At 31.3% G+C, this 72,089-nt stretch overlaps 2 protein-coding genes across 6 annotated transcripts in view; one reads left to right on the top strand and one right to left on the bottom strand.

Annotated features, from left to right (window-relative positions):
* Window positions 1–6,997, bottom strand: part of LOC127738816 (serum response factor-like) — a 17,865-nt gene extending 10,868 nt beyond the window's left edge. The window contains exons 1-2 of the mRNA XM_052250217.1: window positions 6,587–6,997; window positions 5,954–6,220 (exon numbers count right to left, since the gene is read on the bottom strand). Coding sequence (XP_052106177.1) covers window positions 5,954–6,220; window positions 6,587–6,871 — 552 coding nt within the window. The 5' untranslated portion in view covers window positions 6,872–6,997. The remainder of the gene's footprint in view (window positions 1–5,953; window positions 6,221–6,586) is intronic.
* A 5,850-nt stretch (window positions 6,998–12,847) lies between these two features.
* LOC127738805 (calcium permeable stress-gated cation channel 1-like) lies at window positions 12,848–67,730 on the top strand. Of its 5 annotated transcripts, none has more exons than XR_008000171.1 (25): window positions 12,848–12,915; window positions 23,513–23,688; window positions 24,614–24,696; window positions 26,622–26,657; window positions 32,585–32,675; window positions 33,530–33,567; window positions 35,114–35,253; window positions 36,279–36,330; window positions 37,050–37,158; window positions 37,959–38,032; window positions 40,645–40,725; window positions 40,995–41,115; window positions 42,497–42,630; window positions 43,505–43,630; window positions 44,985–45,141; window positions 45,882–45,988; window positions 47,926–48,012; window positions 48,924–48,980; window positions 50,559–50,721; window positions 51,382–51,487; window positions 52,276–52,443; window positions 55,072–55,187; window positions 56,711–56,743; window positions 60,781–60,831; window positions 63,185–63,266. XR_008000171.1 is itself a non-coding variant. In XM_052250186.1 (25 exons), the coding sequence occupies exons 2-25, from the start codon at window positions 23,548–23,550 to the stop codon at window positions 63,326–63,328; spliced, it is 2,403 nt and encodes an 800-aa protein (XP_052106146.1). In that variant the 5' UTR covers window positions 12,848–12,915; window positions 23,513–23,547; the 3' UTR covers window positions 63,329–67,730. The 5 variants fall into 5 exon arrangements, 4 of the variants coding, with proteins under 4 accessions (XP_052106146.1, XP_052106147.1, XP_052106149.1 ...); XM_052250186.1 differs by lacking the exon at window positions 56,711–56,743 and adding an exon at window positions 58,480–58,500 and having other exon boundaries at window positions 63,185–67,730; XM_052250187.1 differs by lacking the exon at window positions 56,711–56,743 and adding an exon at window positions 56,567–56,584 and having other exon boundaries at window positions 63,185–67,730.
* Window positions 67,731–72,089: the final 4,359 nt, after the last annotated feature.

Here is a 72,089-nt window from a genome sequence, read left to right as displayed (position 1 = left end):
GATTAGAAACAGATGCTGAGAAAGATAAGGTCTGTAAGATTCCTATGAATCATTTTCACCTATATATAAACACAGATAAATATTTTGGCAGCTGAAGCTTATATACCATTTCAGATATATTTACAACACATGGTCAAAATATGCCTAAGGCAATCAGCCAAACTTGTAGGGTGTACAGCACACTTATATCTCTAAACTTCTGTCTGTCAAATCAAGTGGAATATTTCATGCAGTGCTACTACACAAATCACTTAATCATTTAGTTTTCTCAGGCAAAAAAGTTTCTACAAAGGTTAACATCTGAATCATGTATATGTATATTTTTTCAAGAACTTTTTACATCATTGTGAAATGATAACACCATAATGATTTTTTTTAATTCATATTCCATGTAAAACAACATTTGAAAAAAATATATCAAGTAATTACTCAAATAATTTTCACAAAAGGAATCATGATAATTAATTATCATTATTTGGCAATAAACATATACGAAAGTTGGAAATCAGATCAACCAGGTTGTAATTATTCAAAAAAAAAAAAAAAAAAGAAAGAAAAAAAAAAAAAACTTGATACAATTTAGAGAAAGTATATTTAATTTATCACTTTTTTATTTACTGTCATACAATGTAAAAAAAAGTACATGTATGGCATGTTTTGAAGAAATTTAAGACTTTTTAGTTCTTGCTCGAATTCATTGTGCACATTTTACTTGAAATGTGTCCTTTATATATATTTATGGATCATATTTGTAACAAATACAATACAGTAAAACCTGTATATAAAGGTCATCCAGAGAAAACTGGCCTTTATTAGAGAGATGACCTTTGAATGGAGGTCCAAAATGCATAGGTATTACTTCTGCTGGACAAGTAGAGAATGACCTGACAAGAAAGGTGGTGACCTTTTATAGGTTTGACTGTATCTTTATATCGAAAGTTATGATGATAATAAGCAGACTGACATGCTTATAATTTTAGTTATAATGGAAGAATGGTAGATTTAGGGAAATGGCATAATGCTAAAACCTATGTAATTCTGTAAATTGGTACAATTTAATAAAAAAATTCAGATCTATATTTTTTTTGTACAATATTGTGGTTTTGAAATATTTTTTTCATCAGTTAAGGTAACTATGTAAACATACTATTTACTTGTCACCCTTTTCATCAGTTGTTTCCCCTCTTTACTGTTGATTATAAAGTATTCAATTCTAGATTATTTCGGGGAAAAAATCTATAATACTGTTTGAAATGATGAAAATATCATATAATATCAGTGCAAGTTTCTTCAGATTTAATTGTTAATAAAACATAAAGTTAAACTTTAAGCTTGACATTCAATTAATTTTGACCAAATGATGTAGAAGGTTAGCAACTATAGGTCACCATATCACCTTTAACAATGAGCAAAACCCATACCACATAGCAAGAAATGAAAAGACCTAGAAATGACAAATATAAAACAATTCAAAGGAGGAAACTAATGACCTGCTTAATTACATAACAGTAACCAAATAACAAATATGATATAAAGCAAGTTTTCATTTATATAAATGATCTGCATGTTTTTATCAGATTTTTTCCAATTTTGATGATAACAGAATCATCATAGTATAAACCAGTACTTAAATTGTGGTTAGTTTAACTTCAATCTAAGTATATACTATCACATAAAACAATCTAGTATGATCATTGAAAATAAACAAAACATTTCCATATTATTAAAATAAAACATCTAACTTCCTATGTATCATTTTATAAAAACAATCAAAACATTTCTACTTATTCCCCAATGCTGAAGTTAATTAACTCATAAGATTTATATGTGTATAAACCAGGAATTCTATTTGGTAAAGCAAGCACCCCTGCTGTGTAAATGGAATGAGTGAAAGCAAATTTTATCTATAAGTGTCAGAATTGTGTATAATGGCAGTGATAATATCCTGGTAAAAACATCTGGTTCCCTGCCAAATAAACAGTAGCAGATAAGGAGGTCTCCAGTTACAGCCTGCACCTAATAAGTACATCACTGCCATAAGGGAGCTCCTACTGGGTGATTGATCACACATGTGCCTCTGTTTACATCTGTTTTACTATATCAGAATACTTTCTTCTTTGTTCTTTGGCATTTATTTGGAACTGTTATAATCTTTTGAAAACTGGAGGGAAACTTGGGTTAAAAAAAGTTTGAAAAGAAATGCACAAGAATCCATGACTTGACAATTAACTTAATTAAGCCACAACTAAAAAATGTTCTAAGATTTAAAGTCTCATCTTTTTGTTCTATATTTTTTATATATATACATTGTACAATGTACATACCAGATTGTTTGTAAAAGTTTTTATCACACTTCAGTTTGTAAGAGGTACTTTACTTTGACAATTTTGGTATTCTTAATTCCAAAAAAAAAAATTTGAACCATAACTGCTATGAATTTATTAACATACATGTATCAATTTATAAATACTACTTATAATCTATAGCCTGTTGGAGTTAAAATAAATTACCAATATTAATAAATCAGATTTTTTCAATTATATATTTATATAGCATGCGCAGAGCATCTCTATCTATATACATACATGTATGTTGTATTTCATTTAACTGTTTTCCGATGATTTTGTTGTGTATAGAAAACATAAAACAGTAAATCCCCCCCCCCCCCCCCCCCCACCAAATTGCAGGGATTGCAAGCTCCATTTCACTTCTTTTAATTGCTTTTACTATAGTCTTAGTACCAGAGTGTCCTACCACAGAGAAGGTAATTAATTACCTGGGAGTCAAAAGTCAGCAATATGAAAATAGTCTATTGAATGGCTGTTGCAATCATAAGTGTCTATATTCTTTATAGAAATTAAAGAATTGTAAAAATATATTTACATAAGAATTCTTATGGACAACTTTAAAATATTGACCAAAAAAAAAAAACTGCTGTCTAAATTATTCACAGTTCTTCTGAAAAATAAGGAAAGGAGGGAATGTAAATTTAGGTTCCCAATATGAAATACATAATTTATTACTGTTTTTTTTTTATGATTGATAAAAATCATATGGACATGACATCAAATTTGATTTTTTATAAAGATTTATAGAATTTAAAAGGACTTTATATTTGTAAACAACATTTCGAGATAATAAAACTAAATGTATCCCTTTTTAAGACTTTCAACATTACTGATTGAATTTGATGTATAAAAAATTACTTATAAAAATATATAAACAGATAAATATACAATCCCCTCCTTAAAACTTGGTACTACTTTTCGTAACTACACAAAAGTAAAAAAAGAAACAAAAAATATTTAAAAAAATTCAAATTTCTTATAGAAAATAGCAACTATAACAAACAAAAACTTGGTTTTATTTTTTGTATCTTCACAAAAACAAAAACAAAATATACACAATTTAAAAAAAAAAATTGTATTGAATAAAAAAACAAAAAGCAAATATGACAAATAAAACATGATATATGTAATATTGATTTCCTGTTGTCATATTTATATTTTTAATACTTCCTAAATATGGTGTGAACATCCTTATACAGTCTGAGTCAACAATTAACATATGTCTATTAACAACTCAGCTTTGAATCATCCATTGAGGGAAAACATATTTTGCTGTTTGTCAAACTATATATGTTAAATAATAAAATGAAATATGACTAAAAAATTACATTTTCAATTTGGTACATTATTAATCTGTATTTTAATTTATTTATTTAATAATCTTGTACTAAAAAAAATAAAAATAATTAAAAAAAAATCATATATAATTATGTTGATCATATCATTATTTCAAATATGATTCCGAGAAAAAAACTCAAATGGATACATTTTGCTGAAAATTAAACTGTAACATGTTAAGGCATCACTGCCATCAGGGGAAATTTTTTTTATAATGGAACCTCAATCATTGAGAAATTCATTTATGATAACCATCTGCAAAGAATTTTTAAAACAGCAAGGTACCCCAACACTAAATTATGTGCTTAGAAGAACATCCACATACAAATGAATATATGAACAGTTATTTTCTTATGACTCTTCCTGAGAACTCAAAATTTATATTAATTTTCAAATGATGTTTAAAATTTTATGTGATGTACAGGGCAATCAGTCTTTGTTTTTATCATCAACTTTCAAAACATACATGTACATTGAACAATATGAAGTACAATGTATGAGGGTGTTGTGGTTGTACTTGTCTGTAGGGGAAGGGACTTCATAGTATATTTATTCAGATAAAAATAAAGATAAGCAGATAATAAGCCAAATCATTATTGTACCCATACTTGAGGATTCAGTTTTTACTTCGCACATGGATCCAGGATTTCAAGTCACAAGGGGCACTCACACAGATACTTTGTCGTGATTGTAGTTGACCAAGACATAAAAAATTGGACAAATAATGTTTTTTTTCTTTCAATCTTTTTACAGACTAATAAAAAGGCTCTACAATTGCTCATTTAATAAATCTTCATTTAACCATGTTCATGAACAATTTCATAAAGTGCTTGAACAATGAATTCATCTTATAATATGGCAATATTTTACTGATTTCACCATATATTCAAATACTTATTAACTAATTTTTTGTCCTAGCTAGTACAAGGTAGTAAACAAGTGACTTTCTGTTCTGTGACTATATCTGTCCATTTATCCAGTAATTTACCAAGTCAGTGCTTGTTGTTATAGTAATGTCCTTTTAAAATTTCGCCAGCCTTGGTCAACTAAGTATTGACAGGTTTTTTTGCGAAACCATGAAATGGCCTCATATCAATTTATTTTTTAAATCGTTTTTAATATCATTGACTTTCAAAACACAATTTTTTTATTCAACAATACTGAAAATAAAGTGTTAAGTTGTACTGTCTGTAGGGGAAGGGACTTCCTAGTATATCTATTCAGATCATGGAAGTAAAATGGGTCAATATAATACTTCCATGATTCAGATAAAACAAATTCAGATTAGCAGATTATGAGCCAACATAATTTATTATATTTTTTTTTTCTTTTACATACTTAATGCTTCAGCTTTCACTTCACAGATGACTCCAAAATTCAATTTAAGTCACAAGGGGCACACAACACAGATACATTGTACTTAGTTGTGTTTGAGAGATGACCAAGACACACAAATTTGAGTAAATAATGTTTTTTTTTTCTATCAACCCTTTTACACGCAGAAAAACAAAAAGGTTTTACATGTTAACATTACAGCTCAAGAGAAATTTATAAATTCTATCTCCCATCATAAAAGAAAGCCAGCTCAAATTTATCATCCTATTAAGTGACAATAAGTCAATTAAAAAAAAAAACTTTAGTTATCTTTCCAAGGTTTAGGTGTTGTATATGCCTCTCATCATACATTTACATGCAAGTCTTATGATGAGAAAAAAATGAAATGTCCTTTCCATAGATTGTTACATTAAGATTTGATGCTTTGTTAGTATAGTATTTCATGACTTAAATTTATGTTCCAACATGTTTCATGTGAAACCTATTCAAACTCAATTTATTGTAGTGATACTTCAATTTTCCATTATAATCTTCAATAATTGATGAACATGAAAGTAAAAATGTTTTTTAAGATATGAATTTTTTTAAGAGACCCTTTGACACCCCTCTGTGTGTGTTTAATAAGGAAAACCCACAAAATATCCATTTTGTACTTGCATATAATTACAGTGAACATTCTTTTTGGGAAAACAGTACTTTACATTAATCGATTATAATTTGCAGGTCAATTCCCCAACACTAATTTCTTGTGGTTTGAGAGGTTATGTTTTTTATATTGTTTCAATTGTATAATGACATTTATGATATCACCAGACCTATAAACCTCCATATCCCCTCTTTTCTAAGATGAAATGTTTTAAATCGAACCTTCAAATCAATATTTTAAATAGGTACAGAACTTAATTATTACTTTTTGTGAATAATTTTCATACCTTTAGATTTTCCTCCTCACTAACTGCATATGACAATTCAGTTTCTTCAAATCCAGTAGGATTCATTCTCTGTTCAATGGACATTGGTGCACTATTACTTCCAGGTGGAGGGTCAGGGGAATTCAGACATGTTTGGATTAATGCTTTACCGCTATCACTTGTGATCATCGGCTGTAACTTTCTTGTTGCAAATGTGTAAACATGTCCTGTTTCACTAGCTACCAGCAACATCACTTGAGTACCAGTTAGGGTAGATAGCTCATATGCCTAAAAAATGAACATCTGTTCCATACAGAATGTATTTCTAATGCATTCTTTGCTATAAATATTTATGATGGCATTGTGAACATTACATGCTGCCTTGTTTTCATAAAAATATTCTATTTTTTCTTGTATAAATTTCTTTTTTTATATATAGTTATCACTAATGTATTTCTATTTAATATCAGAGACATATACATGTACACATATGTCTCTGTTAATATTCTAATCAGAAGTCATTTTATGAAATCAAACATATATGGGTGTAAACAATATTATTATTTTCAGAGTGAATAATCTTAAGAAACACGTGCGAGTTACCTGTTTACTACATGCGCATAGTAAACAATCATTACATGCATGTAGGCTTACCTTTTTCATTATTCCAGTTTTACGCTTACTGAAAGTCGTGTAACGTCTTAGTTTATTTTCAATAAATTCCATTTTAATTTTAACCCGACCTCTTGTCTTTTTCCCAAGTTGGGCGCCAGTGTATGATCCATCTTCAGAATCAGATCCTTGTTCCAAACTTGACGGATCAATGTTTTCGTAAGTTAAACCACCAGAAGTTGTAATATTTTTCGGCATTACACCCGTTCCACTTGAAATAGTGGGAAACGCTGGTTGATTAATTGAATGGGAGTTGTTATTCATCATGTCAAACCTTAAATAACAAGTTTTCTTTCTTGTTTTGGCAAACCGTGTTTACGTTAACTCGACTTTCGCAAGAATGGGAGAAATCAGCATCAACTTCCCTTATTCTGTGGATTTGCCATAAACGGATATGGGGTTAAGCGTCCTGATATCTATGCACAGAAAATAGTGCGTAATTGATAATGCGCAGTCGGCATTTTGTATGTTTTCCTTCTTAATTTCACATTTAAGTTAGTTGGTACGTGTGTATATGAGTATGCTTCGAAAGTTATGAGCATGCAAAACTTAAAAACAATAAAGCAACAAAAATGTGTCAAGCGGATTAATTTTGCATTATAATGAGGTTGCCTTGTAAGGTAATGGCAGCCGTTCTAAATATGGTTGTCAAGGCCAAATATGGGAGCCATATTTCCATTTATGGAAAGAAATAAGGATATCAACAAAAGTAAATGCAAAACACCACGTGTTGAAGTTTTCATGTAAAAGCAAGAAAAAAGGGTTCGTTAATTTTCTTTTTTTATAGCAAGGTGTTCTAAACGAGTCCGTGTACAGATTTGCGCATATGTGTCATATGATATTGTCACCTGACAAGAAAAACATTAATTGCTCGTTGCAGTGATAGATTTATAAGGCGGGACCACATTTCCTTATAAAAAAGCAACAAAAAAAATGGTCTCTGAATAAAAACTGAAACTGGACCTCATAAATACTTTTATATTTAAAAGTCCAAGTATAGTGTTATAGTAGTTCAAGAAAAAACTTTTTTTGCATAATGCTTTTTATAGTAGCTCATTTTCAAAATCGTTGATCCTCTCTTATCTGTTGCAATTCGAGGTTACAACTTTTATTTAGTGGAATAGATATCAAGCTTGTGGAAAATTACCATCAACTTAGTTTTTTAACTTTACTTCATGATGAGAGGTTCTTTTTTGTCCAATATTTTGCTTGTCGATTTAACGGCTTAGTTCCAAGTTACATTCATTTGTCCAATCATGTTGTTCCCTTTTCTGTGTTCTTTCCTTTTTTGTGAGTGAAGAAGTTCAAAATGCATATAGCGACAAGTCTTGTCGTCAGCTACCGATTTGTTAGTAAATTCGTCTGATCCCGCATACAAGAAAAAGAGGTACTAAATTCGATGAAAACTTCAAGTTGTATATATACATATATAGGAGCTAACGGTAACTAGACCTAGTGACCCGTAATACTGGACTTTTGGTTATACTAATCACATTACTGTTAAGACAAAATTGACACATGAAGCGGATTGATATTATGCTTTCTATCGTGAAGCCTCGGAGAGAATGTAACATCATGGCATGGAAATAATACTTCCATGGTAACCTCTGTACATATATCCTGGATCTTAAGATTTACATTTTTGTAACTCCAAGGCCGACCCACTCAGGTCGAGTGATATAGCGGCAAACAAATCCAAATTTAAGCAACCACTTTCCTTTTTCATGTAAATTAATGTAAATTAAGATTAGAATCCTATAGGTTTACACAAAAGACATCACTAGCGAAGGAGCTATGTTTAGCCCCAACCCAAGTGACAGTTCAAAGAGGAATAACTCTATTTCTGAAATGTGTCTTTTTCATCTGTGAATCAGCAGGAAGCACTGAAATGTGTTAAGGTCTGTATTAATTAACATAGACAGTCTGCGATTTCCAAAACATTATCAACAAAATTAATAATAGAACCATCTTTATTATTTAAAAAATATATTTTGGACACAGATCGATGCCACCCTAGTGCATATGAGTGACGTGTGCAGCCTTATGATATATTTGTAACTACATGTATATAAAAGGTGGAAATTTCCGATAGGAAAAGATATGATAATAGCTTTATGAACTAGAATTTTACACTTTTAGTGACTCATTACAGTTTTGAAAACACAGTTAAAATAATCAACTTAGAAATACTCGAATTTCAAAAGATGATTTCTAACAAACAAACAAAAATCTCATTGCTATGCAAAATTATCAATCTTACAATAAGAACAGATGCACATTTTTACTATTCGTTTTTAGCTGAGTTATTGGTTCTCATCCTACATGAGCAAGACAGTAGGAGATAGTTGGGAACTCGCAGAACAAGCTCAAATCTAAGTCTGTCATATGCTCCCTCTACACGAGCAAGACAGTATATAGGAGATAGTTGGGACTTCGCAGAACAAGCTCAAATCTAAGTCTGTCTGTCTCACTCTACATGAGCAAGACAGTAGGGGATAGTTGGGAACTCGCAGAACAAGCTCAAATCTAAGTCTGTCTGTCTCCCTCTACATGAGCAAGACAGTAGGAGATAGTTGGAAACTCACAGAACAAGATGAAATCTACTTCTGTCTGTCTCCCTTTATATGAGCAAGACAGTAGGAGATAGTTGGGTACTCGCAGAGAAGGCTTAAATCTACGTCCAACTGTCTTAATTCACGGAGATATTTCGCCGGGGTTTGTCGGTGTCTTTTCATGCTTTTATATATTAATTTAAAACAGTTTTGAGACTTTGGTAATTAAGTTCCAATATTTTGTTCGTATCACGGAAGCATGGTGTAAATTTCTTCCATGTTTATATTCACAACTTACCCAGATCCGAGGCGATTCAGAACGACATGATCGCTTGTCATTCAATCCTGGTAATACTTTTGGTGAGATTAAGATGTCTATTTCACTCTCATTGAAGTTGTGTTGATGGGCACGGGTAACCGGTTCAATGACTCCTTAGCTAAACAGTTACTCGTCATGCAATACATGAGGGTCTAGATTGAGTTTACATAATAGATCATAATGGGCCAATGCTACAGAAAAACGGACCAAAAAAAAAACTAAAGAAAAGAGAAAAAAAAAGACATTTTCGTCTGATTATAACATCCCCACATCCTCAATGAGGTCAAGGGAAGAAAAAGAAGGCATTGGGTGTAGAATTCAAAGAGGGATGGTACTAGGGAGTGCCACCTGAAAAAAAGTGGGTCTCAATTTCGTAGATGTCTACGTGATTAAAACAAAAACGGAGAAAGGAGGTGGATCCTTAACGGGTCCTTCGTTCCAAGATGATGAACTTCAAATGATAAGCGAACACGCTATTTAGTGGGTTCCATCTCTGGGTCCGCTAATGATGATTATGTAGTGATGAACGTAGATTTACGTAGGACAGTCACACAGCACACCCGTCAGTCTCATCTTTAGTTCCAGCGGTTATCTATTAAAGTTGTATTGCTAAATAGAAAATGAATTTTGACTATATGCATATATATATGTGCCAAATAAACCTAAGATAATCATAAAACTAAAGGCTCCTAGTACCCCAAAATACTCAACTAGAAAATATACCTCTTTATCGCTGAAGAGAACTTTACTCTTGACATATTTAACTCCAGTTCAAATCCCGAAAGTTTCAAAACCTATGGTTTAAGTTGACAAGATCTTTTTTAACAGCTCATTAGTCAAAAATTTGCACTAGCAGCCGTGTTTTCATTCGATCAGAAACAAATGTGGATGATTTGCAGAGACCTTTCCATACACTATTCCTGACGGGTTTAGTTGGCCTAGCAGTTTCAAAATGTGACTTACCGAATTAGACTATTTACCGGATTTGTAATAACATAAGCAACACGACGGGTGCCACATGTGGAGCAGGATCTGCTTACCCTTCCGGAGCACGTGAGATCATCCCCAGTTTTTGGTGGGCTTCGTGTTGCTTAGTCTTTGGTTTTCTATGTTGTGTCATCTGTACTATTATTTGTCTGTTTGTCTTTTTATTTTTGGCCATGGCGTTGTCAGTTTGTTTTCGACCTATGAGTTTGACTGACCCTCTGGTATCTTTCGTCCCTCTTTCAGACAAGAAGAGAAAATGTGATTTTTATGTAGAGTTTCGATGGGAGCTATGCGTCACCAATGCCACACTGTTTTCAACTCGATCAACTTAATTTCACGATGTCTGTTTATAGAGAATCGCCCGTTTATTAATCCTCAAAGTATTTTAAACAATTACGGAATGTAGTCGCAGAAATTAAGAAGTCTTTAAAATTGACCAACAGATTGGAGCTGGCGATTATGGCTTTCATTCGATCGGATTCGACTACCAGTATGGGGACTTGGTGTAAATGTAATATCCACTTGATTAAATAAAAAGAAATAGAACTAAATGGTATGTCGTAAACAAAGCTAACAAGATGCAAGTCTTTCGAGAATCTTTCTTTGGCTTATAACTCCAATTCTAATCTTATAATAAAAATATTTCTTACCCATAACGTAAAGACAGCTACTATAGTGGTGATGCATCCTTTTTCAAAATCCTTGAAAGTTTAATTTTCGGCTTTAAAATACACTTAACGAGACGGCCATTAATTTTGTTTTCACTGTAAGATTTATCTTATTTTCACAAAAAACATATTGAATCGCGTGACTTCGGGGTTGATGGAATTACTGACATCAGAAAGTCTGTCAATCTTTCAGAAGGAATTCCGGTTGATTTATGTTACATGTCCAGTGGAAAATATTACATGCATATACAGGAAAGAACAAAGTAACAATGAAATATATAAGTAGATACTTCAAAGTGCCTCAGCGACCATGACACTGGACTATAAAGTAAGACAGTAACTGGAAAACTTCAATACAATGTATGTTGGACAGAAATTTAGCTCTGCAATAATTCACCTATTAAAGGACACCTAAAGGAGTTGCTGCAAGGATTCTTTAACGTGCTGTAAGCGGTGCTCACAGACGGCTTTAAACATGCAGTTATGGTGGTACTCTCGCTAGAACAAAGTATTTGATTTCACGTCCCAATTAATTCCAACCAGGCCTTATAGTCATACAAATTTGGAGTACGATTATATTACTCAGACGCAGAAATCAACCAATCATGATACTGGATAGCCGGGTGTTTTGAGCACAAAGTTTGTACTCCGATTACCGAGTAATTTTTTGAATGTAGGACAGAAAGTCCCGGGAAAAAAGTCACGGGACAAAAAGTCACAATTTTAGTTTTGAGATTTTTTTTTCTTTGATTTGAAAACACTTATTTTAAAAAGCATTTTGGTATTTTTCTTGAACTATTATTTATAAAGCAACTCTGCAAATAAAATTTATTCTAAAAAAATCAATAATGATAAAAAAAATTGTTAAGAAAACAATCTGCCATGTTGAATCTTGAATAGCATACCTATCTGTTTGTTTTCCTCCGTTCTTCAGGACTTTCCCATTTTAATGTTTAACCATATTTGTGAAACAGACAGGTGTTCGGTCTGTGTAGTTGTTAATTTATTCACAAATCTTGCTATACTTTTCTGTACCTGTTCCATTGTCTTTATCGTATTTTGTTTTGTTGGATCCCATACTGTGCATGTATATTCCACTGCAGGTCTTACCATGGAAACATTTGTAGCCACCTTTTCAGGTTTCGTGCAGCCTTTTAGATTTCTGCGGATAAACTCTAATGTTCTATTTCCTTTGTCAACTGTATTACCGATGTGTTAATCCCAGGTTACTGATTGTTACTCCTATAGGTATTTGCTGGCTTTATAACTGTCTCTAGTGTATTACCGAAGAGTTTGTAAATAGATATAGGAAGATGTGGTATGAGTCAACGTTTGTTTTTATGATATCGCTAAAGTGGAGACTCGGCCGAGTTACTTTGACTGATTCCAACTATAGCTGTTCGCACTTCAAGCTAAGTTAACTATTTTTCTGGGAGATTCTTGTTGGAATTAAAATGATTTAATACGAAAATGTTTTTTTTTTAATAGTGCACTGTGCATGTAAGCAATTTATATCCTTTTTGTTAGTTTTTTTTAATTGCAAATATGATTCAACATATTGAATATTCTGAAAATCATTTAAATGTAGATGTAAATTTTCTAAATCATATAGTAAGCGAGGTTGGAAACTCGTGGGCTCTCTTGGTAACCTAAACACTAAAATTATTTACAACTTATGGGTCCGCATTCGAGTTCGTAGTTACTTTTATCATTTCCGGTGTAAAATAGTGCAGACAGCAAAACACTTTCAACAACAGTTCCGAACATTATAACTATTTAACAGTCGTAAGTTGTACGTCGTACATTGATTTTTTTCAGAAAAAAGTATAATGATCACATATATTTACAGAAAAAAATTGTTTTGTTGGATCCGTATAATATTCAGCTTTTCAAACGTCTTGTGACAACAGATCATCATAAATGTCTGACAGGTATGGAGATAAAAATCTGTCACAAAACGAATGATTACAAGACAACCTCTCAATTTGAACCGTTTTACCATTGCCATCCTATCGGTGTACACAAAACAGAAGAGGAAGATTATTTATTATTTCAATTAAAGAGTTAATTAAGATCCTTGATCATGTTGATTGGCAGAATGTCATTAACATATTGTCTATTGATGAGGGTATAGTAATGGGGTAACCCACATGACAATGGCAATGATTATAATATATTTGTCAAAATAACATTAACTATAAACATTTTACTTCATTTGACGCTAACAGTAGCTACAAAATGAGATTTGATGAATGGCGATAAAAAAATAAGTCTCATTTTATGCTAACGGTGGCGAAAAAAGACGTTTGACGCTTGACGATAAAGGGCATTCCTAACCTCATTTATGGACATAACACTATGATTTGATAACACAGTTACAAAATGAAATGAATTATTAACTTTTCATACATGCAGTGATTACCTTGACCTATTGTAGTATGGGGTGCGCTGTGCACCATCATGCTTAAATTTCCCTGCACCGCTTTTGAATTTTAACACTTAATGTTTCATTTGTTGTCCGCCACACTTTAAAGAAAAAGGTACTGCAAAAAAACAAAAACCATAAAAAACTTTTCTGCCTGATGTTGAAGCTTTTTTTAACATTATTATATTAGTAATTATAAAAAGAGGAGATGTGGTATGATTGCCAATGAAATGACTATCCACCAGAGGCCAAATAATGTAGTTGTAAGCAACTATAGGTCACTGTAAGACCTTCAAAAATGAGCAAAACCCATACCACACAGCTAGCTATGAAAGTCCCCAACATAACATTTTGAAAAACAATTCAATTTAGAAAACCAAGGCCTGATTTATTTACAAAACAACAAACAAAAAACAAGAGCCCCAGTGTAGACCAAAATAAACCCTTATACCATATATGGTCCCTTTTGGAACATTTAAATCATTTACTTTAATTTCGGTTTAAGTACAGTTTATCATGTTTATGGTTAGGGTTAGGTAAGGCTTTACTTTAGGTTTTGGGTAGGTTTAAGGGCTGTTGTTAGTATTGTATTGCTCTACTTGATAAATTGTGAATTTCGAAAGTAAATGAAGGCCCGTTGGTATTGCCATTAAGGGAACAGGTCATTTCGCCCTGATCACCTGTTTGCTCCAGGTTGATTGGCTTTGAGTCATTTAGCTACCAAAAGTAAGACATTTTGTCTATGATTGGTAAATGAATTAATAATATTAACTCTATTATAAAATGTATTTACCTAAATTTTAGTTAAAACAGTTTAATTTTGTTAAAAATTATGTTTGAATAAAGTTTTACCTTTTTTGAACATTCTGTCTTCCTAAACTTATATAGGTCATTGTTAGCACTTAAATATGATGGTATGTAACCATTGTAAGTTTTAATATGAAAAATTGCCAAAGTTTTTCTATTATCTTGTTAAGAGAACTCATTTATTGTCATGATTGTAATGATCTAATCTTACAAAAATGGAAGGTATGTTGTTTTATTATTACAGTAAAATGAATACAAAAAACTTCAATAAAATTTTGACAAAGATTTTCTAGTTATGAGGTCCAAACTACAGCTGAAAATGTTTATATCTCCCGTTGTGAATAGACAATTCTGTTACAGGTCTTGTATATAAATATATACAGGGATAAACATAATATAAATAAGTTAGAATTAAAGCTCAACCAGAGACCAAATGACATAGAAGTTAATAGCTATAGGTCACCGTACGATCTTCAACAATGAGCAAAACCCATACTGCATAGGCAGCTATATGAGGCCCTAAAATGACAAATTCAAACAAGAAAACTAACAGCCTGATTTACAAAATTTACAGAAAAACAAATATGAGATACAGCAACAAACGACAACCACTGAATTACAGGCTCCTGACTTGGGACAGGCACATACAGAATGTGGTGGGGTTAAACTAGTTTGAAGTGCCAACCCACCCTCTAACCTGGGACAGTGGTATACCAGTACAACATAAGTACAAAGACTATTATCTATATATTACACATACATCTATAATGTAAAATTATGTTACACAGTAATAGATCATGTAGATGGATTTATTTCATCCAAATTTTGCAAACAGCCAAAATATAAATGATGTAAAAGTTAAATTCCAAAACAAGAAAAAAAGGTTTTCCTCTGTAATTCTTCAAATTGGGTCAGCACAATTTCCAGCATTTAGTATAGGAGTAGTGAGTTATTTGAACACTTTATCAATATTAAAATTGTTAATGAATGCAATCACCACACATTTCTTACTAATGCAGGTATTTCAAGAAAATGACTTTAACGATTTTGTTGTAGTTTAAGATGAGAAAATATTTCCCCAGAAAAAAATATAAAATGTCATTCCAGACACTAAAAAAAATCTAACACAATAATGAAAAAAATATCGAAATCATCTTGTTACCGAAAAAGGTGTCAGGCACTCTGCAATTGTTCCTGTTCATTTACACCTCTGGCCATTGATATGTTTCCAATTAAAACCTATTATCAATTGATTGATTGATTGATTGCTGTTTAACGCCACATCCAGCACTATTGGCTATTTCAAGGAGGAAGCTGGTGTGCCCAGAGGGAACCACTGACCTTGAGTAGACAAACTGACAATGCTAGTCAATTAAGATTGGAGTCAAACACATCTACGGTATCATGTGAGGGGTTCAAAACTAACAACCCCACTGGTGACAGGATAGTGATACAGTAATTGAACTACTTATATATAAATGATTAGACCATCTATTATCAAATATTTCTTTTTCAAAAACACTTAAACAGTACAGTGTACTATGTTTGTTCGATGCATTTCCAATTATGTGTCTAGAGGGTCAATTTTAAAAATATGTGGAATGTACCCTGTTCCTGGGTGCATTGATAACCTATGGCAACAACCAGATGCCCAGCACCCACTTCCTGAAGACCACATTCTTAAACATGCTTTTCTTCAAATTTGCATTGAAATCATATGTATTTCAAAAACTGTTTTTATGTTGAATATATGTACTTAAATAAATTATTGCAGTTTTGTTTAGAGCTATTTTCCTAATGCTTGTTGTTAAAAGGTTTTGTTGGCTTGCTTGCTTGCTTTGTTTGTATAAATGTTTGCTCAAGCATTGTAATTAAGATTGACATCTGCAATCAATAGATAGGCGGGGCTTCAGCTTGTATACTTAAATGTTATTGGATGTTAAGTATAATGCAGAGTATAATGTATACAGGCTGAAGCCCCGCCTATCTATTGATTGCAGATGTCAGTCTAAATTACAATGCTTGAGCAAAAATTTATTCAAACAAAGCAAGCAAGCCAACCAAACCTTTAAACTACAAGCATTAGGAAAATAGCTCTAAACATTCAATGATGTTTATGTTAGAACCTTGAGTTCTATCTTTTTTGAGAACACAGAAGTGTATTTTGTATCTATTCACTGATAAATTATTATTTAAGCAATTCTTGTGCTATATGTTAAATTATTAAAAATGGCCAAATTCTACCAAATTGGTCACAATCATCATTATGGTATTTAGTTTGAATAATGTTTGATGACCCTGACTGTCAACCCAGATGGCCAACATGGCTAAAAATAGAACATAGGGGTAAAATGCAAGATTTGCCTATTATTTAAAAAACTACTATAAATAGAGAAAATCTGACAGGGCCAAAAATGTTCTACCTATTGTCTATTTAAGTCAAAACTTTCAGACGACTTCTTATAGGAGTTATATTGCCTTTGAATGACAAATTTTACCATTTTTAAAAATTTTTGCCCATTATCTTGAAAATTGTAATAGATAGATAGAAACTTCAAGAAGCAAAAATGATCAGCAAGACAAGATCTACAAATAAGTCAAACATGGCCAAAATCGCCAAACGACTCCTTATTAGAGTAATTGCCCTTTAATGACAATTTTTACCAATTTTTTTCATAAGTGCCTAATATTTTAAATACTATAATAGATAGATAGAAACTTTAAAAGCAAAAATGATCAGCAAGACAAGATCTACAAATAAGTCAACATAACCGAAATCGTTAGTTGACTCCGTATTAAAGTTATTGCCCTTTAATGACGATTTTCCCAATTTTTATACGACCGCAAAAATTGAAAATTTTTTGGTCGTATATTGGTATGACGTTGTCGTCGTCATCGTCCGGCATTGTCCGAAGACACATTGGTTTTCGCACTCTAACTTTAGTTTAAGTGAATGGATCTCCATGAAATTTTACCATAAGGTTCAATACCACGAAAGGAAGGTTGGGATTGATTTTGGGGGTTATAGTACCAACAGTTAAGGAATTAGGGGCCAAAAAGAGGCCAAAAATAAGCATTTTTGTAACTTCCAGACAATAACTTGTGTGTAAGTGTATGGATCTCTCTGACATTGTACCACAAGGTTCCATATCACAAAAGGAATGCTGGGATTGATTTTGGGGGTAATTGCCTCAAAATTTTAGGAATTAGGGGCCTAAAAAAGGGGAAAAAAACAAGCATTTTTCTAGTTTCATGACAATAACTTGTGTGTAAGTGTTTGGATATTTTCTGAAATTGTACTACAAGGTTCCATATCACAAAGGGAAAGCTGGAATTGAGTTTGGGGGTAATTGCCCGAAACGTTTAGGAATTGGGGGCCAAAAAGGGGCCAAAAATAAGCATTTTTCTAGTTTCCAGACAATAACTTGTGTTCAAGTATATGGATCTCTCTGAAATTGTACTGCAAGGTACCATACCACAAAGGAAAGGCTGGGATTGAGTTTGGGGGGTGATGAATCATAAGGGGGTTCAAAAAATTTGGGGGGGGGGATTTTTTTTTTTTTCTTTTTTTTTTCTTTTTTTCCTTTTTTTTTCTTTTAAAATTTTCCATTTTAAGTTGGTTATTACTGATTATTTATATTTAAAAGCAAATAATAATGATATGGTAGGAGATACACACCAAACAGGATGTGTAAATTATTATATAATAAGTATTGTACAATAGCAAGAAATTTTCAATTGCACAGTATTGCACAATAGCAAGAAATCTTCAATTGCACAGTATTGCGCAATAGCAAGAAATTTTCAATTGCACAGTATTGCCCAATAGCAAGAAATATCCAATAGCACAATATTGCGCAATAGCAAGAAATTGTCAATTGTACAGTATTGCGCAATAGCAAGAAATATTCAATTGCACAGTATTGTGCAAAAGAAGATACTTCCTATAATTGCTTATTTCTTGATCAATTTCAATGGGGTTTTATTCTTGAATTCTTGGGGTTCTTTAATATGCTGAATCTAACCGTGTATTAAGTTTTTGGATTTTGGGCCCCATTTTTAAATTGGTCCACATTGAGGTCCAAAGGACCAAAATTTAACTTTGTTTGATTTCATCAAAAATTGAATTATTGGGGTTCTTTGATATGCCGAATCTAACCGTGTATTTAGATTCTTAATTTTTGGTTCCGTTTTCAAATTGGTCTACATAAACGTCCAAAGGTTCCAAAATTAAACTTAGTTTGATTTTAACAAAAATTGAATTTTTAGGGTTCTTTGATATGCTGAATCTAAACATGTATTTAGATTTTTGATTATGGGCCCAGTTTTCAAGTTGGTCCAAATCGGGGTCCAAAATTAAACTTTGTTTGATTTCAACAAAAATTGAATATATGGGGTTCTTTGATATGCTGAATCTAACCATGTATTTAGATTTTTGATTTTTGGGCCCCCTTATCAACTTTGTCCACATTGAGATCAAAAGGGTCCAAAATTAAACTTTGTTTGATTTCATCAAAAATTGAATTCTTGGGGTTCTTTGATATGCTGAATCTAACCATGTATTTAGATTTTGGATGTGGACCATAATAGGTGAATGTCCAATTTAAAAATTTTAAGTTCTTAGACCACATTCATTCTGTGTCAGAAACCTATGCTGTGTCAAATATTTAATCACAATCCAAATTCAGAGCTGTATCAAGCTTGAATGTTGTGTCCATACTTGCCCCAACTGTTCAGGGTTCGACCTCTGCGGTCATATCAAGCTGCGCCCTGCGGAGCATTTTATTGCCTATTATCTTGAAAACTGTAATAGATAGATAGAAACATTGAATAGCACAAATGATCAGCAAGACAAGATCTACAAATGTGCCGAAATGGCTGAAATCTTCAGTCAACATGTTATTTGAGTTATTGCCCTTAAATAATAATTTTTATGCATTATTGCCTCTTATCTTGAAAACTATAATCTATAAATAGAAACTTTAAAAAGGAAAAATTAACAGCAGGATAAGATCTACAAACATGTCAACATGACTGAAATTGTCAGTTAACTCTTAATAGAGTTATTCCCCTTAGATGATTTTGACAAAAAAGTTGTCATAATGGAAGATGCAGGTGAGCGACACCGGCTCTTTAGAGCCTCTAGTTGCTTCATGTACATGTACTACTTTAGATTATTTCTTATGATGCTACAGCCAAACTGTGTCATTAAGGGTAAGCAAATGATTTCATTTTCTGAAAACCTTTTATTAAAGGTCCCATTGAATAAACTTCACAGAGAACAATAGCTATTGTATTTGTACAACGGGACATGTGAACTTGCAAAAATTTAAATAGCCTGACAAAGAGGAAATCATTCTGGGGAAAGGTTTCATTTCTTTCTCAATAAATTTTAATAATGGGATTAGCAATGGTATCATACATCTTATTTTTATTTTTCAATGAATTTACAGGTCCAAATATGCCCCAAAATGTACATGTACATGGTCTTCTTTAGGATCTATTTACCAAATACTGCAATCAAAGTTATTTCTTTCTTTATGTTCTATTTTTACGTGAAACTGAAAGTGACATTGTTTTTGTAGAATAACACCTTCTAGCAATTAGACATGTTAGTAAACACATGTATTTTACAATATAGTACATTTTGTACATGGTTACAAATTATAACTACATTATGTTGCCCTCTCATTTATTTTTAACTGTGTTGCAATTTTTCTGATGTTTGATGAATGACAACTAAATATAATTTTGCACAGAAACAAAAGGAAATTTTATTATTACTGTGAAGCAGAAACCCAAAAATAAAATGAAGTAAAAAAAGGCATTAAGTTTATTCTTTATCATTCTAGATGTGTTAATCAGTTAATAATGGGAGTCTGTATCCTTAAAAGCAACACCATGTGTGATATTTATTACTGTGACCTATAGTTGCTTTAATCTGCTTCACTTGAATTTTTTATTTACTACTGTTTCATTAAATTTGTAATTGTTTTAATTATACCCAAATCATTGTCAGCAGTTTCTTTCTATTGGAAAACAAACATGTTTAAACATGTAGTTTAGATCTTATATCATATTATAAATATGGTTGATTGACTGATTTGTGTTTAAAGCCATTTTCAGCACTTTTGGCTATGTTATGGTGGTCAATTTTTATTGATGTAGGAAGCCAGAGTGCCTGGAGAGAACCACCAACCTTTGGCAGTAAAATGATAAACCTAGTCAATTAAGATTGGAGTTGAATGCACCTACCACATGCTGGGTTCAAACTCACAGCCTCAGTGTTGACACTCATATTATAAACACATGTATACAATTTCCATTTAAATGAATACAAACCATTTAAAAATAGCATTGAAATGCATTATCTGATTACAAATCAGCAAGTTGTCCTCTATTATTGAAAATAAATATTGTAGATATTACCGGTATAACATTTAGTATAATTTCCATATTAAACATGTTTCCATTTAATAAAATACAAAGCACCACTGGGACTGCTATGTGTTTAACAATGCATTTGAATGTTTAACATCTGATTACTAATTTGCATGTATAGTTATATTCCCCAAATAAGTCTTGAGGCTAGACAAGTTTTCATTATCTGTATATTTTAATTTGATAAATATTCTATTCAGCTAAATCTGTTGATGAAATTGCAGACAGTAAAAATGTATTTTATCTTACATTTAGAATAAGAATACAACATACAATGACATAATTGTGTTGATTTTTAATTGTATTTAAAATTAACTTTCAATGATATTTTTACACCCAGTATAATTGATATGTAGACAACTGTGTACTATAAGATTATAATAATCTTCTGAAGTAGCATCAAAAGTTAAAGGATCTTTAGAGAAGGATGTAATGTTGATACATTAACCATATCTCAAATTGCCTAGTCTTTAAGGGTTAATCCATTATCCATTTAAATCAGTTTTGAGACAGAAAAAAATATTGATAAATAAGTTCATTATGGCTCTATACATTAATATTTGATTGTAAATTATAATATTGATCTGGCCAACATGGTGATGTGATGAATGAATATTGATCAGTGTGGGGAGGGTGTAGTAATAGCAAATCAATACACTGTTTGTACTACACTGTATTCTCTTTATTGTGGTCATTTTAACATCTCATGGTAAGACATTCATTACTCAATTTGACATTAAGTCACATTTTTAACAATTTCATATGTTCTTTTTTTTTTAAGCTCTGAAGCTGATGTTTACTACATGTACCTCAAAGCTGCATGGCTAATTGTTCTTGCTTGTAATTTTTTCCAATTTCAACAAGTATAGCTTACAGTTATGTTTATTGGGTAATTATACCTGTTCTAACAATTGGTGATTAGTTACAGCAGTATTTAGTGGGAGGTTTGACTTCTAGTCTTATTGATTATCCATTTAGAGTTATGTTTGTATTAATCAACTTTCCAATCAGATTTTCTTGTTAAGAGGTCCTCTGATATTGGTCAGACATATTAGCATTTGAATATAATGGCTGTCTGAGTGTCAGTTATGTGAATTCTTTAACATATGGTAAGACTAGAAGCATGTTAAGGCAGTATAGTATGAGCTTTAGTTGTTAGGTGCAATCTATATTTTTGTCAAAGCAAAAAATAAGATGAAAAAAGGTACATTGTGTACATTGTATAAGCAGTAGATACTGGATATATATCGGGTTATTTTCATGTCAGGAGTTTTGTTTGCAGTTAAGGCCGTTGAAGGAACAATTAAATTATTGCTGTATTCATTATACACATTTATAGACCTTGTAAAGTGCTTGTGAATGGATAGTAATTCTAAAAATAGCGATAAAGCATTACATAAATTATTGCTTTAAAGCATCTGCTGAATCAAACTTCAACTCAGTTGACTTTTAAGTCATCAAAGGCCAAAATGTCTGCTGGTGGACTACATTGTTTTTTTCAATGTCACTTCCTCTGTTGGTGGACTACTAGTCCTCTAAGGTTAATACTTCTGCTGATGGACCACTAGTCCACAATGGTCAAAACTTCTGCTGGTGGACTACTAGTCCTCAATGGTTAAAACTTCTGCTGGTGGACTTCTAGTTCTTAAAGTTCAATTACTGTCAATATATTTCCTGATGGACTACTTAGTATTAGAGGTTAAACCTGGTCTTGTAGATCATTACATTATAGTGCTTGCTGAAATATATTGATGCTGTTTAAGGATGTTCGCTCCTCTGTTTCAAAATAACAAGCTTTTAAAAAGCATAAACAAATGAAAGGTCCGGGTCCTTGTTTTTGAGATAAACTCAATTGAAAATTTGGCGGGAAATGATTCTCTCTAGATTTTTATACATTTAACAATTGACACCTTTTTTCTTTCAAAAACTATTAAAAAATAACAAGGATTTTATTAGATTTTCAAAAATGGCTTTTTAAACTATACCTAATAATATTATGAAAAGAAAAAGTAGGGGTTAGCAGGCAAAATTTGTATTGGCACTATACATGGATAAAACTAGAGGACTCCGAATATCTGACAAAAAGTCCAAAAACAAGAGTAGTGAACATCCTTAAAGTAATTACAACATGTATGAAGACAATGAGAAATATAAGTTGTGAATTCATTGATGAACTCCCTTATGTATAGCTTTGGTTCCTAAGCTAGCTTTCTAAATTTGTTGGTCCTTTTCTTAGTTTCAACTCTTCAACATTTGTTGGATTAAAAAAAAAATCGGGTCTCAAACGTCACTGTAAACCCATTATTTGTGGAAGTGAGCATCTTGTGTGTCAGTACTGTTCAATTATTTTGTATATATTTTATTATTGACTACTTAATTATTTATGATAAAAAAGTATTATATTTAGAAATGTGATTTTCCGTAGTAATTTACATCCTTATAGGTCATTGTTAATGTGCAAATGATGTGAGATAAATCAAAAGAAAAGGAGTTGACTAAATAACTTAAAGAATTTTTGTAAAATTTTTCTATAATTAGGCAGTAATGAATGAGTATTAATCAAGTTTGATACAAAATACTAAGAAACAGTTGGAGATAAATTCAAATATTAGTTACTGAATATTTTCCAAATATTTCTCATATTTTGAAAATATTTTTATTTCTTATATGCACAACTACTAAAACATGATATTTGTATTTTCTTTTCAGATGGGTGTCTAGTTTAGAACCTCAAGTGAATCACAATGTCTAACAGTTCTCTCAACGTGCCCTGTGATGTCCTGACTGGGAGAAACCATTCCACACCCTATGGCAGGCTCAATGATTTCTGGGACTTATATAATGGTGTACCCTTCAATCTCACTGTCAATGTTGCTGGATTTCTGGTAAGAAAAATGTATAAATGTGTTATGCACCAGTATATTTAAGAATCATGTACAATCTTGTTCGCCTATACACATGAAAAATTTTCAGCAACTTATGATGACTCAAAATTTAAAAGTGTAATGTACATGAAAAATATTTATTTTTTCATTTTTATTTTGTATTCATTACAATATAGGAAAGAGCATTGTTGAATTAAAAAAAAAAGAAAAAAAAAGCAATGATCATAGGTAAAACTGGACTGTTATTGGATACTTTCAATGGCTCAGTTTTATGAACATTTCATTCTATAAAATAATTTCCAGTACTTTGAAAAGTGCCTTTCTATTTTCTAGGCATTTTTCAAAATGCCTGAACCTTACAAAATGCCTAAATTTAGAAGATTCCTGTTACATATATGATATGATATAAAGCTTTATTTAAAAACGCTCTTGTCACATTTACATGTGAAAAAAAGAGGTAAACATTTACAAAATACAGTCTTATTTATATCCGGAAGATCATAGTAGAAAGAAATAAAACAACTCTAAAATAAAATATATAAATGATAAATAAAAAAAAAAAAAAAAACAATATAGGAAAAAATGCCCAATTTGATTCTCAATTTCTCACAATTGTATTAAAAGCTTGTTCAAATAACATTATGATTGGGTTAGAAAGCCTTTGACCCAGATAACCTTTATAACCTTTATAAAAAAGTTCCCCCTAAGAAAAACTTAACTGACTAATAATAATTACTAAATGGAAGTAACAAAAATGCAAGTTTCATTAAATTACTATTTAAGGAAATTAAATTTTGCAATAATTCATAAAAATCGTAAAAATTTCTGAATTTAAGGTCTATTTAAAACATGCAGAAAAATTCAAAACAGCATAAAATACAAATACATCAGTCAAATGAATATGATTTCCCCCCTACTTTTTCAGATTCTGTTACTCCTGTTTGCCCTTGTGAGAAAGATTGCCTGGGATTATGGTAGAATTGCTCTCGTCAGTAGGACAGAAGAGAAGTATGAACACCCCTTGTATAATGTCTGTTATATTACATGTGCTAATTTTATTGTCGTAACGTAATACACTGATAATATTATTTTATTTTTATTTCCATTTTTGTCCCCGGGTTACGCGTTGCTTGGGGCATGGAAATACTGGGCGTCCATCCGTCCGTGTGTCCGTCCGTCCAGTCTTGTTAGCACTCTCACAAGTACAATTCTTGCCAGATTTTTATAAAACTTATACTATAGGTTAATATCAGCAATATCTCGGACAAGTTCTATTATGGTGGACGATCTACTTTTTTTAAAAGAGTTAATACATTTGGAAATATTAAATTTATGGAAAATGGCCTCGTTAGCGCTCTCACAGGTACAATTCTTGCCAGATTTTTATAATACATACACTATAGGTTAATATCAGCAATATCTCGGACAAGTTTTATAATGGTGGACGATCGACTTTTATTAAAAGAGAGATGACCCTAGGAATTATTAAATTTATGGAAAATGGCCTCGTTAGCGCTTTTACGGGTACAATTCTTGCCAGATTTTATAAAACATATACTATAGGTTAATATGAGCAATATCTTGGACAAGTTCTATAATGGTGGACAATCTATTTTTTTTAAAAGAGTTATGACCCTTGGAAATATTAAATTTATGGAAAATGGCCTCGTTAGCGCTCTCACGAGTACAATTTTTTATAAAACTTATAGTATACTATAAGTGATGCCCTTGAAGGTCTGTTTGAAATATTTAGTATACAATAAAAAAAAAAAATTTGTCCTCCGCGCATGCTTTTTATTTATAAATTGTTTTAAAGAACAACAAAAAAAAAGTTTTTTTTTTTAGTTATTGCCCCTGGATGGATAAAATATGTGCCAAGCGGGGGACATTGGAACTCTGTTCTTTTATTATATTTATCTTTTTCTGTTTAAGTTTTTGGCATTCAATTAGATCACCATTGCCAAAAAGCAATCCTAAAAAATGTAAAGATCTGCTTATATGTACAAATATAAATTGTTAACAATTAAGTAGAAAATAAATAACTTGTGTTTAGGATTGTGTGTAGTACATTTCCTGTTGTTTTTTCTCCGATAAAGTATTTAAGTTGAACTTTTGCAGTTTGTATATATATTAAAAAATCGCTTGTTTGACTTTAGGTTTTACAACTGTTTCCTTTATAGATAAAGAATATTGATAAAATCATTTGTTAGAACATACATTCTATAAGCAAGCATTGCAACTGTTACCTATTTCATTTAAAGATATACATTGAGTTTAAATATAGTAGTTCTATTTATTTGATTTTAAACATTTTTACACTTGTTCTATGTTAGTTTTGTGGTTAATATTATTTTATCTGTTGTATTCAGTGAAATTTTCCATCCTATTTTAGATGAATCATATTAAAAATATTTTTTGAACTGTCGCTATGATTTTGAATTACATAAAAATTTTAAATGTGTCTACTGTGGATTCATTATTATACATGGGATACTAATTTTCATGGATTTAATGGGTATAGGTGAACCAAAAATATAAATGTTCAACTAAGCAGAAATTTTCTTAAGCTTTTATGCAAAGTTTGTTATGCAAAGTTTGTTAAAATCCAAGAAATCAAAATTCAACAAAAAGATGTTTTTTCCTTCATCCACAAAAGTTGGTACCCATGAAAATAAATGAATCCGCAATATATAAATTTATATAAGCCATGACTACTTCTCTCCCCTGAATTCCCAAATCACTAAGCTTTTTCCCTTTCACACTGAAAAGAAGCCAAAGGGGAGATAAGCACTCAAAAGGCAAAAATTTACTGATCCCCTCCCCTCCCTAACTTTAACTGAGAGAACCAGTTCAAAGAGAAATTTCACTGGATTTTATGTATATACATGTATGTGTGCACAGTATAGATTTATGTTGTATTTTTTATTTACCAGGTTAGATGAAAAGAAGGCCAAAAGCGATTACAATGTGTAGGAATTTTATTATTTATTAGTTATTATATTTTATATATTATAGTCAAGTATTTCATTTATATTGAATTATAGTGGAAAGAAACAGTAAGTTTATTATACTTTTCCAAGAGAAAAAAAAACACCATAAAAACTGCTGTTAAACCTAATTATAACAATGTTAAACACCTTGCTTATGAGCTTATAACAATTAATAATCAAAACATATGTATAAATATATAGAAATGGCTTGCTAGTGGGATACATGTACATGTACATTTGGCGGGAAAATCTGTCTACTGGTTGGAAGTTACTGCAGGCCATTTCCATTGACCAGTTTTCAATGTGGGAACTCTATTATATTATACTTCAGCTCACATATACTTTGGATTCATTAATTTTTGTTGGAGCCAAATTTGGTGTTTTCAAGGAAGCCAAATTTTTGATTATACCTCATTTGCTCCTGTCAAAGTATTAAAGGCTGTTCCATAAAAAAACATATAAGGGATCCAGGGAAAGCACTTTAAATCTCGACTATGGGTTGGTGTTTGTACAATGAGAATGCTAGAGAAATTCTAAAATTGCCTCTCAAGAGGGTTGTACTATTTTCATAGTGGATTTTCTGGGTACCATGTATGTTTTAATGGAACAGCCCTAATTTGTTATTTGTATTTCATAGAGTATTTAAATTTGGGATTTCCATCTACCAAAGATATCCATAAAATTTGGTATACCACATATATTAATGAATCCAATGTACTCACTGCTTATTCAATGGAGTATTTATAATCTCACCAGAAATTTAAGATGCAATAAAAGGCAAACTTCATAAGTTAAAAATCGTACTGTCATGACTATAATAGGTTTGCCATGTTTGTTTTAAATACTGGTACGTAGATGTTTTTTTCTTTTTTTCTTTTAGAAGTACAAATAGGGTTTTAATTGGGCCCCTACCTGAATCAAAGCACTTGTTTCTATAAAAAGTTTTAAAATTGTTCTGTTAGATATACAAAAAGCTTGGAATCACTCTTATTATTTAAGTCAGTGTTTCTAAATTGAAAAAAATATTCTCATAATCAGCAATCCATTTTTTTTTAGCTCACCTGGCCCTATGGGCCAAGTGAACTTTTCTCATCACTTGGCATCCGTTGTCCATTGTCCGTCGTCGTCCTTTAACTTTTACAAAAATCTTCTCCTCTGAAACTACTGGACCAAATTTAACCAAACTTGGCCACAATCATCATTGGGGCATCTAGTTTGAAAAATGTGTCCGATGACCCAGCCTGCCAACCAAGATGGACGCCATGGCTAAAAATAGAACATAGGGGTAAAATGCAGATTTTGGCTTATATCTTTGAAACCAAAGCATTTAGAGGAAATCTGACCGGGGTGAAATTGTTCATCTGGTCAAGATCTATCTGCCCTGATATTTTCAGACAAATCAGACAACCCATTGTTGGGTTGCTGTCCCTGAATTGGTAATTTTAAGAAAATTTGCAGTTTTTGGTTATTTTCTTCAATATTATTATAGATAGAGATAAACTGTAAACAGCAATAATGTACAGCAAAGTAAGATCTACAAACAAGTCAACATTAGGGTATCTAGTTTAAAAATATATGTCCGAACATAGATGGGTAAAATGCAGATTTTGGCCTATATCTCTGAAACTTAAGCATTTAGAGCAAATCTGATTGGGTAAAATGCTCATCAGGTTAAGATCTATCTGCCCTGAAACTTTCAGACAAATCAGACATCCCGTAGTTGGGTTGCTGCCCCTGAATTAGTAATTTTAAGGAAATTTTGCAGTTTTTGGTTATTATTTTGAATATTATTATAGATAGAGATAAACTGTAAACAGCCATAATGTTCAGCAAAGTAAGATCTACAAATAAGTCAACATGACCAAAATGGTCAAATGACCCCTTAAGGAGTAATTGACCTTTATAGTCAATTTTTAACAATTTTTTGTAAATTTTTGTAATCTTTTACAAAAAATTTCTTCTCTGAAACTACTGAGACAAATTTAACCAAACTTTGCCACAATCATCATTAGGGTATCTAGTTTACAAAATGTGTCCGATGACTCCGCCTACCAACCAACATGGCCGACATGGCCGACATGGCTAAAAATAGAACATAGTGGTAAAATGCAAGTTTTTTCTATTATTTTTTGAAACGTTATAAATAAAGAAAATCTGAAAGGAGCAAAAATGTTCAGAATAATGAGCTCTATGAATTGTCCATATACGTCAAAACTGTTAGACAAATTCTTATAGGAGTTATTGCCCATAAATTTTTCATTTTTGCCTATTAGTATTACCATGTAAACTATGAAATTTAGAGAGAAACATTTTTTTTCTGTTATGCCTTATATGATTTAAATTATAAAAGATAAATAGACACTTTAAATCACAAAAATGATCAGCAAGGCAATTTCTATTAAAAAGTCAAATTTTGCCAATATAGTTAGTAGACTGTCACTCTTCATAGGAGTGATTGCCCTTAAATGAGGATTTTTTTTACTCTCTTTTGTGTTTAAACTTTTGAGCTAAAACTTAAAGATAGAGAGAAACTAAACAGACTAAAAGATCAGTAACACGAGATCAACAAAATAGAGATATTTGTCATGAAGTCTATTCTCGTCTACAATGTTGGAGAGTGTCCTTTGTTTGATATGCACATAGACCAAGGTGAGCGACACAGGCTCTTTAGAGCCTCTAGTTTCTTTACTATTTTGGAAATGATGTTAAACCTCAGGCTTTCCTGAGTTCTGCTTGAGCAATAATGATATCAACAATTCTGACTTTAAAGTACATTTGATCAAATGTTTTGAAATTTGAACACAATGTCTTGGACCATAAAATACAAGTCAATCTCAATTTTGACAGTTTTGATATTTAACTTTATGCCTCTTACTTAAAATAAAAAAATCGGATTTTTTTTGGTTTCCAGATGTATTTAAAGTACTTCTTTACAAAATGTTTTAAGATTTTAACACAATGACTATGTCATGATCTATGATATACAGGTCAAGTTTAATTTTGATACCTTTAGCATTTAATATTCAAGAGTTATGCCCTTTGGTCCTTAATTATCTTTTGGTTTCTGGATTATAACTCTGATAAGACAGAATCTTTAAAGATTTTAAAACAATGTTATAATCCATAAAATACACATTATGGTCACATAATTTTCGTGTTTATAAAGCTTTTGTAATAAGGCCACTTACAAGAAATTAGGTTAACACATGTCAGGTTTATGCAATAACAGTGTATAGAAATAATTCTGTGATTAGCTGAAACTAGTTGCTATATTGATTAACTATTGTTTTTCGCTTAAATGCTACATCTGTCTGAAATATAACACTTTTGGTTTATTTTGTACATTATTAGGTACAGCTGTCAAAAGATATTATTTGTTCAATAAATTTGTCTAATGACTGATGCAAATTGAATCTGTTTAAAGTTTTGAGGGTTTTTACTTTAATGCAAAATGCAAAATAAAATCAATCTTGACAGATCTTTCATCACATGCTACTCTTTAGAGTAATTCTTAAGGATGTTCGCTTCTCTGTTTCAAAATAGCAAGCTTTTTAAAAGACGGGTATAAATTGAAAGAATATAAATTACAGAACTAAAAGGCTAGAAACAAAATGGCAAGTGTCTGTCCTTGTTTTTGAGATATAAACAATTGAAAATTTGACGTGAAATGATTATCTCTAGATTTTTCATATACTGACGGACTTTAAAAACGCAACACATACTTTGGTGATTTTTTTATACCAAATCATGATTGATCCTCATATAACTACTATTCATGCTTACCATATTTCTTTCTGTTTAGAAAAATTCAATACCTGACGCACAAAAGGTTATTGAACATACCAGATTATTGAAGTTGCACGAATTTCTTATAGGGAACTTTGAAACCAATAAACAATTTTTTATGCCCCTGCCTTAGCGGATGGGTCATTAAGGTTTCCCCTTGTCCGTCTGTACGTACTTTAGTTTGCCTTTACCAAATGTTATGAAACTTATACACAATGCTTATTACCACAAAACAAAGATCAAGTTTGAATTTTGGTGACGTCACTTTTACCGTTCTAGAGTTATGCCCCTTTACAAATGGAAAAATTGCTGATTTTTTTGTTTCTGTTCTCTAACTTAAGTTAGCCTCAATCAAATATTATGAAACTTATACACAATGCTTATTACCACAAAACACAGATCAATTATGAATTTTGGTGGTGTCACTTTTACTGTTCTAGAGTTATGCCCTTTACAAATGGAAATATTGCTGAATTTTTCGTTTCCGTTCTCTAATTTTAGTTTGCCTCAACCAAATATTATGAAACTTATACACAATGCTTATTTTTTTAAATTTTCTTCGTGAAACAATTCTTTCAATCCATACCCACACTTAAATCAGTAAAAAAATGATGCTTCTCCATATTGCCGAGACTAAGCAATGAAAATCTAAATTAGGCCATAAGAATATTGCAGGCAGGAATACGTGAATGTGCTGTTGCCAGACAATTTCACATCATAAACTCGTCTTACTGTCTTTAAACAACTGTACAGACAGACAGGATTTGTTGATGACCTTCCATTACAGGATCAATATGTAGTGACAATGCCACGTCAATAAAATTTGATTTTGCAACGTCATTTGTGAGACATGTTTACAGTCACATCGTCAACTGGTAATCAAGTTTCCGAATACCATAGGCAGAAAGATTCACGACAAAAATGTTTCCCATATACCATTGGCATCTCTTTCTTTCAAAAACTGAAAATAACAAGCTTTTTACAAGATTTTCAAAAATGACTTTTTTTCAACTATATGTAGTAGAATTATGAAAAGAAAAGTAGGGGTTCGCGGGGCAATTTTTTTTAATTAGCATTACATGGTTAAAACTAGAGGATTCCCAATATCTTGACAAAAAGTCAAAACAAGAGAAGCAAACATCCTTAAATGAATTTGATTGGGTTTTATTAATAAAAGCTTTGTAGATACAATGAAGAAATGTGTAAAATACAATGGTATTTGTTATACTCGTTGTAAATTCATAATTCTTCTTGTAGCATAAATATTTTGTGAATTTCAAGGAGACAAGTCATAGATTTAAGAACTTTAAGTTAAATTTGCTTTAAAAGGTGTCAATGACACAGCGAAAGTTAATATTGTTGTAAAACCTCTTAAATTGATACCTCTTCGATTAAATTGATTTCACAGGAAGTGTTATATGAATGTCAAGTTGAAGCAAATTAAAAGTGCCTTTCAGTTTTTTTTTTGCATACTGAAAGATCTAACCTAGATGGATACAAATACACCAAAGCATATTGGAGGTTGCAATGCTGATATTTATTCTAAAAGCTCTTGTAATTTACTTGTAGTAATGGTCCTGAGACTCATTCAAAAATGATCTTATGATTTAAAATTGATTGTAAGTTACTGTAAATTCAGAAATTTGTGTGTGCATTTATTATTGTGACTCCTTGACCTCTGGCAAAAATTCAAAATCAAATTAAGGCGATTGCAATATTTTTATGAAGGAAAATCACTACTGAATGTGAGTTATTTTCATTGCGAACATGATTCTATTGCATTTTTTTCGAATTTATTAAAGCATTGCAATAATTTCTGAATTTACAGTACCGGTATACTGAAATGTTCATGACATACAAGCATTTTTATGTGAAAAAAGACTGATATTTAAAGTTTATATAACTAAGATGAGACTCTTTTATTTAAAGTGTATTTTGTTATATTGAAATGTCTTAGCTTAAGCCAATAGTGGTGAAAATGGTGTTAAACACAAACAAATAATCAATCAATCTTGGCTTTAGAATATAGTGTGGTTACATCTCACTGAAACACCCAACACATCAGTTATTTAAAAGGAAAATACTAAACTATACTAATTTTAGTTATTATATTATTGTAGATGGACCTCACTTTTTTATGGCGATCATGATGAAAAACCAAAGATTGGCTCACAAGAATCTTTGGACACACACATACATCTGCATGACACTGTAAGTTGTAAAATAAATAGGATTGGAATAATGAGAGATGCAGGATGTATAAATTAGACAGCAACCTGCCAAACCAGAAATGTATCTATATGCAATATATGATTTCAACAATAGACAAAGTGTATTTACTTTGTCAAGCTCTTACTGTTTTGTGTCAATATATGTTGTGAACATATGATAATATTAAAGATCTTCAGTCAACAACAAATATTTTTATGCCCCGCCGTAGTGGAGGAGTCATTAAAGTTTACCCTTGCTGTCTGTACGTCCATCCGTCCGTACCTATGTCCGTCCAAACGTCCCGAAATTGGTTTCTGTTCTCTAACTTTAGTTTCCCTTGACCAAATGTTATGAAACTTATACTCAAAGCTTAATACCACAAAACACAGATCAAGTTGAATTTGGGTGGCATCACTTTTACAGTTCTCTAGTTGATGTGCTTTTATTAAGTTATATGCAAGCTAGGGTATTGTCTGTGTCCCATTGACACATTGTCCATTTATCAATGTCTGAAATAGTAAGATATAAACAAAGCATGACACCGTCATCAAAGTGCTTCACGTGAGACAGGTACATAAACATTGTTTTGTAGGAAGTTGAATTTCAAACATTTTCAAAAGGTTTAAAGTTATGTTATGATATTATCAGATTAAACTTGTTTTAAAAAATCCTCTATTATTACTCTTTCGATGCAGTATTTGGTCTTTTGTTTGATGAAATATCTGAACTCATGTTGATATTAATCATTCCATTAAAAAAAGAACATCTGAAAAGAATTTAAGATAAAAAGATTTTATAATTTAATGTCAGATGAGGTCTAAAATAATAGATTTATTATAATTTATATTTTTCAGCATTTCTTTGCTTGGATTACTGCATACTTTAAAGTCAAGTAAGTGTTGTAAGATTTTTTACGTAGATGTTGAATTTTATCATTCTTAATAAACTCATCATAGATATCAGGTTTAAAATTTTGTATGCCAGACACGCATTTCGTCTACAAAAGACTCATCAGTGACGCTCGAATCAAAAAGTTAAAAGGACCAAATAAAGTACGAAGTTGAAGAGCATTGAGGACCTGAAATTCAGAAAGGTTTTTCCAAATACAGCTAAGGTAATCAATTCCTGGGGTAGAAAATCTCAAGTGTAACCCCAAGGGTTAACAGGGGTTTAGTAATGTGTAAATTCCAGGGCCTCTATTCTGACAGTAAAATTTTGCCAAACTTTTGATGACTTTTAGCTGTGGCAGTGTTTTATTTAATAACCAAAGTAATACAGATGTGAATTAATTTGCTTGCAACTAATCAGTTCAATTTAAATTTAACAGAAAGTAACTTATATATTTGTTTTGTATAATACCGTATTGAAATCAATAAGACACAGGTGAAATAACTTGCTTCAGGTGATTTTGTCTTAGATTTACATGAATTCCACCTGAGCAGTTTTGATTAGATGCTGTTCTACAAAATCATGAAAGTTACTGCACTAAGAAATATTGTATTTGTTTGCAAGTGCAGTAACACATATAATAAATATTAATGTAAGAAAATGTTACAGTATTGTTCTTTTTCCAGAGGGATAAAATTAATTATTTGTCCCAGTCGCACTGCCGCTGAGGACATAGTTATAGTCTTAGTCTGTCCATCTGTCTGTTTGTAACACACAACACTTCTGAGATTTTTCCTGAAAGCATTTATACATGTACTTAGAAGGATTGTTTTTCCTCATGAGTACTTTACCACACTATATCCCTATAACCGCAGAGGGTTATGGGACTTTTACCCTTTTTGTCCTATTTAAGTACATTGAAACCATTTGAGAAATATTCCTCTGAGACCATTGAATTGAAAGCCAACATAGTATGCTTGATTATCGTTATGTTTAGTTAACAATGCTATAATGCAATTTTTATTTGACAATTTTTCCAGGAGTTATGGGAGACTCTTAAGACCTATAGTAGCTTGATTTTATGGGACTTTGACCATTCATTCCAAATATCCAAACTGTTAAAAGACAAACAACATCCTGGTTACGACAAGGACATTATTTAATTATTGTCAGTGTGTTTCGCCACTTAGAGTTGGGTCTTCAGGACAATTTAAAGATAGGAAACATTCACTTAAGTACATAAAATAAGGTTCATGTGGGGTTACAGAAAGGTTAACAGGAGGTGGTGTCACAAATATTGGTTTCACTCTAAAGGAGATATTTTTTCCAATTTTGTTGGAAATATTGTGGGATGTATGGTTGTTGATGTTGGAAATGATTTGAAAGATTCCATATAATATTTTTATCATATATTTCTCAGAGTACTTTCACCAACTTGTATGAATTTCTCAACAGGTTTTCACATTGGTCATAGGTTTTTATCACTTTGTAGAAAATTAATTTACTAGGTAATGTTTGATATATTGGGATCAATTATTTTATCGTTACAGAGATTCAGATATAGCACACAAGAATGGTCGAGATGCTATACAATATCTAACATTCCAGAGATATCTGATTATATATACAGCTATGATTACTGTATTGTCTGTAGTAGTTATACTCCCTATAAACTTCCAAGGGAACAACAGTAAGTACTTTCAAAGATTTGAAGTTTCCTACCAAGCCATCAAGATTCCTTTTTACAAATTATTTACAGTTGTGCCATTTGTATTTTTATGCCCCCGCCGCAGCTGAGGGGGCATTAAGTGTTACCCTTGTCCGTCTGTACGTCTGTCCATATGTACGTACGTCCCGAAATTGGTTTACGTTCTCTAACTTTAAGTTTGTCTCAACCAAATGTTATGAAACTTATACACAATGCTTATTACCACAAAACTCAGATCAAGTTCGAATTTGGGTGGCGTCACTTTTACCGTTTTTGAGTTATGTCCCTTTATAATGTTATATGCAAGCAGGGGCATCATCTGTGTCCCAAGGACACATTCTCCATTTATTTAATAAGCCATGATCCCCATTATCCAGGGGAAAAGCATCACCCTCTGAAATCATCTTTGTTTATATGATGGCTGCAAACATTAACCGGAGATATAATCTTCATACAATAGCCATTTATTTAGAGTTAAAGCCCTTTGACCAGTTTGAAGACAATAAAATTTGCTCCGATTATTTTACACGGTCTAGTTACTTTTTGTTTGTCAATAATCAAAATCCACAAGGGCTGACACAAGGGTATATGAGAACTAGACAATATAGTTTACATGTTTTGTTTTGTAGCTTTGATAGTGATAGGAAATCCTTTAATATGAACCCAGACATATTTTTAATAAAACATTGAAATATAATACTTGTCAAACAATTTGTTTTCACATGTACAGGTTTGGTCATAAGTATCAATGAAACATCAAATTAATATTGAACTTTGAAAAATTAGTACCCACAAATTAAAATGTGTCAGTAGTTTGTTTTCTTATGCAGGCTTTACCTAATTGCATACATGTGAATGTTTGTGTCTAAATACATGTTTTATTATTCACCACAATGCAAAAAATACTGTCTGATACCACACAAAATGTTGTTAAATTGAATAACATGTTTATAATTAAACTTTGAATACATGGTAAATATTTCAAAATTTTTTTCTTTATTTCTTAGTTGGAAGTGATAAAGATCTTGGTCATACAACTATTGGCAACTTAGATCCAGAGTAAGTAACTGTGATTGTTTTTAGTTAATAAAGAGGACTTTCAAGGCTATCAGAGTGGATGACGTCTGCCTTCCAGATCCCTTCATCCTATCACTACTGTGGCAGGAGAATGAATCTCACTTAAAAAAGAAAAAACAACTAAAAACCAACTGAGTCCATGCATAGATATTCAATGATTTGTTTAGAAGAGACTTTTTAAAATTTATTATTCTATGCCTTTAAGCTTTTAAGATCATGAAGGACTATTTCATATGGAGAAATTTGATTTAAGGATACTGTGGATTCATTTATTTAAGTGGGTTACAATTTTCGTGGATTGAGGAAAACTTGCATTTTCGTGGATATTTGATTTTGTGGTGTTGACAATCTCTGCATACAAGGCTTATAGAAAATTTGTCATTCGTTGAACATTTGAATTCGTGGTTCACCTGTTCCAATGGAACCCATGAAAATTGGTATCCAACGAATAATAATGAATCTACAGTATATGTTTTCTAATCTTCTGTGTACACTTAGTTTTATGGATATCAGATGTATAAAAAATTAAAAAAATCACATTTTAAATTTTGATAGCATCATTTGTATGCAGCATTTCCTGAAATCACAATACTAGAAATTAATCTCAGATTTTTGTTCATTCTTCACCAATCTTAACAATATAGGCACACACAAATTTCTGAATTGACGGTAACTGATTAATTTTTTTAAAATTTTTTCAGCTCTAAGTACTTATGGGTACATGCAATCCTAGCAGTGGTATATTTAATCATCTTGGTGGCTCTGATGAGACATTTCTCTCTGAACTTAGATTTTACTAAAAATGAACAGGTAAGATTGTGTTCTGCAAAAAAACATGGTATCTCGATTACCAATACTAATTCAATTTATAAGGCCATGAAAAAGAATTTGTATGTTTTTGGTCCGTTGTTTGTTTTTTTTGTTCAAACTTTCTTGATTAAAACTGATACATATTGTTTTTATGTAAATATAGAATATAATTGAAATCTAGGTTATAATTTTGAACTTTGTTGTTTATAATTTGTCTTTGTTTTTAAAGTTTATTATATATATGAAATATTATGGTAACATTTTTCATCTTGTTAATCAAAAATAAGCCATGATTAACAATGTTTTGTTATCAAAATCTGAAGTTCTTGCAACTAATGCGAACAAAAATGTATCCCATGTTTGAAAGTTTCACACAGGCTAGAATATCTAATAATTACAATAGACAATGGAAAAATTTTAGTGCATGTAAAAAAAAATTAGCCTAATTTGACTTCCATTCCTGTGAACTGAAATTATTGTTAGTGGTTTTTTTTTTGTAAAATCTTGCAATTAGGAATACACATAAAATTTTTGTAAAGTGGCTGTTCGTCTTCTGTCAGTTTTTCTTGTTGTGAACATTTTGTATACCATAGTTGACAATGGTTATTTGACATAAGCCATTTTGTTTATAAAATTTATGATGAAAGTTATGAAGAGTAAAATTTTTAAAATGCCCTTTGATACTATTCCTCTATTCAAAATTGAAAAGTGCCTTCTACTAGACCAAACCTATTTTTAATGGATTTTCTATATGTACTTTTGTTGTAAAACACAAAATGATTAATGTTTGCATATTACAGGTATCTAGAACATTGATGGTGTCTCACATACCAAAGGATAAATGTTACAAGAACACAATACAACAACACTTTCAGTAAGTCTCTTTATTTTTTTTTTATTTTTTGCACCAAAGTAGTGAATATTCTGAAACTTTGTGACTGTTTATTTTGAATGAATTGATTTTTCTTAAAAAGATATCATATCATATTTCTGTACCAATTTTCTTAACATTTTTACCATTGAAAGCATAATTATTCATTGTTACTTTCTGGCGCCCTGTGCCCTTTTTAAGATGCCCTGGCCTTTTTCGCAAGTCCATTCCTTTATTGTTGTATTATTGATGAAAATACAATAATTCTACCTGTCCTCATGTTTCTGACAAGTTTATGACCCTCAGCTAAATAACATTTTGTGATTACAGGTAATCAGCTTATCGCCATCGGTTGGGTCACTATCTGTTAATTAAACCTCATAATTGACCATTATAATTATCGGTCAGTCGACATTTCAATTTCAATATTTTTCAAAAGGGACCACAGTTTGCAGTTTGTTTATCCATAGATGTTTTTGTAGTTTTGTCAATTGAATAAAATTGTTTTTCCCCGGATGGTTGGCATTTTATTTTTAAATTTCTCAAACGATCACTTATAGAAGCTCGAATGACATAGTTTCGTCATTTGAACCTATATTTTCCTCACATTTTATTTAACTTTTTATTATAATTTTCGACAATTTAGATTATAAAGATTAAAACTCAAAAATATTGTCAAGAGTCAAAATATGTGCTTTCTTTATCATGTACCGCACATGCATGAACGTATTTTCATAAATTTAATAGACACTAAAACGTAAAAAAACAAAATCATTTAGTATCAAATTAAACTAGGGAGATAAATATATTTCTTACTGAGCAACTTAATTTTAAGAAATGATCATTTCCTGCCTTTTTGTTAAACACAAACCAATCCGTAGATGAATCCGGACTCATTCTAAATTTATTATCCTCTTGTCACTTCCTGTTTCATTTTGTAAAAAAAAAATCGAAAGTAAAGGTGATCTACTCTCGATAAATTATAAATAGACAGTCATTTTAATCGTTCCAAGTTTATAAAAATGAATTCCAAATATCGATTTGAACATTTATACAGGGATAGTGATATTGCAGTGAAATATTCGTAACAATTTCATTTATGCTGTGATTCCTGGTTTTAAAAAAGAGGAACCCAACTTTTGATGATCAGGATGTCTTAAAAAAATAACTGAATTTGTGAACTAAATTTGCAGATCCTTGTTCTAATCTTCTATTTAAGCATCACACCAGTCAAATCATGCCATGACTGCCTACATTTGTAGCATGCCTAAGGCCTTCAAAGATCCTGATCATTGAAGGACTTGGGCATATGTATAGCTAGTAATATATGTCTTTGGTCTCTTTCTGTTACCCAAAATAAGGTTGATTTTCATCTTGCGTAAAAGTAACTAAAGCCCTCAAAACTCAAAGCTGAAACCCCTGCTGTTAACATAAGACAATGTTTGACATGCCCTTTTTGAATTAACAATAAGCGAGGTTAAGTGCCATTTTCATGATTGGCTCCCTGCCCTTTTGAAATCCTAGCTGGAACACTGTAGTAAATATTATAATTAGGGCCCAGCCGAATGTTGGACGCCCTAAAGTTTTCAGTCTGTACGTCCGTCCGTAACAAATTGTGTTCGCTCTATATCTAGAGAACCGTTATGATCTCAAAGTTTATACTTGACATGTATATTAACCAACACCAGAGGGTGTGTCATAATGTATGTACAACTTCCTAGGTCAAAGGTCAAGGTCAAAAACTTTGGTTTTAGTTGACAACCCCATGTCCTAAGGTAAAGATCGTGTCCGCTCTATATCTTGAGAACCATTATGATTTCAAAGTTTATACTTGACATGTATATAAACCAACACCAGAGGGTGTGTCATAATGTATGTACAACTTCCTAGGTCAAAGGTCAAGGTAAAAAACTTTGGTTTTAGTTGACAACCCAATGTCCTATGGTAAAGATTGTGTCCGCTCTATATCTTGAGAACCGTTATGATTTCAAAGTTTATACTTGACATGTATATAAGCCAACACAAGAGGGTGTGTCATAATGTATGTACAACTTCCTAGGTCAAAGGTCAAGGCCATAAACTTCGGTTTCAGTTGACAACCCCATGTCCAATGATAAAGATACAAATTTTTTACCACACATTATTCACAGCGGGGCCCACAGAGATGGCTCTTATCTCAATGATATCTAGTTAATTGAATTACCTAAGGGCTATTCCATTAAAATGTATGTGGGAGGGTAGGAAGGAACTTTCAAAATATCCCTACAACCAAGAACCTTTTTTTAGATAATACTGAAAAAAGACCCATGACCAACATTCAATCATTAAACTTCCCTTCCTACCCTCCCACATACATTTTAATGGAATAGCCCTAATGAATTTAATAGGACTATCAAAGATCAGCCAAACAAAACACCAATTCTCTAAATAGCAATATCAGTTATTTCTACAGGAGTTTTGTCCCTTGAAAATAAAATTATACAGAAATTGCATGGTAAGCAATCTCATGCATAAATTTCTTGTACAATATCAATGAAAAACTTTAAATGAACCAAAATAGACATATTGGAGTTATTGCCCTTGGACACATGAAATATGCTCTTTTATTCTTTTAGAGAGGCCTACCCAGAAGTAGCAGTGCTAGATATACAGTTTGCCTACAATATTTCTAAGCTGGTTAAGCTGGATAAGAAAAGGTATTTGTAACAATTCAGTTATTTAACATCTTCATCTTGTTTAATGATACTGGTTGCAGGGAATTTTTTTAAGGATTTTTTTCAATTTAATGCCATTTTGGCATACACATTGTTGCAATGATTCCATGGATTTGTTCAGAATGATGACTGATTTTTAATTTTTTTTCCTTTTTTTTAATATACACTGTGTCTTTTCCTATGAAGGAATTAAAAAAAATAGTTCTCAAAATTTCTATAAAATCATTGACTTTTACATTTTGTCATTGTAGAAAAATGATGGCAGATGCAAAGTTTATGTCAGAATTAGAGTATGATGGCACTGGGAGGAGGCCTACACTGAGACCTTATGTCTGTGGGAGATGTTTTTGTGATTGTTGTGGTTGTGAGAAGGTAAGAAAATGTGAATCTATTTAGCAAATCCTACTGTTATATGAATAAAAGGAGATATGATGTATATGTGTCAAAGAGACAGCAACCCAACAACACAAAAACTAAAGAATCAATGTACATGATGTACAGTCTTCAAAGTTAAGATGTAAAATTGAGAATGGAAATGGGGAATATGTCAAAGAGACAACAACCCGACCAAAGAGTAGACAACAGCTGAAGGGGTTTAGTATCATACCATCATAAAATATATGAGAAGAACATAACCCGTATCATGCCAACAACTGGTTTTAGAATAAATATGTTTATTCAATAGGTCAAACTCAAAATCATCCTCAGTCACACATGGGCTATACAAACTAAAATCTTTCCTAAACATTTTCTTTTATATACCTCTTAATGTCTTTACACAAAAATCATAAATGTTGAAATCTTGGTTAGGATGTGACATCAAAAAGATTATTTTTTGACAATAAGATCAGTTAAATTCAGAAAAACAATGTTCATTATACCCACAGGAAACATTTTTTTTCATTGGTGGGGCGGGGGTGGGGGGGGGGGGGTGTGTTTGGGATTCACCTTGTCTATTTGTCAGTTTTTCTTTGTAACTTGTCAGTGCAACTTCTCCTTAACAGCTTGATGGCTATTGATAAAAAAATTACAGTTACAGAACATAATTACCTGAGGATGTGTATAAAGAAATATAATCCCAGTCCAAACATGTTAAAGGGGAGATAATCAAACTTAATACAGATAAAAATATTTGTTAAATGAGTGGTGAAGTATCTTATATTAGTTAAAAATAGACAGAGCTAAAACTGTGAGTGAACTCACTAAAATATACCACTGCCCAACAATACTATTTGTTAAATAAAGCAAGTAAATTTGTCTGTCTAGCCATTTAGGAGGATAAATTATAAAAATGTTTCAAAGAATAACCCATGCATGCAGGGTTGCTATTGAACTATAAATGTATGGCAAGGAAAATTCTCAATAACTATTACTAAAATGTCTTTTATCAGAAAATGTTGCATTGTGGTATCTCTAATATCTAAAGAGCTTGCTGAAATAGATGATGAGGTCAAATGATAAAATGTTACTGTAGTTGAAATATCAATACATTGTATTCAAAAGTAGGGCTATTTCAGAATTAATTATATGGGGTGGCAGTGTGATTTGAAAAGTTTTCTCATAATAACATATTACATTTCCAATTAAAATTGTAGGTGTCTGTTGGGTTTTTTGGGTAAAAAGTGACTTCTAACACCCCCATACATTATATTTTGGGAAAGCCCTAATATCAAATCACCTGTTCAAATTGGAAGATCTCTAATATCCAATATTTTTTCTTTAAATTCTAAAGTTTACACATTTATACCTTCAGGTTGATGCTATTGATTACTACAAGTACGAGGAGGATGTGCTCATAGCAGAATCTGAAAGTCAGAAAGTAACAGCTTACCGGGACCCAGCTGGCATAGCTTTTGTTACCTTTGAAATTGATTATATGGCTGAAAAGTAATTTATAATATTTCAATAGAAAATACCAGAAATAGACAAGTGATTCTGATTTCAATACATACAATTTGGTAAAAGATCTTTTTCTAAGTATTCCATTTTTTTTCTTTGACATTAACTGTGTTTAATCATTCAAATTACCTCTTTTATTCAAATTTGTCCTTTCATCTCTTAAACCCAATTTTGGTATATATATATATATTTAGGTAGGATATCTCCTCCAATGTTATTATTTTGAATTGAAAACAGGACCTCATTGCAAACCTGCCAGTATTTACACTACCTGTATTTATGAAAAATCAGAATAAAATTAATAGCTGCCTTAATGGTCCTTGCAATATAAAAATAAGAAGATGTAGTATGATTACCAATGAGACAACTTTCCACCATTTTGCAATGATTGATATAAACACTGTCCTTTTAAAAAGAAATTAAATTAAATTGTATAAAGTATTAAAATCTTATTAAACATTTCTTTGTCTATCTATATTGATAAATCAGATGTTCTAAAATATTGTAAACCCTAAAATTTAAGCATGAATGTATTATTGCTATTCGTGAACAATGCACAAAAATGTAAGTTTAATTATTGCAATTTCATGAAATGATTCTTACAAATAATGCTATTTAAATTTGAACTGCATTTTTTTAATTTTTTTGCATCCATTTGTATAAAAAGAAACATTGCAAAAATTTCTGAATTTGCAGTACACCTGCTACAGAGGTCACAAATTTGTTGTAGTTTAAATATCTCCGATTGTGAAATGATATAGTTATTTCTAATCAAATATTTAAATGAAATATATATTAAAGAACTTATCATTTGAATCACAATTTTGAACTGCATATTTATATATATGTGTTACCATTACAGAGTTCTGACAGATTTCAAAGCTGCATGTAAAGGTACACATAATCCTCTACAGTCAAGTTTGTTCACAGAACTGGCAGTGGAAGAATGGAGAGTAAAATATGCTCCTTCTCCAGAAAATATTTATTGGTATGTATAACTTAACCATGTGTGAATGACAGAAAAAAATTGAAATTAAAAATGATTAAAAATATATATTTTCCAGCAGAATGAGTGTTCTTTGAAATGCATTGATGAACATTACAACTGTTTTATGCAGGATTATTAAATAACTTACAATACTGGTAAAGTATTGATACAAATGCTATCATTCATTGCCAAACAAAGGACATTATAATCATATCAATGATAATCTAAAATTGTTTGCCAATTTGAATATGTGATATTCAGTAAATTGTGTGTGATATAAAAATAAGAAAATGTGATATGATGGTTATATATTATTAAGTGTTTTCAAAGAAAACTATCAATAAATTAAGTACGAAATATTTTGAAACCTATATAAGCTTGTTATTCACAAATCAATGAATTATTCCCAAAATTGTCTTAGTCAAATTACATTTTTATACTCCCACAGCTAGGCAAAGGGGGCATTAAGTGTTACCCATTTTACCGTTCATGAAGTATGCCCCTTTACAAACAAAAAAATTTCTGAATTTTTCGTTTCCGTTTTCTAACTTGAGTTTGCCTCAACCAAATGTTATGAAACTTATACACAATACCTATTCCCACAAAACACAGATCAAGTTTGAAATTGGGTGGCGTCACTTTTACCATTCTAGAGTTATGCCCCTTTACAAATGGAAAAATTGCTGAATTTTTCGTTTCCGTTCTCTAACTCAAGTTTGCCTCAACCAAATGTTATGAAACTTGTACACAATGCTAATTACCACAAAATAAAGGTTGCTTCATTGTAACCATTCTTGAGTAATGTCCCTTTAGAACATTATATGCAAGTTGGGGCATCCATCTGTGTCCCATGGACACTTTCTCCATTTATTTTTTTCTAAAGTTTGAAATAAAAATTTTAAATTCTGTTGAGATATCATCTTCTTTACACTAAAAATTAAATAGAATATTTGATATGAATCAAATGGTTTCTTTAATTATTCATTCTAATTATTGTCAACCAAACAGATTAATTCTATGCCCTGTGACATTATTACGATATTAAAAAATGCATTCTTCATCTTTGTTTTTTGTTGTTGATAAGTTTTGTAATTGGTCAAAGCACTACACTGTCAGCCAACTTATTTATGCAGATACTTTAATCCTTTCTAGTCATCTTTCTGTGATTTAAATTGTGAATTCCTAATTGTCTCTATGTATTTAAAGAAGGGAAGATTAAAGTTTTTTCGTAAACACATTATTTTTCTACTCCCGAAAGTTGAGAAAAATAAATGGCTCGCAAAAATTAGTTTGTTTCCAGTATATTGGTCTATGATTTCACCTTACAGTAACTAAAATGTCATTTTACTTTCAGGGAAAATCTTTCCAAGTCCAACTTAGTATGGTGGATACAAGCTATAATTATCAATTTATTACTGATTATTTTGTTGTTTTTCTTCACAACACCACTTATCGTCATTAATAATCTTAATGAAATCAACATAAATGTATCGAAAGCTACAGAAAAAATTGTAAGTATTGATGAAAAACCTGGTAGATATGCGCATATTTAGTAGTCTTAGAATTCTTAGTAAGAAATTATCAAAATAATAAACTTTTGAAAAAAACAAGCAAATAAAATGAATCTTTTTACTGGCAAAATTGGGTAAACCCTTCTAAAAAGAGTTCTAAAAGTCAATCAGTCAATTAATTAGCTTCTCTTTTGAAATTGGCAATTAAGCAGACTTATCTTAATTTCCACTCAGAAATTCTGTCTAAAATGAAGATGGTAGAACAGTACAACATGAAATATTCTCTCATGTTCAGGGAAAAAAAAAACTCAATCGAACTGGTCAGCACATTTTATTGCAACAATATAGCACTATAGGCGTTTGATAAGAGACAATTGCTTACATTGGTAAAAAAGGGAGACAATCTTCATACATTTTAAATGTATTTGGTATTTTCCATAACAGAAAAAATATGTCTTTTGGGTTCATATTAGCATGTTTATCCTTCCCCAATTCAAAGACCTTAAATTGATATTTACTGCTTCTTTGCACATCATTGCAGACTGGTTTGAAGGCATAAAACTGTGTTCCGGTAGAGTGACTTGTCAGATTTTACCTTGTTACCTAGCACAACAAAATCTAACTCAATGTTTTTGTCTACTACAAATTAGGGTATATATATATATCACATTTACATGTTATTGTCCTGAATATGAAATATTTTCTACTTGACATCCATCAATCAAATATCTTTATTTCAGAGTCCATTTGTTGAGCAGTTTGTGCCGACTATTCTCCTGTGGACCTTTGCAGCCTTACTTCCTAACATAGTCTATTGGTCTGACCAACTAGTAGGCCACTGGACAAGGTAATTAATGTAGTTTTTTTCTTGCATAGATGACATATAATTTCATCCTTTACAACCATGTCCATATAGAGTAAATTGTATTATATGGATCCTTTTAAGTGATTTCAGTAATTGGTTAGGTATTGTAATTAAGATTGCTAAGGCGATACAACTTGCATTAGGTGACTTTACCTTACATTTACCTGGGGTAATTTTGGTTTTAGCGCCCTTTTTTTTTAAAGAAATTTAGATAGAGTTTACAACATGCCAAAAATGAGTAAAATCATTTTAGTTTTAATTATAAATGCAGATTATATTATTTTTACAGTTTTACATGTCAATGACACAGCAATTTGTTATCACAATGATTACAATATAAAAACATTTTTGTATTCACAGGCTAGTAGATTATGACTTTATTAAGTGAAGCATATTATTTTTGGACCATTTGTTAATTTCTTCCTAGCATTACTTAGAAACTTGCACAAGGTTTCTATTTTCAGTGAGAGGTATTTAAATTTATCATAGATTAAAATTTGGAGTAATACAATGAAATCTGTGTATGCAGAATCCCTTTTGGACTATTTTTTCTTTGCACTAGACAGGTGCTCTGTTTAAATAAGTTAAATAACTATGGAATATTCTTTGTATACCTTGATTGCAATTAATGCAGGTTTCCCTTTAGGCAGGTTTTTTCTATATTTTCTACTCAGACCAAGAACAACACATTCATGGAAACTGTGAGAACTTTCCTGTACATCATTGTCTGGATATTTTTTTTCTGAACAACATTGTCAGTTTTATTCAACTATTCCTATTTTCAGAACTGCAGATCACCACAATGTAATGGTAAAGTGTTATGTTTTCTATTTTCAGAACTGCTGAACACCATAATAATATGGTAAAGTGTTATGTTTTCTATTTTCAGTACTGCAGAACACCATAATGTAATGGTAAAGTGTTATGTTTTCTATTTTCAGAACTGCAGAACACCATAATAATATGGTAAAGTGTTATGTATCTATTTTCAGAACTGCAGAACACCATAATGTAATGGTAAAGTGTTATGTTTTCTATTTTCAGAACTGCAGAACACCATAATAATATGGTAAAGTGTTATGTTGTCTATTTTCAGAACCACAGAACACTATAATGTTATGGTATAGTGTTATGTTTTCTATTTTCAGAACTACAGAATACCATAATGTAATGGTAAAGTGTTATGTTTTCTATTTTCAGAACTGCAGAATACCATAATGTAATGGTAAAGTGTTATGTTTTCTATTTTCAGAACTGCAGAACATCATAATAATATGGTAAAGTGTTATGTATCTATTTTCAGAACTGCAGAACACCATAATGTAATGGTAAAGTGTTATGTTTTCTATTTTCAGAACTGCAGAACACCATATTGTAATGGTAAAGTGTTATCTTTTCTATTTCAGAACTGCAGAACACCACAATGTAATGGTAAAGTGTTATGTTTTCTATTTCAGAACTGCAGAACACCATAATGTAATGGTAAAGTGTTATGTTTTCTATTTCAGAACTGCAGAACACCATAATGTAATGGTAAAGTGTTATGTTTTCTATTTTCAGAACTGCAGAATACCATAATGTAATGGTAAAGTGTTATGTTTTCTATTTTCAGAACTGCAGAACATCATCATAATATGGTAAAGTGTTATGTATCTATTTTCAGAACTGCAGAACACCATAATGTAATGGTAAAGTGTTATGTTTTCTATTTTCAGAACTGCAGAACACCATAATGTAATGGTAAAGTGTTATCTTTTCTATTTCAGAACTGCAGAACACCACAATGTAATGGTAAAGTGTTATGTTTTCTATTTCAGAACTGCAGAACACCATAATGTAATGGTAAAGTGTTATGTTTTCTATTTCAGAACTGCAGAACACCATAATGTAATGGTAAAGTGTTATGTTTTCTATTTCAGAACTGCAGAACACCATAATGTAATGGTAAAGTGTTATGTTTTCCTGTTGCTGATGGTGCTGATACTTCCATCACTTGGTTTGACAAGGTAAATCTCTTAGTATGGTCAATGACATCAAAAACTTCAGATTGCAATTGGTAACTTTGAAATAACTCTAAAATCCAGAAGTGGGGTCACACTCACATAATCCAAAGCCCAAAGTTGTTCCCACAATGTTTAGTGAAAGACTAGTTAACCAAGTTAGCTATTGTTGGTAGAATACAAAATATGTCAAATTTCAAATTTACCTGATTTTATAGAAATCTTAGGTATTCAATATTTATTTGGTTTCTTTATTATTGTTGTTTGCTGACAAACAGTACGAATAGGGATGAATTCTGTTGAAATCTTGATCAAAGTGTGGTATTGGAAGATTTGTAGAATGTTATCTTTAACTTGCAAATCTTTGATTTTATGTGTGTCTTTTATTGTATTATGTAACTTTTGAGTGTCAGAAAATAGAGGTAGAAAATATCAAAGGGGCTTTCAAAAGCTATATTGTACAAAAAACAGGAAATATCATGGTCCAGAAAATGAACAGTAAGATGAACACCAGTTCAAATAAGGCTACACAAAAAACTAAATATTGGGTAACATGAATCATACCAAAACATTGGGGGCGATCTTAGGTGTTCTGGAATGGTAAGCAGCTTCTGCTCTACTGTTGTATTGCTCATTGCAAGCTTAAATTTGGTGATAAGTTGCGATCTGTGATGTCAGGATTTAGAAAAAGAGAACAGGATTGTTGCTACGACAAAGAAAAAAATATCTGTAGTCATCTGTGACACAGTCATTCCATAATAATCAATCAAACATCTGAACAGCATAATGAAATTCAAACATCATGTTATTTCACTGGTTAGACATTTGTGTCAAATCTAGTTGCCTGATTCACTAACATGATCCTAATGAGGAAATTGGATGTTTACTGAAAGAAATAAACAATTTTATCTTTTCAGTGCAAAAGCCCTATTCCAGTGGTTTGTGATGGATTTACAGAAAAATTTTAGATGGAAGTATGTAAAGTAAAAATTTTAGTTGAAAGTATGTAAAGTAAAACTTTCAGATGGAAGTATGTAAAGTAAAACTTTCAGATGGAAGTATGTAAAGTAAAACTTTCAGATGGAAGCTTTTAGATGGAAGCATGTAAAGTAAAACTTTTAGATGGAAGTATGTAAAGTAAAACTTTTAGATGGAAGTATGTAAAGTAAAACTTTTAGATGGAAGTATGTAAAGTAAAACTTTCAGATAGAAGTATGTAAAGTAAATAGATGGAAGCATGTAAAGTAAAACTTTTAGATGGAAGCATGTAAATTAAAACTTTTAGATGGAAGCATGTAAAGTAAAACTTTTAGAAAAGTAAAACTTTCAGATGGAAGTATGTAAAGTAAAACTTTTAGATGGAAGCATGTAAAGTAAACAGATGGAAGTATGTAAAGTAAAACTTTTAGATGGAAGTATGTAAAGTAAAACTTTTAGATGGAAGTATGTAAAGTAAAACTTTCAGATGGAAGTATGTAAAGTAAATAGATGGAAGCATGTAAAGTAAAACTTTTAGATGGAAGCATGTAAATTAAAACTTGTAGATGGAAGCATGTAAAGTAAAACTTTTAGAAAAGTAAAACTTTTAGATGGAAGCATGTAAATTAAAACTTTTAGATGGAAGTATGTAAAGTAAAACTTTTAGATGGAAGCATGTAAAGTAAACAGATGGAAGTATGTAAAGTAAAAATTTTAGATGGAAGTATGTAAAGTAAAAATTTTAGATGGAAGTATGTAAAGTAAAACTTTTAGATGGAAGTATGTAAAGTAAAACTTTCAGATGGAAGCATGTAAAGTAAAACTTTTAGATGAAAGTATGTAAAGTAAAACTTTTAGATGGAAGTATGTAAAGTAAAACTTTTAGATGGAAGTATGTAAAGTAAAACTTTTAGATGGAAGTATGTAAAGTAAAACTTTTAGATGGAAGTATGTAAAGTAAAACTTTTAGATGGAAGTATGTAAGGTAAAATTTTAGATGTAAGCATGTAAAGTAAAACTTTTAGATGGAAGTATGTAAAGTAAAACTTTCAGATGGAAGTATGTAAAGTAAAACTTTTGGATGGAAGTATGTAAAGTAAAACTTTCAGATGGAAATATGTAAAGTAAAACTTAATTATCAAAGATATTTGATTTGAATAAATAATTAAGTTAATTAAGTGATAAATCATTTAAACATCCATTGTAGTTTGTTTCAAAGCAGACTTATTTTTTCTCTATTTGTCCTTTGGTGACGTCAAGGATCTGAGGTATCATAAAAGGAGAAGTTTAACCTAATTTGAAAAATTATGCATTATCTAGTATTATCTTCAAAGATTAGAATAACACTTTCCATTCCGTAAATTCTGATTGTGCTTTGATACTTCTTTTCTATCTAGATTACAAAATTTATAATAAATTTGATTGTAAAGACTCTTACTTAAAAATTTACAAAATATATTCCAGTTGATATTAATCAATCAATCAATTTCAATCTGTTTGTACAGGATGAACAAATTTAAAAACTTTTTTGAAATATAATCATGTACTAAAATAAATCCTTTCTTGTATTTCAGATGTATATTTCTGTCAGGAAATGGTGCTTTCTTTATAAATTACATCATTACTGCAACTTTCATAGGATCAGCTTTAGAATTGCTGAGATTTTCAGAATTGTTTATGTATGCATTTCATTTGTGTATGACAAGGTCAAATGCTGAGAAAGTGGCAGTCAGAAAGGTATGTATAATATTGATTAAAAATTGAGTTACATAGTTTTTACCAATCTTTTCAATTTAATAAACTTGAAGTGTGTCCAGAATATTGTCTTCTTTATACGCAAAATAGTAATCTGGCTCAGATAATGGCTTTCTACAAATTATGATTGTATTTTACTTAATCACCATATTTGTCTCAAGAAAAGCCATTTTATAGAAATGTAAGCAAGTTGTAAAAAGAACTGCATGGTGTATGAATCTATCTGTTTTACCTAAAATTTTATTGATAAAGGGAAATAACTCAATTCACATTATTGCCTCACAAGCAATTTGATTAAAGCATCACATGGGAAAATTGAGTGGGGATTAGAAAATAGATACGAAAACTTTTAAACTTAAGGTCAAGTTACAGTAATGGGTCATGTCACAGATTTTTGTCAAATTTACATACAGTTACGGTATGTTAAACTTTATCTGAATATTGAAAAAATAATACATATGTCTCTTTTATTTTCTGAAATATTTCTGAGTGAATTATTTCAAAATAGGCGAGCATTTGTATAGAAAGCACATAAAATTGGTATAAAAAATGAAATAAAAATGATTTACAATAAATTGTATGTTATATGGATACGTATAGGAAATATACCACTGAATTATATATAATTTTTCTGTTTTTCAGTCCATGATATGGGAGTTTCAGTTTGGTATTCAGTATGCGTGGATGTTATGTGTATTTTGTGTTATAGTTGTATATAGTATACCTTGTCCGTTAATTGCACCATTTGGTAAGTAGCACTATTTGTGTTATAGTTGTATATAGTATACCTTGTCCGTTAATTGCACCATTTGGTAAGTAGCACTATTTGTGTAATAGTTGTATATAGTATACCTTGTCCGTTAATTGCACCATTTGGTAAGTAGCGCTATAATGATAAAAAAAAATCATTTGTTTTTTCTGCTGAAACTTGAAACAAAATCTTTTCTTCTTTCAGACTAGCAATGGCCTTTATAATATGGCAAAACAATGTTTTTTTGTCTTTAAGTATTGAACTGTCAGAACAAAATTTTACATTGATTATTCATAATATGATGTAAAAAGTTTATGTCAAAGTTCATTTAAATTTTATGTTATAATTTTCTTTCATTGTCTTTCTATTTGTAATGAGATGTGATTTGAATACTTATCATGCTAATTAGGAACTGGATAAATTCTATTGATGAATTTTCTATTATCAATTGACATGAATTTGTTTTGCTGTTGTTGACTTTGACAGTATCTCTATTTTGATACATGAAAATTATTAGCAGGGGTTTAAATAAATGTGAGTCAGGTTCTTGACCTGTCTATTCTGGGAGGGGACCTTTCAATTTTGAATTACAAAAGTCAAGGCCCTCCCATTCTTTACACTGATGCTTTATACAAGACCTTTGACCTTCTCAAGGAGTTCACTTCAATATTTATATGGTCCTGGACCTTTCATACATTAAAACAAATTTTAATCCCTGATTAGATGACACACAGACTTGTTTTTGAGCTTTATAAGCTTGATGTTGCATCTTAATTTTATTTCAGGTTTGTTGTATATGATATTTAAGCATGCCGTAGACCGTTACAATATTTATTTTGCATACAAGAGGTCACGCATCAATAGATACATTCATCAGACAGCGATCAACTTTGTAGTGGTAGCTGTCATCATGTTACAGTGTAATATTGTTTTCTTCACGATCGTCAGATCAGGTAAGACTTCCTTATGTAATAGTGTTATATTGTTTTCTTCACCACCGTCAGATCCGGTAAGACTACTTCATGTAACAGTTTAATATTGTGTTCTTCGCCATCGTCAGATCAGGTAAGACTTCCTCACGTTACAGTGTAATATTGTTTTCTTCATGATCGTCAGATCAGGTAAGACTGCCTCATGTTACAGTGTTATATTGTTTTCTTCACGATCGTCAGATCAGGTAAGACTTCCTCATGTTACAGTGTAATATTGTTTTCTTCATGATCTTCGGATCAGGTAAGACTTCCTTATGTTACAGTCTAGTATTGTTTTCTTCACAATCGTCAGATCAGGTAAGACTTCCTCACATTACAGTGTAATATTGTTTTCTTCACCATAGTCAGATCAGGTAAGACTGCCTCATGTTACAGTGTAATATTGTTTTCTTCACCATAGTCAGATCATGTAAGACTTCCTCACATTACAGTGTAATATTGTTTTCTTCACCATCGTCAGATCAGGTAAGACTTCCTCATATTACAGTGTAATATTGTTTTCTTCACCACCGTCAGATCAGGTAAGACTGCCTCATGTTACAGTGTAATATTGTTTTCTTCACCACCGTCAGATCAGGTAAGACTGCCTCATGTTACAGTGTAATATTGTTTTTTTCACCACCGTCAGATCAGGTAAGACTTCCTCACGTTACAGTGTAATATTGTTTTCTTCACCATCGTCAGATCAGGTAAGACTGCCTCATGTTACAGTGTAATATTGTTTTCTTCACAATCGTCAGATCAGGTTACAGTGTAATATTGTTTTCTTCACCACCGTCAGATCAGGTAAGACTGCCTCATGTTACAGTGTAATATTGTTTTCTTCACCACCGTCAGATCAGGTAAGACTGCCTCATGTTACAGTGTAATATTGTTTTCTTCACCACCGTCAGATCAGGTAAGACTTCCTCACGTTACAGTGTAATATTGTTTTCTTCACCATCGTCAGATCAGGTTAGACTGCCTCATGTTACAGTGTAATATTGTTTTTCTTCACAATCGTCAGATCAGGTAAGACTTCCTCATATTACAGTGTAATATTGTTTTCTTCACCATCATCAGATCAGGTAAGACTTCCTCACGTTACAGTGTAATGTTGTTTTCTTCACCACCGTCAGATCAGGTAAGACTGCCTCACGTTACAGTGTAATATTGTTTTCTTCACCATCGTCAGATCAGGTAAGACTGCCTCATGTTACAGTGTAATATTGTTTTCTTCACCATCGTCAGATCAGGTAAGACTTCCTCATGTTACAGTGTAATATTGTTTTCTTCACCATTGTCAGATCAGGTAAAACTTCCTCACATTACAGTGTAATATTGTTTTCTTCACCATCGTCAGATCACGTAAGACTTCCTCATGTTACAGTGTAATATTGTTTTCTTCACCATTGTCAGATCAGGTAAGACTTCCTCATATTACAGTGTAATATTGTTTTCTTCACCATCGTCAGATCAGGTAAGACTGCCTCATGTTACAGTGTAATATTGTTTTCTTCACCATCGTCAGATCAGGTAAGACTTCCTCATGTTACAGTGTAATATTGTTTTCTTCATGATCGTCAGATCCGGTAAGACTACTTCATGTAACAGTTTAATATTGTGTTCTTCGCCATCGTCAGATCAGGTAAGACTTCCTCACGTTACAGTGTAATATTGTTTTCTTCACCATCGTCAGATCAGGTAAGACTGCCTCATGTTACAGTGTAATATTGTTTTCTTCACCATAGTCAGATCAGGTAAGACTGCCTCATATTACAGTGTAATATTGTTTTCTTCACCATAGTCAGATCAGGTAAGACTTCCTCATATTACAGTGTAATATTGTTTTCTTCATGATCTTCAGATCAGGTAAGACTTCCTCATGTTACAGTCGAGTATTGTTTTCTTCACCATCGTCAGATCAGGTAAGACTTCCTTATGTAACAGTGTAATATTGGTTTCTTCACAATCGTCAGATCAGGTAAGACTTCCACGTGTTACAGTGAAATATTGTTTTCTTCACCACACTGTACATGTAAGGATCCTACAAATTTCATAATTATGTGATGCAGTCTTAAAAAAAAAAAAAATCGCTGTTCCAGAATTAAATTCATGGAGCAGTGTGTGTGTGGGGAGTGACACTTATTTATAACCTAACCGGCAAATTAAAAAAAAAATTGTATATGATTCTTTTTTCCCTTATCCCTGACAACTTGCTCAATTGCCAAATCGCCCCAGAACTTTTCAGCCTAACTTTCTACAAAATCTCCCCACTAATGAAAAAGAATTAATCTAGTTGAATAAAGACCTGCATACTTGTCCATTTGATAAAAAGGATTTTCTTCCTGCTGTTGTCAAAAAATTTCTGCCCCTATCTAACATACCTTTATTTTACTGAGGCAGGTTTAATTTCCAATCTTTTCCCCTTCATCCTACTTAGCCTACCTCACAGAAACAACATATTGTAATAATTGTTAAATTTGTTCTTATCCTGAACATGCTGTAACCTACACTTGAAATTACAAAAAATAGAAAAAGTAAAAAAAAAATGCTAATATATTCTTATTTTTTTTTGCTTTTTTAACCTATTATTTTATTTGTTTTCAGAAGGAACAAATGCAGTTTTTGTGTTTTCTGCTGTGTGTTTATTCTTGTCAGTAATAATATTTATTGGCAAGGCATTCTTTGGATGGTTTAAACATCTAGATACCAACAGATATAAGGTAAAAAAATCTACAGACATTTTTTCTATCAAATTTTTCATATTTTTTCATTCAGCATGATCACTGTTTAACTCACAAAATCTTTCTTGATCTTATATAGGGTAAAAGGTTTGCACCTTTATTTATTTTAATTTTGGCTCTAGTTTAAATGATTCATTCTATAATTTCATCAATACATTAAACTGTTTTATTTGACAACTCTAATACTGTGTATGTACTTTCTTGCAATTGGTCAAATCAGATTCATAGAAATGTGATAGTTGTTGAAACTATAAGAACTGTAAGCAGAACTCAGATAGAAGTAAATCAGAAAATCTTGCTGCAAGATAATGACATGCATATTCTTTTAAAAAAAATAATAATTATTATGGATTCATTTATTTTCGTGGGTACCAATTTTTCGTGAATTATACATAATTGGAACTTCGTTCAACATCTGAATTTATGGTTTACCTAAACCCACGATATCCACGACAACTGATATTCCACGAATATTAATGAATTCATAGTAGTCTGGATAAAAGTGTGAGGTGTTAAAGTATATTTTACATTTGATCTGATTTGATAAAAATTGACCTTATGCAAGTTCACATATACGTGTACATGTACAAGACTTTGATTGATTTTGGGACATTCAAACACATAATAAAGGATGAATTTTGGTCTTTTATGTAGGGTACTTATATCAACTCAATTTTCAAACAATTGCAGACTTTGCATCGAGATTTTTTCTACCTGTATAGGTTAATAGATGTATTGATATTCATTTGCATAAGGTCGATTTACGCAACTCACATCTCACAATAAGTAGAAAAGTAGCTTTATACTTGATCATGTCAAAATGGTGCATAATTACAATTTTATTATGACAAAAGGAAATTAATTTTTGACAAGAAATCTAGTTTTTATCACAGTCATTCTGTTGCAGGTTTTTCCAATTTACTTCTTAAACTATTGGAAAGTCACCTAGGTTAAGCTTTGTTAATTGTCAGAGAACATTTGTAATTTAATAGTTAACAATTTTTTATAATACAACCTGGAACAATATCAATATTTATGATCAACTTTGAAAAAAAATTGGATATGGTATGTTGATCTTTGTGATAAATAAATTATGTAAAAATTATATTATTTATATTTGAAAAATCATTCAAAGCAATTTTGTATCAATAAGAGCATATAAAAGATTTAGGAAAAGTAAGAGTTCAGTACATCAGAATAGTTGATTGATTGTATTAAAATAAATGTGATTAAAATTTTATTTATGATGAATTGTTGTTGTAAAAAAAGTAATATTGCATGTGAATGGCTTTTATTTTTTGTGTGTATGCAGCTTTACCAACACTTTACATTTGTTTTTGTTTATTTTTACCCGTTAGTTTTTCTGTTGTTTTCCTGTAAGTAGATATAATAGAGCATGACGGTGAACTTGGTCAGGTCGCCTATAAATATGTAAATTGCTAATGCATGGCAGAATTACTGATCCATATGACTTAAAATAACTTATTTGTTTATATTGTCAGTTTCATCCTCTGTAAAAGTTTCCTAATGAAAGGGTTAGTAAATAAAGAATATTTCCTAACTTGTGTAACGTAGGTATTAGCATTGAATTGATATATACAGACAGATATTCATTTCTGAAGTCACAAATCTTTTAATTGCACACATCTCTGGAATACAAAATTGTAGATATCATTTTAATCTTTTCTTAGCACTTTATTTAACATGTCAGTCTGGTTTTGTTTGTTTACTCACATAGAAAGCAGAGTTTTTCTTACTCCTGAAAACAATGTTTGCCTCATTATTTAAAGATCTTCATGCAGTTTTTCATTGCTTTTACTACACTTGCTTAATACTATCACTTAGGCAATGAGCTAAAATATTTTACTAGTTGATCAGTTTGTACAAACAAATTCAAACTGCAATTGGGTAAAACATTTTAGAAAATTAGTATTGTTGAAGATTTCTGTTGGATATGTTGGCTATGGTATACAGATGTTTTTAAATCTACTGTCAATAATTTACTAGGTATTATATGACATGACCTTTTAACCCTGAAGGATAGTACTGACATTATGCTTAACGATGAAAAGGATTATACATGTATTATCTATGGTTTGTCTCAAGGTGTACCTTGCATGCTGTAGACTTACTCAAGCTGGTTGTAGTAGTAATCTAGTTCCTAAATATTGTTATCTTGGTCAACTCTTGTTTGTTGAAGTTTTTAAGGAATTAATGAAGGTGAAGGGCATACAGTCAATACATAAAAGGTGGGAAGAAAGGTAATAAGGAAATATTGAAGAGAAATGAGAAGAGATTTAAAAAACTGATACCAATTTTGTTTTTCCGGTAAAATTGTATGGAAGAGTTATCTCCCTTTTGGCAAGTGGACTTTTACACCTTTTTTTCACAAATTTTCATGTTTTTGTTGTTTATTTGGGTAAATATTCATTTGCCTAACCTTACCATACATTTTACTCTAATTTATTCATAACTGTTTTAAAAAATTTTAGAAATAAAAAATACACAGCATTCCCCAAATAAAACTACTACCAAAATAGACAACTCTTGTAAAAACCATGCAAATGGAAGTGTCTAAAAATACCCATGATAGGGAATAGCTGCAACATAGTAGACAATTCTTAAATTGGTTGCAAACCACATGGGATGATGATGCTGATGCTAGTTTCACTCCCTCAATTCAGCTCAGGTCATACTAACTTAGTCCATTAACCATTACATTAACCTTAACTTGAAGGAAGACTTTCTGTTCATAGATTTAAACACCTTTGTATACGATGATCATGTATTTTGAGCAAACCTTGTTTCTACAATGAAAATAATGAGATGCAGTATGATTGCCAATGAGACAATGATCTACCTAAGACCAAAGGACAAGGATGTGATCAACTATAGGGCTCAGTAAGGCCTCCTACAATGAGCAAAATTCATACTGTATACTATAGTAAGCTATTTAAGGGCCTGGGATAACAAAAAATTAATAAAAGCATGCTGCAATCAATGTTTTTGTTGTAGTTATTATGCAAAGCAAGTTTAATAGTTACTTTTCATGCTTTAAGCAAGTGTTAGTTGTTTCATTGTGGTCATTGTGTTTTGTTTTTAGCCAAATTCAGAATGTATTACATCCCATTGTATCAACATCAGTTGTTGTTTGTTAAATGTATTAGATCCTTTAGAATCCTACTCCAATAGTCTCTCTGTGACTTTCCCCCTTAAACTTACTGACTCAAATCTCTTAAAATTTTCCCTTTCTTATTTTCATCTGCAACAGTCAGCTGGATTGGATGATGAGGTGGGTAAATAGACTCTGCTTTTAACGCTGGCTCCCTCATTCCTTTTAACACTTAGGAATCTTGGTTTTTGTCTCGCCTTGACGGAGTCAAAAAGCGAGACATAAGTATGCCGTTTCCGGCGTCAGTGACGACGGCAGCAGTGGCGGCGTCAACAATGTATTAGTTTGTGATTAGGTCTAGTTCATGGTGAACCACTAGTGGTAGGTCAATGATATTTGGTATGCAGTTGTATTAGCATAGGCAGATCTCATTACCATGGAGCTTATTTAGCCCCGCCCCCTCAGTCAAGGTCTATTGACTTTGAAACTTTTGCTTAGTTTACATGTATTAGTTTGTGATTAGGTCAGTTTATGGGGATCCACTGGTGGTAGGTCAATGATATTTGGTATGCAGTTGTATAAGCATTGGCATATCTCATTTCGATGGAGATTATTTGGCCCTGCCCCCTCATTCATGGTCTATTGACTTTGAAACTTTTGCTTAGTTTTCATGTATTAGTTTGTGATTAGGTCAGTTTAAGGGGAACCATTAGTGGTAGGTCAATGATAATTGGTATGCAGTTGTATAAGCATTAACACATCTCATTGCCATGGAGAATATTTTATCCCTACCCCTCAGTCATGGTCTATTGACTTTGAAACTTTTGCTTAGTTTACATGTATTAGTTTGTGATTAGGTCAGTTTAAGATCAACCACTAATGTTAAGTCAATGATATTTGGTATACAAAATGTATTGACATTTGCAAATTTAATTTCCATGGAGATAATATAACCACACCCTCTAATTATGGTTTGTTGACTGAAACTTTTACATAGTTTACAAGTTAATTTTTTTTTGTTTAGGTTTGTTTAAAGGGAACGACTTATGAAAAGTCAATGGTATTTGGTTTGCAGTTGTATTAGCTATGGCACATCTCATTTCCATTGAGATTGTTTTGCCCTGTACCTTCAGTCATGGTTCATTGACTTTGAATATTTGCATAACTTACATGTTAAAGTATTGCTATTTTAATTTCAACATTTGCATTATCAAAATAACAAATAGGCGAGACATATCTCTGTGTTAACAGTTTATCTGAAGTCTCTTTGCCATTTCATTTGGGATATCTATGCTATCATCAGTTCAATCAGGATTTCTTCTACTGCATGGCATGATAAACTATATCAACCAAATGCCATTACGATGAGATGCAATACTTTCTATTATTAATATAAACTAAAAACTATAATTTTGGTGCACAAACTGTTCACTATTTTAACCTAAGGGTGGTCAATAATGTCTGTCTATTTGCCCCTGAGATTGCAGTTATAGATATTTAAAAAAAAAGATTTCCTCCATTAAGAAAATCATTTGTTAATTTTAGATTGATATTTGAATACTTTTCAACTTTTATTAAAAACATATTTTCCAGATATCGATAATATTTAATTTTTTTGTCATACATAGATTTTGACCAGATTTGTTTACTACAGTAAATTAGGATCACTACTGATGAGTGAGGTATTTTAATGACATTCCCTTTAGCACAAGATATTGTTATGATCCATTACTGCAGTCATACACATCTTCATCCTAAATTTATTACCCAGAATTCTCAATTCCCCCATGATGCAAATCTCATTACTTCTTCATAAAGGTACAGTGAAATTGCAATTTATCAAAAATCAATTTCTTTCATGGAAGATTTATGCAACCAATTTAAGAGAAATATTATCTTTATTAAGTTAAGTTAGAGACATCCATATAAATATTAATGTTGATTTGGTTTCTAATCAATTGTAACTGATTCACAGTCTGAAAACTTGAACTTTTGTGAATATTTTCTTTGCACCAGGCTTTTTTGGGAATAGGTAAATCATCCAATTTTGCATTTAGACTTACCCAGTACAAACATTTACAAATTAAAAAAGTTAAAAAATTAATAAAAGCTTTTGCAATATTCTGATATCTTGATATATTATAATGTAAATGAAAGACTGAATATAATCCATTAAACCATTGGTTATTTCATATTATGAGGTTTTTATGCAACTTTTCTTTAAATCAGACATATTTCTGTAGATTTCTATTTCTCAATTGTCTGTTTATTCATTGAAAACCTCTATATTTACTCTGTGTAAAATTACTAAATTTGAAATTATATTGAACTGTGATGAATAACTTTCAGAATTGATTTGGTATATTCATTTATTGAATTCAGCCATCAACTTTAATACTACAATTTAAGACATAAATTCATTGTTTTAGATTGTTATGAAATTGATATTTATTATTACAGCAATTTGGAGAGAGTGATGGTTTGACAACACCACCAGAGACTAGCGAAAAGGTATACTAATAACTATATTATAAAAAATCTGTGAGAGAAGTATAGTATGCATTCTCTTGTGGGAATTTTCTGAATTTTAACAAATCATTTGGAATAAAATATGTTTTTTTTGCGTCATGTGGGAGTTTTTGATATTTTGAAAATAACAAAACAAATAAGTACAGAAATGCATTGAAATTTGTCTGATAGAAGGAAAATGATTGATGCAGCAATCAGTTTCATACAGTTTATATTAAGATAAAGAAATGTGGTATGATTGCCAATGAGACATCTATTCACCAGAGTCCAAATGAAGTGCATGTAAGCAATTATAGGTCATACAGCCTTCAACTACTGCTTACTTCATGCACTACTTTAGATAACTGTTGTTCTAATCATATGATGAATGGCATGAAAGTCTGTTCATGCAATTTTAATAACTTGATCATTTTCTTTGTAATGTTTTGTAACAACATTGAATTTAATACCAATGTTGTTTTATTAGACTTGACACATTTCTATAGGCCTGTCCAAGACAGCTGTATTATGGTATACCAATGTCTGTTCCTCCTTCAGTCAACACATCGTATGACAACTCAATTAAATGTTTGAATTAAGGCAATTTTTATACGACAGCAAAAATTTGTGGCCCTATAATGGTATGGTGAAGTCGTCATCATCGTCCGAAGACAATAACTTCAGTATAAGTGTATGGATCCCTATGAAATTGTACAACAAGGTTCCATACCACAAAAGGAAGGTTGGATTTAATTTTGGGTTTTTTTTTTTTTGGGCTATATCTGCTGAGGAATTAGAAGCCAAAAAGGGGGTAAAACACGAGCAATTTCTATCCTTCCACCCCCCAAGGGTGAGTGGGGAATAGAAATATTTTCACTTGGTCTTCTTCCAACCAGCAGTAAAACCCTTGCCAAAGTGGGGTGTCTGTTTGGTTGTGTGAGATGTACAAGTACACAGCCATGTTGGTTCAGAATAAGGACGTTGAATCCAATGCCTCATGTAAAGAGAGTGCCATACTCTTTGCACATTAAGAACCCTTTCAACAACTCTTTGAGGGGTCAGTAGGGGGCCTGTTGTAAGATTTTTTGCAAAATTTCTGTCCCTATCCAATAAACCCTCATTTTTCAGTGGCAGTCCAAATTTCCCTGACTTTCTACCCAAAAGCCTCTATTACCGGACCTACCTTATGTATTTATTGTTGATTTATTCTCGTCCTGAACATGCATGAAATATTTGCTACTGGACATTAAGCAACCAACAATCAATCAATCAATTAATTGTCAGATTTAAGTAAAACTTTCACTTGTTGTACCATAACTTGAGTTGTGCTTGCATTTATTTACTGACAACTCTTCATACCTGTTGGAATAGGTGAATATAATACACTGTTCCATTTAAAAAGAATTCTGATATGTCATTTTAGAGTTATGGGACTTTGACTGATATGTAAAAGGTATTTTTATGATATCATGCTTATGCTTAGATCAAATTACTACAAAGTTTACACGGTTGTTGGGGTTGGTTTGGATTGGTATATGTACTCTTGATATTGAATTTTTTCTGGTTTGTCATTCCAGAGTTATGGGACTTTAAAAGTCATAACTGACACAATACATATATGCATAAGGGTATCCTCATGCATGTTTATTCTACAGAGCCATCTTATTAGCTTCTGATGAAATGCCTTCTAAATATCCCATTTCGTTTTCTTAAAAATTTCAATATACACAATAAGTATGAATTACTTGTGTCTCATCCATTTTGCTGATATTTAGCATATTAATAGAATATGTTTAAACTAATCTCTTGATGCAGCTGCTTATTTCGAGGTCACTGGTCTGCAATTTTTGCTGATGCACTGACAAACTGATTAAAAGTCCAAAGAACCTATTAATGACCTCAAGAAAAAAGAATTTAAATCCTTATAATTTTAAACCCAAACAGTTAACAATAAAATTTGGGCAGGATTTGCTGATTTGGTTCTTTAAATATTGTGCCATTTTTTGTTGACTTTTTTTTAAGTTAATGCCCTTGGTAGTGGACTTTGAAGTGATTTAGTTTTTCCTATTTTCTTTCTTTCCCTTTGTTTGACATATTGATGATACTTTATATTTGAAAACCACTTGCATAAATTATTTGGTTTTCCAAGTCAGAAATATGGCAGTTGTTTTTCATTTGTACCATTGATTAATAGGGTTTGATTTTGTCAGTTTTTATATACTTCCCTTTTTTGAATTTGCCTTGGAGTTTGGTATTTTTCTTTTTCTTTTTTACAGTGCAATGTATTGTACATGTACTTAATCATTGTAGTAAACCAAATGTTATACTTCTAATTATTACATACAATTTTTTTCAGCCATTTATAGCCAGTGTTTTACTAAACAAAAATAGATCAGACGAAAATGTACAAGAATCGACCAGTTCTGATCCAGTTGGGGTACAAGGCAAGACAAACTATGGGTCTGTCAATGAAAAACACACACAGGATCCTTATGAATAATAACTATGACAATGAAGGAACCTATGGGGCAAAAAGTTCAAATTTAACTATGAAAGATAATACAGCATGATACAGTGAATGGAGTACACTTTGCTCAGTTTTCTATAGGAGGAAGACATGAATTTAGTTCAATAAGAATTATTTCAGTATTGTATTCGTGTATCTGATTGTTTTCTGCAACTTTTGTACTTCTACAATAAACCAGTTATATAACCTTGCATAAAATTGCCAAGCAGATCAAATGGAATATTGTGTAAACTGGGACAGCCATTGTGAATGTATATTGAATACTTGAATGTAAAATTTTACTGATTGAAATGTACTAGTTTAAATGTACTCACAGTACGGTGGATAGACAGACAGAGTTATAAAAAAATATAATAAAGTTGGAAAATAAATCGATGCAGAAGTAGATAAATTCAAGTAGAGAAAAGCTGTAGAACATTTGCCTAATTTGTTGAATGGACTGAAGACTGGCTTTATTTTTTAAATGATATATAATCAATGCATGCTAAAAAGTCTTAATTGACTTGTTGGCAGTTCAATTTGTGATATTAACCAGAAGCAATTCTCTATTTATAATTTGTATTGCACTATTGGGATAGATTCAGTTGATATTAGTGGTTTGCAGATAAGAGGATTATTAAATTTTTTATTACAAGACAAAATTTGCATTGTTTGCCCAACAGTAACTTTGAAATATTCTATACTTGATCTCCTTTGTTTCTTTTGCAGCAACTGATTAATCTAGAGAATGGTTGATCCGAACCCAATCTATCAGATTGGAGTTTCCATAAAAACAAAATCTTGCACCTCATCTGAAATAGACATTTTAAGTATGTTACTTTCCTCAAATTTATTAGGATGAATAATTAAGGGGACTCCTAAAGAGGGGGTGTATTCATGGGATGGATTTCAAAATTTTATGAAGTTCATTGATAATAAGACCAAACCAAAACTTTTGCATAATAGTATCAGTTATATTTTTTTTGTTTTAATGGGAAAGATTCTAGTCAATAGAACAAAGAAATTTAATATTGGAGCATAATTCATTTTAAATGACTTAAGAAATTTAGCACAAGATGTTTTAGTATAGAAGATGTAACATTACTTGTAAATTCATATTCATAAAAATTATTATTGAAAGGAGTAAGTCCTGTAAGACCCCTTTTTGGCCCCAAAATATAGCAGTTTTACAAAATAGTTAAAATGTAAACTTTTAGCTATTTATTGGAAAGTAGGACACTTCTGTTACATAAATCTGTGCTGTTTTTGACAATACAATGCACATATATCGGGTACTAGCATCATTAAGTCATGCTAAATTACTGAAATCTTTACAATTTTAGCATTTGAGTTAAATTTTAGACAGTTTCCGTCTTAAATGGAAGTGGCCGCATTTGTGTCCATTCTTAATATTTAAATGTAAGTTGTATTTGATGATAATACATAACATATATAAAGGTTGAGCGTGAACAAGGATGCGGCCACTTTCATTTTTGACAAAAAACCATCTGAAAAGTGACATAATTTGGCATATTTGTCTTTTATGACTTAATCAGTTCAAATCTTTCACATAAACTAATTGAATCGACTGAAGTAGACACTCAAGTGTTTTAAAAGTGTCCAAAATCTTTCATCAGATGAATCTGAAATTTGAGGGCAAAATCGGTCCTTACCGGATCTACTCCTTTGCTTAAATTTGCAGTGAATTTTATGAGATGCTTTTTATCGTGTAGTTCCAACTTAATGGTAGTAAATCATAATAAAATAATATGTTTTTCATATAATACATCATTACACCATCTTTATGATCCTTTCATAAGTGCCAAACGTTCATATTGAAAGTCACTTCAATTTATATCTAAATTGTCTTATCTCTCTCAAAAGAATCAATTTAATTTAAAAGTCAACATTTTAAATGCAGAAAAAATGAAGCGCAACATTTTCGTTCTGCAAGAAAAGAAAAGCTTTCAATTATTTTTTTCATTTTGAACCAATTTGACCCCCAATTGACCTTATCTTTGTGTACTTGGCTGTGAAATCCTAAAAACCATAATGATTTATATCTTTTTTAATTATATATAGGATCAAAAACATGTTCTCCTTGCTCACAGTATAATTAGTCTTCCTTTTTTAATTTTTTCTCTAAAGACATTATTTTCTTGACATGTAGATTTTATGAACTTTGCTTTAAGATATCTCCGATAGCTTTACTTTACTCAAGGGAACAAATAGTAATGATGTTTTCTTGTTTATTACTTTAATGCATTATATACTTGTGATATAAATTGGAATAGATATGCTTTTACTTACTGCACTTTAAAAATCAATAGATTGTCTATTTAGTTAAGGAGTAGACTAGATTCATTTATTTTAGTATTGTGGTATGGAATGTTTTCCTTAAAGATAAATATCTGTTATTATTCTAAAACATAGATGGAAAGACATGTGGTATTGAAAAATTGTTGAATACTCTAGGATATAAGAGCGTTTTTTGACATACTGTCTGATAAGTAAATATAATTTGCAGTGTTCTGGATATAGATGGTTATTAATCAATAAATGAGAGGTCGTTTGTTGGTTATGAATGTGATCTATAATTCCTTAACATTCCATTTTATAGCCGTGTTTTTTCTTCCTTTTTTAATGACATTGGTCAAGACAGATTCTTTATATGTAAGGCCAACTCAATTTTGTTTTGGTTCTTTTAATTTTCTCACAACAATTTTATGTGGAATAATTTTTTACAATAATAACGTTTTAAAAGTTTTATGCATTTACTAATGACTAAATCATGCTTCAATTTTTTACTTTGAAATTTTAATTGGATTTTGACTAGTGAAACCAACAAATTAATCCTTTCCTACTGGGGATTAGTTATTATATACTTATTTAGCAAAGGATATTTCAATAAAATGTTGAAATTGAGTTTTATTTATTGAAATTAAATCTTTGAAAAAATTACAACGGTGATTTGACAAAAAACAAAACATCACTTTTGAATAATAATGCATGGCCAAAACAATTGTTTCCAGTAACATAATGTGGTATTTTACATTTGTCTTTCTCAAATTATCAAATAAATACCAATCAAAGACAACAACACACAAGTCGTACATGTACTACAGGGTTTTGAGTGTATTTAAGGTCGACATGTGTGATCACTTGAGTAGCATCGTTAAGACAGTTACAGATAATGAAACACTCGCTAAAGTTACAGATAATGAAACACTTACTAAAGTGCAAATACATGTGGTTTTGTGATTTAACTGGGAGTTTTATAATTTGTTAATAAACCCCTTTACAGTCTGGTAAAAGCTGTATAAAAAGATCAAAAGAAAAATTTGATTTATTAATTATGGATCACACATCAAATTTCCGAAGCAGCTTCTTCTAAAATTGTATTCTGAAAATAAATTTGAAAATTTCACATCCAAAACACAATTTTTGTTATCCAAAAGAAGTCTAAAAACTAGTATGATATGTCCTGAGTAGCCTTCAGATTTCTAAGCTTTTAAATAAAGTAATTGATTTGTCAGTTATCTAGAAATGACCAGATTAATCACTGACATATTAATGGAACTGACCCTTGATTATCCAGTCTCTTGGTCAGTAAATAAATGAAGTGTATGTGCAATAATGGTAATTTTATGGCAGATAATTATGTTGGTGTTTATCAGTCTGGATATCCTCTTTTTCTTTTAAAGTATTTCTAATAGTGCATAGATGTTTTTAGCATTTTCATGTGATAGAATATTATTTGCAATAATATGATCAGATTTTTTAATTATGTTGTACAGTTGAATATAAAAAGTTATTGTAAAAAAGTGTCCAATTAATTTAATGATATATAATCCAAATAATTAACACTATTGGAAGTGAAATTTGAATCAAACTGCAAAATTTGTTAACAATTGACTACATGGATGACAGCAAACTAGTAGGCACTTGGTTAAGATCAATACCCTGACTCTTGGGTTGATATAATACAGGGCTGAAATTACAACTGATATAATGAAAAATGTCATGTAATTATCATATATTATTATACCTCTACTACCCATTTGTGCAAGATTTTTTAAAATCTTGAATTTTCCTTTGAAATAAGGAGAATCAGGGTAATGTTTTTATATTCAATTTCAGATAAAACCTTACTTAAAATTATAACTTTTTATAGTGTATACTTATATGAGTATCAATATGTAGATATATGAATTAAATAGTAATCAAAATATTTGTTGTTAGTATATATATAAATTATAATTATTTACAAATGTATCATGTTATTCCAAATCATAATTTATCATTGTTTTGTTATTTTTTGTTTTTGTTTATTTACACTTAATAAATGAGTGATGTAAACGTTGCTTCTTTGACATTAAAGTTATGACACTTAAAATTCTGTCTTTTTGTCAAGCCCTTACATTTATTGTTGGATTAATTAACATGTGCTTAAATCCACCTGTAGATATTATACATAGATTGCTATTTTGCAATCACCTTATGTCGATATGTGTGTCATTCAATCGTCCTTTTGTTTGTGCAACAAATATTCAGTCACACTTTCCTTAGGGACTACTGATTAGAATGACTTCATATTTGGTTGGCAGCTTGACAGTGATGAGATGTAACATGTTAAACCTGTCATGATACGTTGCATTATGAGTGTTGATATGCTTAGCTCAAAAACACATGCAGTTTCTTGATACATAGATATAAGGATGACAACATGTAAAATGTTTTATGAATATATAAGAGAGAGGAAAGATACCAGAGGTACATTCAAACTCATAGGTCGAAAATAAACTGACAACACCATGGCTAAAAAAGAAAAAGACAAACCGACAAACAAAAGTAAACAAAACACAACATAGAAAACTAAAGACTGAGCAACACGAATCCCACCAAAAACTGAGGGTGATCTCAGGTGCTCCGGAAGGGTAAGCAGATCCTGCTCCACAAGTGGCACCCGTCGTGTTGCTCCTGTTAGTACAAACCCGCTAATAAGTCTAATTCGGTTGGTCACATTCGGGAAAAGGGACGGGATTGTAGTTACGACATTAGGAACATATCCTCTTATCATCTGTGAAACGGATATTCGATAATGGTCAACCAACTCGTGATGGCATCCGTAAAACTTATGTAGCGATGATTTCAACTTCACCACTTGGAACTCATGGTTTGATAGCTTCCTTGTGAGCAGCAATCCTCTTTCAAGGAAACCACAGGAAATACAAGCCCTGGAATATCGTATCAACTGGGAGATATATTCTCCGTATGCAGGCGCTGCTGATATGTTGCTACATAGAAATTGAAAGTTCACAATTGGGAAGCTGAAAGCATCTCTTTTGTCGTAAAATTTTGTTTTCAACCGACCCTCATTGTCAATTTTTATACGCCCGTTTACGGGACGTATTATGGTATACCGTTGTCCGTCTGTCCGTCTGTCCGTCCGTCCGTCGTCAACATGTCGGACATTAACTCAAAAACGCTTTAACCAATTTGCATAAAACTTTGGTGAATTGTTTATATCTATTGACGTGAGCTCCTTTTCGTTTTTTATAAATTTTAGATTCTACGTTTCCGAGTTATGGGGTTTTATTCATTAAAAAAAGAGGGATTTTCCAGTTTTGGGACAATAACTCAAGAATGCTTTCACCAACTTGCAAGAAATTGTGGTGAATTGTTTATATCTATTGACATGAGCTCCCTTTGGATTTTTATATATTTTAGATTTTACGTTTCCGAGTTACAGGGTTTTATTCATAAAAAAAAAGGGGGATTTTCCAGTTTTCGGACAAAAAATCAAAAATGCTTTCAGCAGTTCTTATGAAACTTTGGTGAATTGTTTATATCTATTGATGTAAGCTCTGTTTAGAATTTTATAAATTTAACATTTTACATTTCTGAGTTATGGGGTTTTATTCATTAAAAAAAGGGGGATTTTCCAGTTTTCGGACAATAACTCAAAAATGCTGTCAGCAATTCTCATGAGACTTTGGTGAATTGTTTATATCTATTGATGTAAGCTCCCTTTACATTTTCATTAATTTCTAATATGACATTGAGAATTAATTGAACTTTAATTTTTTATAGTCTGACAACAGATTTACTAAGTATTGCACAACAGCACAGTGTATTGCACAACAGCAAGAAATCTTTAATTGAATATAAATTCAATTCATATAAACAATTTCAAGTTCTTTGACTACATTTATTCAGAAACCTATAATATGTCAAATATTTAATACAATCCAAATTCAGACCTGTATCAAGCTTGAATATTGTGTCCATTTTTGCCCCAACTGTTCAGGGTTGGACCTCTGCGGGCGTATCAAGCTGCGCTCAGCGAAGCAGTTTATTAGATGTAAGTCAAGATATGAGGCAGATTAATCTGTATCTGTTGTATCCTTTATATCAAGTTTGATGGGGTAGATGCGTTCAACATAGTCACCAAGTTTTGAATTATTTAGTGAGAGATCATCATCTTTATAGCGGAAATTAAAGTTAAAGGATACTGCTAACTTCTTTTCTTTTTTCCTAAGAAGTTCCTGTATGAAGTACAATTTATTTATTGGGAAAGAAAAAAAATGGTATAAATATAAGAAGTTACGTCGAAATGGAATCTTTTAATGAAAAGATGAGGATTAAAAATTCAAACGTTTTTTTCTCTCTACATTTTATGCTAGTACTATATATCAGTAAACTAACTTTATAAATTCTAAATCAGGATGAATTCTATATAGATATGTTTCAGATGGATATTTTGACAACGTGCAGTTTTGCTTGTCGTGTTGTTTCTCCTTTATCTATAGAGCATCCGATTAACAAGAAACCCTCCGAATCAAATGATAAACTACATGGAAAACGTATTCCCAAATATTCTGTATTTTGTAGTCCACACAGTTCTCCTTTTTCATTTAAAGCGTGTATTGCGTGATTTCTAACATCTGTTATTAATAAAATATTTCTCGGTGTCATAGCAATGTCACAAGGGATGAACGGAGTGTCAGTTGTATTGAAAATATTATTTCCCTTGTATAAAAACTTTTTTCTTCCATTCATATCCAAGCCAACTACTCGTCCATAATTGTTGTCGTTAATCACATCTACTACATATATATTATTTTCTGAATCACTTGCAATACGAACAGCATAACTGAACAACTTTCTTCCTGCATCATCATTTTCATATGTTGCTTTACGTTTGTAATCGGTATCTAAAATAACTATTTGTCTTGTGCAAAAATCCGTCACCGGATATTTAGGCCCCTGTTCTCTAAGACCAAGTAGAATTTCACCATGTTTGTTTATATGAATTGCTAGAATTATTATTGGCGAAGCATTTAGCATTGTTCTGAATTCACCAGTTGATGATGCAGCTTTTAACTCTGATCTTGGGACTGGTGCAAAAATTATTTCACTCTGTCGATTCACTGCAAAGTCCTGACACTCAATATCGAACTTTTGTAATACTTTTACGGAGTCCTTTCGTAATTTTGCTTTAATAAAATGACAGTTTAGAATATTACTGCAAGATAACAAAAGGACAACATCGTCATCACAACTGATCATTCTATGGATACTCGGTAATTCTGTTTGGTATGTGTTAAATACAGAAGATATTACCTCTGAAATATGGAAGGCTTTGAGTTGAACTGTAATATTATTCCCAATGTCTCCAATAGAAACGATTGTGTGTTTCTCTGACGACTTGAATCGAGGATGAATGTTTATTTTACAGTTATAACACAACAACAATTCACAGTCGATACATTTCCATTTGATGACAACATCATTATTGCAAAGTTGACAGGAAATCGGAGATTGGGCCATTCTTGTAGATTTCGCCATAACAGACATTTGGCAATATGGCTACCCGCCAGCTAATTTATTTACTTCCTTTTGAACATGACGCATCGAAGATATTTTTAAAACGTAGTAAATGGATAAATGTTATCAAAAATAAATTGAAGTAGTATTTGAACATGCGAAGTAAATGACAATGTATCATCCTTGGGTAGTGCTTGTTTTGTGTGAATAATTTGATTTTCGGGATCGAATTTTAAAAACGAATATCGTGGCCATGTTAGACATGCAAATAAATAATTAAAACGATTATTCTGCAAATAAAAATGCATGAAATAATTGTGTTCAAAGATGAAAATAAATTTTCAGTGGGGAACAATTGTGTACAAAGGTGAAAATAAATTTTCAGTGGAAAACAATTGTGTACAAAGATGAAAATAAATTTCTAGTGGGGAACAGGGCATGCGTAGCGCTGCAACAAATGAAAATGTGAAAAATGAATAATCAATCTGCAAAAAATCATCCTGGCCTCAGAGATTATTAAATGGTTATCTCCTTAAAAGGAGCAGACCGAATGCGGTAACCCTTATGAAAAGACATACACAATTAATGAATTGTACAGACTGACGATATAGGGATTTCATTTTCAACTATTTAGTTTTAACCATATTCATAAAGTTTACCGGTACAAAAAGGGCAAACTTTGGATGTTCTGGATCGGCCTACTTTTGTTACCTTGAAAGCGAATTTTAGGATATTTTTTTACTCGACATGATTGGAGTAAAAATACAAAATGGATCAGTTGGGAATTTATTAAAAACACACGTAATGTTTTAAAACAGTTCCAGGCAACTACAGATAATATGATATACTCAGGTACTAAGAATTTGCCAGCAGTGGTCAGTATCGACCAAATAAATAATATTTTGGTGTATCGACATTCATAAAA

This window comes from Mytilus californianus, unplaced genomic scaffold (genome assembly GCF_021869535.1).
Source record: "Mytilus californianus isolate M0D057914Y unplaced genomic scaffold, xbMytCali1.0.p SCAF_4, whole genome shotgun sequence".
NCBI classification, from domain to species: Eukaryota; Metazoa; Mollusca; class Bivalvia; order Mytilida; family Mytilidae; genus Mytilus; species Mytilus californianus.
The sequence above is the reverse complement of the archived record's forward strand: the minus strand, read 5'-3'. Positions and strand labels throughout refer to the sequence as shown.

Bases quoted from the DNA above. Each gene is read 5' to 3' on its own strand.
- LOC127738805 (XM_052250186.1), top strand. From the start codon at position 23,548: ATGTCTAACAGTTCTCTCAACGTGCCCTGTGATGTCCTGACTGGGAGA. The intron at 23,689-24,613 runs GTAAGAAAAATG...CTACTTTTTCAG, and splicing joins TCAATGTTGCTGGATTTCTG to ATTCTGTTACTCCTGTTTGC. The intron at 51,488-52,275 runs GTAAGTAGCACT...ATTTTATTTCAG, and splicing joins TCCGTTAATTGCACCATTTG to GTTTGTTGTATATGATATTT.